The 60,948-nt window shown below is 43.2% G+C and overlaps 1 protein-coding gene across 3 annotated transcripts; it reads left to right on the forward strand.

Moving 5' to 3' along the window:
* The first annotated feature begins 26,362 nt into the window (after positions 1 to 26,362).
* SBSPON (somatomedin B and thrombospondin type 1 domain containing) lies at positions 26,363 to 59,391 on the forward strand. 3 transcript variants are annotated; one of them, XM_044928689.1, is made up of 5 exons: positions 26,363 to 26,701; positions 38,811 to 39,039; positions 50,227 to 50,317; positions 51,957 to 52,133; positions 56,733 to 56,945. In XM_044928689.1, exons 1-4 carry the CDS (start codon positions 26,488 to 26,490, stop codon positions 52,128 to 52,130), a joined length of 708 nt encoding a protein of 235 aa, XP_044784624.1. In that variant the 5' UTR covers positions 26,363 to 26,487; the 3' UTR covers positions 52,131 to 52,133; positions 56,733 to 56,945. The 3 variants fall into 3 exon arrangements, with proteins under 3 accessions (XP_044784624.1, XP_025121033.1, XP_025121034.1); XM_025265248.3 differs by having other exon boundaries at positions 26,375 to 26,701; positions 38,811 to 39,005; positions 56,733 to 59,391; XM_025265249.3 differs by lacking the exon at positions 26,363 to 26,701 and adding an exon at positions 29,626 to 29,760 and having other exon boundaries at positions 38,811 to 39,005; positions 56,733 to 59,391.
* Positions 59,392 to 60,948: the final 1,557 nt, after the last annotated feature.

Here is a 60,948-nt window from a genome sequence, read left to right on the forward strand (position 1 = left end):
CTGCACCCCATAGTATGTGGGCTCTTAGTTCCCCAACCACAGATTGAACTCATACCCCTTGAATTGAAAGGTGGAGCCTTAACCACTGAACTGCTGGGGACGTCCCTAGCATATCTTTATTATGAGGAATGTTTCAGCGAATGTATGCAGGATCTCACCCCACGGTAGGTAATCAATAACTGAATCCTCTTACTATAACTGTAGCAGTTGCTGTTTGTGTAGCCATTTACCTTTTTTTCTCCCGCTTTGTGGATAACTTTATAGAAAAGGACCTTGCTGAGGTACTTAAGATGACCTCTTTATTTAATTTTGAGCTATTAATACTGAGCTAAGCAAGTATTCTTTTTCGCATATTATTTATTTTTGGTTGCTCTGTGTCTTTGTTGTTACCCACTGGCCTTCTCTAGTTGCGGTGGGTGGGGCTGCTCTTCACTACAGGCCATGGGCTTATTGCAGTCGCTTCTCTTGTGAAGCGTGGGCTCCAGGCCCCCTAACTTCAGAAGCTGCAGCACCGAGGCTCAGTAGCTGAGGTTGCTGGGCTCTAGAACGCAGGCTCAGTAGTTGTGGCACATGGGCTTAGTTGTTCTGCAGCATGTGAAATCTTCCTGGAAGAGGGATCGAACCCGTGTCCCCTGCATTGGCAGCTGGATTCTTATCCACTGGACCACCAGGGGAATCCTATGCAAGTATTCTTAAAACAAATGTTTGTTTTTGTTGTGCTGATTCTTTTTTGGTTTTGGACTAAACTCAGTCTGAGTTCTAAGATGCTTGTCTGGAAAAGAGGGAAGGGATGAAACTGAACCTTGGAGAGTCACTGTGGAGCCAAGAGGCCACACAGGAGATTGGACAGCAGACAGGTGCCCCAGAAGGTGCCATGGAGGAGAAACAAGAGGTAACAGGATGGAGAAGTGGGAGGAATGTTGGAGCCTGAAAGATCCCCTGGCAGTGGTCTTCAGGCTGGAACCCGGTAATAGAAAAAGTCATTTTTTCCTCTGTGTGTTTCTTCCCTGTGTGTCTTCTTTCTTGCTCACACAGGGCATTTCATTTCTGACACTTTGGTCACCAAATGTGTGGAGGGTTTTCTCCACAACAAGAAGCAAGTCTTCATGACACCAGGTGAGTGTCCCACAATTTAAACAACTCTGACACTATCTGCCCAGAGATGGCATCAGATTCCCGGGTGAGGGTTCAGTCCTACAAGATTATCTGTCCCATCCCCTACCACACACACACACACACACACACACACACACACACACTTCGGATGCCAGTTGAAAGCCAAAGTTGTCATCTGGGCTTCTGACCACCCAGCTGTAGATTGGAGGTTCTAACAATCCCCTCCTTGGGTTTGATTACTTTGCTAGAGCAGCTCACAGAATCCAGAAAAAGAGTTTACTTGACTCTTACCAGTTTATTATCAAAGAATATGATAAAGGATATAGGTGAACACATAGATGGAGGAGCTACATGTGGCAAGCTAGGAGGGAAGTGTGTGTGCATCATCCGTGTTCTGTCTGGGTACCACTCTCCCAGCTCTAAAACCTGTTCACCAACCCAGAAACTTCCTGGAACCTGTGCTTTGGGGATTTTATGGAGGCTTCATCACAGAGGCATGATCAGTCGTCAGCTTTATCTGCAGCCCTTCTCCTTTCTCAAGAGAAGGGGGAGCGGAGCGGCACTCCTCTTACCCAGGAAATGACAAGGGTTTCAGGGGCTGTGTGCCAGGAACTGGGGGCAGAGACAAATGTACATTTTTCCATTATTTCATAAACACATTACCCTGGAATATACAAAATCTTTCCAAGAGGCTCACAGATATCTCTTTAAAAAATATTTATTTTGGCTGTGTGGGGTCTTAGTTGTGGCATGTGAGTTCTTTTAGTTGGCACTCAAACCCTTAGTTGCAGCATGTGGGACCCAGTTCCCTGACCAGGGATAAAACCCGGGACCCTTGCATTGGGAGTACAGAGTCTTAGCCCCTAGACCATTAGGGAAGTCCAGCAAATAGCTAAAGCTATCAAATTCAGTCATCAACTTCTTCATATGTCTTTGCCTAGCAATGGACCTGTAGGCCAGAAGATGCTCAGGCTACCCCCACATTTATAACTGTCCTTCATTCATTTTACAAAGTAAAGATATCATCCATCTCTAACCTAGCAACACTGCACTGTCCTGGGTCTGATAACCTCTAGAATACCTAACAAAGGACCTTTTGATGTATCCTATTGGCAATCATGGACTTCCCAGGTGGATCAGTGGTCAAGAATCCATTTGCCAATGCAGGAGACACAGGTTCGATCCCTGGGTCAGGAATTTCCGCTGGAGAAAAAAATGGCAACCCACTCCAGTGTTCTTGCCTGGGAAATCCCATGGACAGAGGAACCTGGCAGGCTACAGTCCATGGGGTTGCAAAAGAGTCAAACATGACCTAGCAACTAAAGAACAATGATTGGCAATGATGTGGAGAAAGTGAGTGATTCTAACAATCAAGGGACACACATTTTTCCAACTCAGATGGTTTCCAAATACTTACTTTCAACAAAATTGAAAGATGACCTTTTTCAGTTGTAAGCTGATTACAGAAGACTCTAAAGGAGTTTAAAGAGTTGAGGGACTTTGCTATAACAAAGTATCTTTCATTTTCATATACTTATTTATATGAACATTTTCCCAGTTCTCACATAAAATCAAGAATAAAATGTATACCAAGCCCATCTCATTATAGCAATATGGCTACATGAATGAATTTTTAAAACCCCCAGCTAAGTCATTATTAAGTGATATATTTAGGCTGCCTTAATTTATAGGCAACCCACTCTGGTTCTCCTTAGCTCTTTCACACAGCTCAGTTGAGTTAATTAAAGGAAGAGTTCTGCTTTTTCAGTGGAAAGATGTTATGTAAGTGGTCTCTTGAACAGTCAGAACTCAGTCAATTACAAACACAAAATAGTTCAACTTTCTTACCTAATTGTTGCCTTTAAAAATACTCTGTCAAATCCCCTACCCTCACAGATTTTGGGTCATCTTGAGCTTTTAAAAAGTTGGATCAAGTTCAGTCCAAAATGAAGCCTCATATCCAAATTGGCTTTGTTCTGTGCTACTCCACTGAAAGTTTCTCTTTCCCATTGAATAATTCATTAAGAAGCATACACTTCACAGCTTCTTCCAACCTCAGATGAGGCCATGGGTACGCTGATGCACTGGTTTTCAAAATGTTTGTTTATGCACCACCCTCCACCAAAGGATGTTTAAACTTGAGGTAAACCCTTATGAGGGTTTATCTGTAAACCCTCATGTGTGTGTGTGTTAGTCACTCAGTCGTGTTCGACTCGTTGTGACCCTATGGACTGTAGCCCACCAGGCTCCCCTGTCCATGGAATTCTCCAGGCAGAGATACTGGAGTGGGTTGCATTTCTTTCTCCATTAAGCCCTCATTGTTCAAGATAATCTGACTTCTAAAATTTTTTCTCAGTGATATAATTTGTTTTAACTGATACAATTTCTATTGTAGTATAAATATTGGTACTCAAACATACACTATTGTATTACTCTCTTATATATATTCATTGAACTATGAATACCATAGTTATTTTATAACCACTGTCATTCATTAGTAAAACATGGAAAAACCCTTCTCTCATCGTGGGAAAGTTTGCAATGTTCCTTTGCTTCCGTGAACTTGTATTTCCATTCCACTTCTCCCATAGAATTTTATCTTATTATCTTGTTATGCTTGAAAGTTTAGGAACCACCCTATCACAATGTTTTATAATAAAAATATGTGTATAAACTTAAATGTCTAGGTCTCTTATGTCTCTAAGACTGTAAGTGTTTAACTTTTATTCGATAGTGAGTTTTCAAATATTATAAGGATTGATCAAAATGACATACACATGTTAAAATATTTAAATAAATAATGTTGTTAAACATAAAACATACAATTTTATTGGAAATATATTTTGTTTATTTTTCTCCTACTCCCCTAGCCCTATATTACCCCACCCCCATCACCAATGACCACTGGTGTTTTCTTCATACCTGGAGTCTGCTTTTTTTTTTGTTATATTCACTAATTTGCTGTAATTTTTTAGATTTCACATATAAGTGATATCATACAGTATATGTCTTTGTCTGACTGGTTTTACTCAGCATAATGCCCTCCAAATCCCTCCATGGTTGTTGTAAATGGCAAAACTCCATCCTTTTATATATTCCCAGCTGGCACTAGTGGTAAAGAACCCGCCTGCCAATGCAGGCGACATGAGACTCAGGTTTGATCCATGGGTCGGGAAGATCCCCTGGAGGAGGGTATGGCAACCCACTCCAGTCTTCTTGCCTGGAGAATCCCATGGACAGAGGAGCCTGGAAGGCTACATTCCATGGGGTCACAAAAAATTGGACATGACTGAAGCAAATCCGTTCATCTGATGAACACTTAGGTTGGTTTCCTATCTTGGCTATTATAAATAATACTGTTATGAACATTAGGGTTCATGTATCTTTTTGAATTAGTGTTTTTTTTTTTTTTTTTTTCTTTTAGAGTCCTGGAAGTGGAACAGCTGGGTCTTATAGAGGTTCTAATTTAGTTTTTTGAGAGCCTTCTGTAAGATTTTCCACGGTGGCTGCATCAATTTACATTCCCACCAATAGTGTACAAGGGTTCCCTTTTCTCCACGTCCTCACCAATATTTATTAGTTGTATTCTTTTTGATAAGTCATTCTGACAGGTGTGAGGTGATTTCTCATTGTGGTTTTTGATTTACATTTCCTTGATGTGACGTTGAGCATCTTTTCATATGCCTGTTGGCCATCTGCATTTCCTCTTTCGAAAAAAACATGAAACACACAATTTTATTGGAAATATGTTTTAGAGAGCTTCCAGCTTCTTTCCCAGCACCATCCTGACCATGATGATCTGCAGACAGTGAAGCAAATTCCAGGAAAAGAGATTCTTTCTCTCTAAGAACAGAGCTGAGTGGTGGTGGGCATGAAAAATTGTGCCCAGTCATGTCCCAGGAGCTACCTTCTTCCGTGGGTCACTGAACTTCTTTTAATTTCTGTTTCCCGTCTTTGTAAACTGAAGGTAATACAATACATGCCCTGTTTCCTGCTCAGGATTGTAGAAAGGTTCACCTAAGATAATGTAGAAATGCCTTGTATGCAAACAAAACAATTGCTAATGACTGTTATTAGTAAAGGAGAGAAATGCCCTTCTCTGAAATGTTGGCCTCTGAGGCCTGGAATTTAAATTGTAGTTTTGATCACTATAATGCTCACTTAAGCTTGACCTGTTTGAAGCTTATCAGTATACAAGATATTAAAATAAATTAATTTTTCTAAAGAAAATGACAAGAGACCTTTAGAGATCTTTGAAATAATCTTTGAAATTAAAAGGATTCCTGTAAGCGGAAGAAAAAAAAAAAAAGGATCAGGAAGCCTGGTGAGCTGCCGTCCACGGAGTCACAAAGAGCTGGTCACAATGTAGCAACTGAAGAACAGCAAAAAGCCAAAATGACTCAGGGTTCATGCTAGTGAGAAGCTGGCTGCGGGTTAGCCCCCAGCTAGGCCCTGGGATCCAGAAAAGCCAGCCACCCACTCCTCAATCAGGAATGAACTGTGAGTCATAGACTCAACACCATGTGTGCACATAGCCCCGCAGCTTCTGGTTTTAAGGACCTTTCATCCGAGGCTCTTGGATGTGAGAGAAAGAGAGGGACCTCTAAAGAGTAAACAGACAAGGAAATAAGCAAGTGAGGGGGAAAAAAGGAAAAGAAAAATACAGACAAGCAGCATGTTTGAAGTCTCCCATCTTGATTCCATCAGTGAAATCCCCCAGAGAACCTACAAAGTGAGCGGGCCGGCTGGGAGAGGAGGTGGAGGTGAGGTGGGGCCAGCACTCTGCTGACAGATCCCCCATCTCAGCTCCGCTTTGAAGTTGACCTGAACGATCCTTTCATCGGGTTCTCAATATCGCCATGGCTATAATTTAAACTTGAAACAGGAACAAAGTGTTTGTATTATTGAGTAAATCCTCTGCTCCAAGAGCAGCTTCTCCGGTGCACATGGCTTCTCTCTGCTCTTCTCGGGGGTGCATTTTGCCTCCACACTTCCCACACACATCTCGAGGAAGCTTCACTCTGTAGAGCAAGTGGACACATACGTCACGATTGAGCGTGGCTTACAAACAGCGAATGATTAATAATAAATTTCTGAAGTTTTTCTTCCTCCTCCCTCCTTTCTTTCTTCCTTCCTTTTTTTTCTTGCCTCTCTTCCTTTTTTTCTTAGAAAAACATTGTTTTCAGTCTTTTGTTTTCTTTCCATACTAGCACAATTCTATTACAAATGTAATGCTCATTACAAAATATTAGGAAAAACACAAACAAGCAAACACAAAAAGATCAAAACAAAACCATAGACTATCTCATGCTAAAGTAATCTCAATTAACATTCTGGTGAAAATTCTTCCAGGCCATCCATCTCCCTGTGTCTCTCTGTGTGTGTCTGTCTGTATGTGTGTGTGTGCTAAGTTGCTTCAGTCGTGTCTGACTCTTTTTGACCCTGCGGACTGTAGCCCCCCAGGCTCCTCTGTCTGTGGGATTCTCCAGGCAAGAATATTGGAGTGGGTTGCCATGCCCTCCTCCAGGGGATCTTCCTGACTCAGGGATCGAACCCATGTCTCTTACATCTCCTACATTGATAGGGGGATTCGCTGCTAATGCCAGCTGGGAAGCCCTTGTATGTGTGTATTCACCTATTGATGATTACTTGACTAGAAATGAAGTTTCTTGGGGCTGATAACTTTTCTTCCTCTCATTTTGAGCCTTTAAAATATTTTTATTTATTTATTTGGCTGCCCTGGGTCTTAGTTGCTGCAGGATTTTTATTTGTGGTGTTCAGGATTGTAGTTGTGGTATGTGGGACTTTTAGCTAACTCTTGGACCCCATAATACAACATGATTTTCAGATTAAAGGATCTGAATAGATGTGGAAGTTAGAGCTTCCTGAACAGGTTTTGTCTGATCTCATCTATGTGGTATGATTTAGAAGTGTGAAGTAACGGAGCCCCCAGCGAGGCCATCATGAATAGCCTCCTCCCTAGCCCTCTCTGGTCCCTACACTTTCCAAGGGCCTGTCATTTTTGTGCTACAGGAATCCTGGGAAGATTCTCAAAGAGAAATACGCCTGCTTGTAGATAGTACACCAAACTCTTATCAGGCTTTTAGTAACCATCAGTTTCTGGGAGGAGAGGAAGGCTTTGATCAAGGTCTAGGGTGGGGTGGAAGAAGTGAGGAAGAAAAGAGAGTTAAGGGAGGGGAAGGTTAGGGAAGAGGCTGAGTCTAGAGACCTCCTCCAGTGTGATGGATGTTCCAACAGCAAGGAAACACACAAACGTGTGCATGCATGCACACGCAGGCACACACACGGGACATTGGAAGGAAGGATTAGTATAAAGATCCAATATTATTAGAACTATGGGGAAATAGCTCAGTTGGTAAAGAATCCGCGTGCAATGCAGGAGACCCTCGTTCGATTTCTGGGTCAGGAAGATCTTCTGGAGAAGAGACAGGTTACCCACTCCAGTATTCTTGGGCTTCCCTTCTTGCTCAGCTGGTAAAGAATCTGCCTGCAATGTAGGAGACCTGGGTTCGATCCCTGGGTTGGGGAGATCCCCTGGAGAAGGGAAAGGCTACCCACTTCAGTATTCTGGCCTGGAGAATTCCATGGACTGTATAGTCCATGGGGTCACAAAGAGTCGGACACGACTGAGTGACTTTCACTTTCACTTTCATGGGGAAATGAAATGAAATATAGTAGGTCTTGAGCAGATGGAAATTCAAGAACAGAGGTCCCTCTGTTTCTTCTGCCTCTCTTGTTCCTCTACCCCTCAAGCAATGTCTTCTAATCACTCACTTGGCATTTGGCCCCAGATGGCCTCAGGCCCTAACATCATGACCATTCTAGTCTGGAACCCACTACCACTGACAGCTGTTTATGTGTCTCTCGATTCAAATTCCACAGGGTGGTGGCTCTGAAATCTGACCACTGAAATCATTTGAGGCTTTGCAAACATAGAGTCCTGGAGGTCTGTCCCAGGCACTCAGTCAGCATCTCTGAGGAGAGAATAGGAGACTCACTGCTCTGTCAGAACTGCCGATGGTTGCCCTGGGGTCGAGTGTCCATCCAAGGACACTGAACTGCGGCCAGGGTGGGTGGGCTTCAGGACGAATGTGGGGCTATTTCAGGGTTGAGATCAAGGAAAACAATAACACTTCTTTGTGACTCTGCTCCTTCTGATCCATCCTCTACTTGCCACTGGGAGTTTTTTTTTTTTAATTTATCTATCAGGTCATGCTCACAGTCCTTCAGTGGATTTCCTATCTTTTTAAGATAAGGATCAAAATCCTTAATATGGCTCACATAGACAGAGAGGTGAGGGTGGAACAGAAACAAAAACACACAGGAAATGCTAACTGCAAAACTGTGTATCTTGTGACCTAGATTCTGGCTTGGATTCTGCATAATCTTGTCAGTCCTATAACTTCTCTGGCCTTAGTTTTCTCACTGTAAGAGGGTGTGGTTGGATAAGATAATCTCTAACTTTCAACTTCAACATTTTGATAGTTTTTGAGTCTGCACCACTGTTTGGGGGATAAGAAACCATTCTAGGGTTGGAGATAGGGTATGGTTGAGGGGGTAACATGGGTTGTGAATACTTTCACATCATATTAACTGGGGAAAAGTAACAGTGAGAAGTCAGTGGTAATGGAATACTCTGTTTACTAGGTACTGACCAAATCAAAGACACAAACAAAATAAGCATATTCTTTCTGGCTTTGAGGACACTGTCAAATGACGAAGGTGAGAAATTGGGATTTTGAGACTGTTTTTGCAAAAGACTCACTCTAAAGCCTGCTTACAAGTGTGTCCAGGTTTTAGCTCCGACAGTACATGGTAAATGCTGAAACAATTTAGTTCCACACAAACTGAAGAATTGGTACAGGAGGAAATGATGTGAAACTAACTACCAAGAGAAAATTAAAAGTCTCTAAGGATGACTGGTCACATTGCCACTCGTAATAGTCATCTGTAGAGTAGATGAAATAGTATGTCAACAATTCATTGGTTGAATGATTATAATGACTCTTGTAAGCTGATGAAGAGTCTTGAGTTGCAATTTTTTAAGCAACTTCAGAAGTACTTCATTCATTTCCACTGGTCAATATCCGTATCCCTGAGGTCAAAGATGGCATCCATCACTTTAACATACTTGGGCCTTCAATAAATTCCAACAAATCCATAGCAGTAGATGGAGGCCAGTGGTTGGATGGAAGATGCTCAAAGACTTTCATCCGATATCCCACTTCCCAATCTTACATCTACTTTTGAGATTGCCCCCAGCGGTTCCCCAGTTTTGAGGAATGCCCTTTTCTTCTGGAGGCCAACCTTTCTCTCTCATCATTCAACCTGCTGTGAAGTTTTACCTTCATCATGAATGCTGTCCTTGAGACTTCCCTGGTAGTCCAGCGGCTAAGACACTGCACTCCAGTGTAGGGGGCCTGGGTTCAATTTCTGGTCAGAGAACTGGATCTCGCATACTACAGCGACTAAGAGTTCCCATGCTGCAACTAAAATCCCGTGTGCTGCAACCAAGACCTGGAACATCCAAATAAATAAATATTCTTTTTTAAAAAAAGAATGAGGTCCTTTACTAGATAGGTTGGGGATGATGCCTTCTGATTCTTAATGTTTAATTGGTGGCGCTAGTGGTGAAGAACTTTCCTGCCAATGCAGGGGATGTAAGAGATGCAGGTTCAATCCCTAGATTGGGAAGATTCCCCTGGAAGAGAGCATGGCAACCCACTCCAGTGTTCTTGCCTGGAGAACCCCATGGACAGAGGAGCCGGGTGGGCCACAGTCCATGGGGCTGCAAAAAGTTGAACAGGACTGAAGGGACTGAGCATGCATGCACATGCCATCTTCTGTGCTGCCACAGCATCTTATAAACACTATGATTATAAGGCTTAGAGTATGTTATGCCCATCTGCTCCTCTCGATTGCATGTTTCTTTACAGCAGACATCATGACCACCTGTGTTTGTATTTCCCACATCTGCCACAGTGCATGCTTCGTGCTAAGTCACTTCAGTCGTCTCCGACTCTCGGCGACCCCGTCAGACTGCTCTGTCCACAGGGTTTTCCAAGCAAACATAGTGGAGTGGGTTGCCATTTCCTCCTCCAGGGTATCTTCCCAACCCAGGGATCAAACCCACATCTCTTACATCTCCTGCACTGGCAGACAGGTTCTTTTCCACTACTGCCCGCTGGGAAACCCTACCACAGTGGCCAGAGCACAAATACTTAGAGAAGGAGAACTTTATCAACAATGGAGCCAGTAGGGGGCGGTGGAGAGGAGGAGTTACCATCTCAAACGGACTTTTATACCAACTTATTTTATAACAGTTAAAATGCTACACGCTGACGATGAAAATAGAGCAGAATACAATATCGTCCGAACACAAGCAATTCAAACAGAAACACTCTGTGTGGGAAATATTTATTTTGAATGTTGGTGCTCGGAAAAGAGAACAAACTGATTTAAATAAAGGAGAGTGAGGAAGTTAGGAGGTTCTGGAGAGAGATCCTGAGTGTTCTAAGGAGTCGCTCAGATCTCCCCCCAGGTCAGGCTTCTTTTCCCTAGACATGCCCATTCTTTTTAATATAAACATATTCTTACATTTTAATGCTTAATGCATTTTATTTTATTTATTTGTTTTTATTTATTTATTTTAGGCCTCACCCCGAGCCATGTTCTCCAACCTGGGATCTAACCTGTACCCCCTGCACTAGGAATGCAGGGTCTTAACCTCTGGACTTGCCTAATCTTATGTGTTTCCATCGTATAAGATAATTTTCAGATTGACAAGGCAGGTAGAAGGAAGAACAGGAGAAAATGAGAGTTTAAAAAAACGCCTGAAGGGATCTGAGCAAGTTGGAAGGAAAGAGGAGCGAAGCTGCTATGGGTTGAATTATGTCCCTACCCCTACCCCCCAGTTCATGCACTGAAGTCCTAGTCCCCAGAACCTCAGCACGTGCCCTTATTTGGAAATAAGGTCATTGCAGATATAATTAGTTAAGTTGAAGTCATGAGGGGGGGCCCCGAGCCAATATGACTGGTGTCCTTATAAAAAGCAGAAATTTGGACCCAGAGACCCACCAACAAGAAGAACATCACGTGACTATGGAGACGACCATCCACAAGCCAAGGACAGAGGCCTGGCACAGATCTTTCCCTCACAGACTCAGAAGGAACCAACCCGCTGACACCTTGATTTCTGGCTTCTGGCCCCCAGAACTGAGAGAGATGATAGATGATAAATTTCTGTTGTTTAAGCCACCCAGTTTGTGGTATTCTGTTACGGGAAACCCTAGAAAATTAATCTAGGGATGAAAGAGAATGTATGTATACACATAAAAGAATGATTTCTTGGGAGGGAATGAACAGAATGGTGAACTGTGAAATACAGAGGCAGAGAAGGACCACTGCGGAAAGTCAGGTCTGATGAAGAAAAGGAAACATTTCCAGGGGCTAGCCAGCAGATGGCGCTGTTGATCGGAACAGCTCGCAGGGGTGGGAAGAGAAACCCTGTCCTTACTATTTGTTGGACTTTTGCAAGTGGAGTAGCCCAGACCCGTAATTGCTGGACATGCAGACTGCTGCCAAGCTGTGTCCAGCATCTTCTGTGATTCTTGGAAGGCTGTGAGCAAAGAATTGTGGGAAATATTTCTGATGGCTATAATTCAGACGGGCTGCACAGAGTGGTATGTGTGCATGGAATTTAAACTTTTGCTGTATCTGACAAAAATGCAAACTCCTAGAGGCTTTGAGACAGTGGCTGTGCTATTCTCTTTGCCCAGAATCTAACACAAAATTAGAAGATGGTTGTTCGTGGTGGTAATACTTTTATCCTTTTGAGTTTACTAAAAAGATCATTTTTTCCTTAAAAAATTACATTTTTAAGTCAATAGTATTTACATCTACTTAAATCTCTGAGGCATGCTCTCCAGTTTACTTCTTAGAATATTAACAGCTAACATTTTAATATAAAAGTTATATATATGAGGACTTCCCTGGTGGCTCAGTGGTTAAGATTCTGGGCTTCCAGGGCAAAGAATATGGGTTCCATCCCTGGTCAGGGAGCTAAGATCCCACATGCTGTGTGGCATAACCAAAAATGATAATAAATAGATAAAAGTTATTTATATGAAGAATCCCACAGTGACCAGGTAATAACAATAAGTGCTTACCAAGCTCTTTCACCCAAGAGCTCTGTTATCAAGGTAGATCTTATGGTTCCTGAGACTCATGGAGTTTAAGTACATGTAGGAGTAGCAAAACAAAAGACTCAGTTCTTCCAACTCCGAATTCAATATTCTGTTGATCTTTAATTAAATATTTAAGAATTTTAGGAACTGCTGGAAATACAAATCAAAACCACAATGGGATATGACACTTGTCAGAATGGTTGTTATCAAGAGGAAAGAAGTGTGGGTGAGCATGAGGAGGAATGATGCCCTTGTCCTCTGTTGGTGGGAATGTAAATTGGTGCAGCCACTATGGAAGCAGTATGGAGGTTTCTTAAAACTAGAACAGCCATATAGTCCAGCAATTCTACTTCTGGGTATTTATCCAGAGGAAATGGAAAGATTAACTAGAAAACATATCTGTAGTTCCATGTTCATTGCAGCATTATTTACAATACCCAAGACAGGGAGTCTTCCTAGGTGTCCATCAATGGATGAAGGAATAAAGAATCGTGCAGTCATGCTAAGTCACTTTAGTTGTGTCTGACTTTTTGTGATCCTATGGATCAGGGCCTGCCAGGCTCCTCTGTCAATGGGTTTCTCCAGGCAAGAATACTGGAGTGGATTGCCATACCCTCCTCCAGGGGATCTTCCTGACCCAGAAATTGAACCTGTGTCTCTTATGTCTCCTGCATTGGCAGGTGGGTTCTTTACCACTAGGGCCACCTGGGAAGCCCAAATAAAGAATATGCAGTATATATTATATACACAGTGGAATACTACTCAGACAGGAAAAAGAGGAAATGCCTGCCATTTGCAACAGCTTGGGTTGACCCTGAGGGCATAATGCTAAGTGAAATAAATCAGACAAAGAAAGGCAAATACTATATAATCTCACTTATATGTAGCTTCCATGATGGATCAGACAGTAAAGGATTCGCCTGCCATGCAGGAGACCTGGGCTCAATCCCTGGGTCTTAAAGATCCCCTGGAGAAGGAACTGGCTACCCATGCCAGTATTCTTTCATGGAAAATTCCATGGGCTGAAGAGCCTGGTGGGCAGTTCATGGTGTCACAAAGAGTCAGACAGGACTGAATGACGAAGCACTCATAGACTTCCCTATAGTCCAGCGGTTAAGAATCCGTCTTCCAATGTGGGAGACACAGGTTCTATCCCAGGGTGGGAACTAAGATCCCACAAGCCTCAGGGCAACTAAGCCCATGCGCTCTGGATCCTTTATGCTACAACTAAGACCTGATGCAGCCAAATAGATAATTTTTTTTTTAAAAGAAACTGAGCTCATCACTACAGATGATGGTTGCCAAAGGTGGAGGGTGGGAGGTGGGCAAAATGAGTAAAGGTAGGCAAAAGGTATAAATTTCCAGATATAAAATAAATAAGCCATGTAAATAAGGCATAGAATGTACTGAATGGTGACTATAATTAGTAATACCATATGTACATTTGAAACTTGCTAAGGGAGTAATTCTTAAAAGAACTCATCACAGGAAAAAAAATTATAACTAAAAAAAAAAAAAGAGAAAGAATTTAAAGAACTGATCATTGAAAATAATACCATAGGGTTCAATGTCTTAAGTTACCTCATAGTCTAAGTATGCACCCTCCATCAAGATATTTATCATAAAGAACCTATGAAATTGTAATAGAAACCCTGTGTTGATTATATAATTAGTTCTCTGAGTAGAAAAAAATGTAGACTCTTGAAATTGCACAAAACATGTTTGAACGTCTCAAGTTTGGGCAAGTTCTTTAACACCATCAATCTTCACTTTCTTTAACTGTCAAAAATAAGTAGTAATACTTCCTTCATAAGAGTCAATAAACTAAAATACAATTAAGTATGTAATATGGTGTGGAGACAGGGATCAAGACCAGCCCCATGGAAAAGAAATGCAAAAAAAGCAAAATGGCTGTCTGGGGAGGCCTTACAAATAGCTGTGAAAAGAAGAGAAGAGAAAAGCAAAGGAGCAAAGGAAAGATATAAACATCTGAATGCAGAGTTCCAAAGAATAGCAAGAAGAGATAAGAAAGCCTTCTTCAGCGATCAATGCAAAGAAATAGAGGAAAACAACAGAATGGGAAAGACTAGAGAGCTCTTCAAGAAAATTAGAGATACCAAGGGAACATTTCATGCAAAGATGGGCTCGATAAAGGACAGAAATGGTATGGACCTAACAGAAGCAGAAGATATTAAGAAGAGGTGGCAAGAATACACAGAAGAACTGTACAAAAAAGATCTTTATAACCCAGATAATCACGATGGTGTGATCACTGACCTAGAGCCAGACATCCTGGAATGTGAAGTTAAGTGGGCCTTAGAAAGCATCACTACGAACAAAGCTAGTGGAGGTGATGGAATTCCAGTTGAGCTATTTCAAATCCTGAAAGATGATGCTGTGAACGTGCTGCACTCAATATGCCAGCAAATTTGGAAAACTCAGCAGTGGCCACAGGACTAGAAAAGGTCGGTTTTCATTCCAATCCCAAAGAAAGACAATGCCAAAGAATGCTCAAACTACCGCACAATTGCACTCATCTCACACACTAGTAAAGTAATGCTCAAAATTCTCCAAGCCAGGCTTCAGCAGTACATGAACCGTGAACTTCCTGATGTTCAAGCTGGTTTTAGAAAAGGCAGAGGAACCAGAGATCAAACTGCCAACATCTGCTGGATTGTGGAGAGAGCAAGAGAATTCCAGAAAAACATCTATTTCTGCTTTATTGACTATGCCAAAGCCTTTGACTGTGTGGATCACAATAAACTGTGGAAAATTCTGAAAGAGATGAGAATACCAGACCACCTGACCTGCCTGTTGAGAAATCTGTATGCAGGTCAGGAAGCAACAGTTAGAACTGGACATGGAACAACAGACTGGTTCCAAATAGGAAAAGGAGTACCTCAAGGCTGTATATTGTCACCCTGCTTATTTAACTTATATGCAGAGTACATCATGAGAAATGCTGGATTGGAAGAAACACAAGCTGGAATCAAGATTGCCAGGAGAAATATCAATAACCTCAGATATGCAGATGACACCACCCTTATGGCAGAACGTGAAGAGGAACTCAAAAGCCTCTTGATAAAAGTGAAAGAAGAGAGTGAAAAAGTTGTCTTAAAGCTCAACATTCAGAAAACAAAGATCATGGCATCCGGTCCCATCACTTCATGGGAAATAGATGGGGAAACAGTGGCAACAGTGTCAGACTTTATTTTGGGGGGCTCCAAAATCACTACAGATGGTGACTGCAGCCATGAAATTAAAAGACGCTTACTCCTTGGAAGGAAAGTTATGACCAACCTAGATAGCATATTAAAAAGCAGAGACATTACTTTGCCAACAAAGATGCGTCTAGTCAAGGCTATGGTTTTTCCTGTGGTCATGTATGGGTGTGAGAGTTGGACTGTGAAGAAGGCTGAGTGCCAAAGAATTGATGCTTTTGAACTGTGATGTTGGAGAAGACTCTTGAGAGTCCCTTGGACTGCAAGGAGATCCAGCCAGTCCATTCTGAAGGAGATCAGCCCTGGGATTTCTTTGGAGGGAATGATGCTGAAGCTGAAACTCCAGTACTTTGGCCACCTCATTCGAAGAGTTGACTCATTGGAAAAGACTCTGATGCTGGGAGGGATTGGGGGCAGGAGGAGAAGGGGACAACAGAGGATGAAATGGCTGGATGGCATCACTGACTCGATGGACATGAGTCTGAGTGAACTCCGGGAGTTGGTGATGGACAGGTAGGCCTGGCGTGCTGTGATTCATGGGGTTGCAAAGAGTCGGACACGACTGAGCGACTGAACTGAACTGAACTGAACTGATGGTGTGGTGGGCTTCCCAGGTGGCGCTAGTGGTAAAGAACCTGCCTGCCAATGCAGGAGCCATATGAGAAGCGGGTTTGATCCCTGGGTCTGGAAGACTCCCTGGAGGAGGAAATGGCAACCCACTTCAGTATTCTGGCCCGAAGAATCCCATGGACAGAGGAGCCTAGCGGGCTACAGTCCATAGGGTCCCAAAGAGTGGGAAATGACTAAAGTGACTTAGCACACATGCACACGTAGTTGGTGGAACCAAGTAGGCCTTAGTAAATGGTAGTTCCTTTATTCTCTGTAAAGAAGTGAGTATCTGGAGGACTAGAGTACAAAGAACATGTTTTCTCTGTAGCAAATTTCTAGGATCAAGGTCAAAGTCATAATACGCAGCATGGACTGCCTCACACCCACACAGGCCTCCAGACATGCCAGTGAGCACACTGGTTTCCCACTTGTCTCAGACAAGTGGAGTAGGAACATTCCTCTCCCTTGAATGGAGCACATTTCTCTCTGGCTTATCGGACAGGAACTTCTGGGGACTTTGTGCTTTTGCTGACTTAGTGGGAGTTGCACACATAGAAAAAACAATCCACTATAAAAATCCCCACTGTGGCTCAGAGAAGGTAATTTTACCGTAAAAGGAGTAAATTACTTGACTTCTTTAATGTTATCCAGATGATTTTCTCCTTTTCATTTTTTAAGCTTTGCTTATAATTCCACACTATTTCCTCGCAGCTCGGGCCCAACTTGGGCACAAGCCAGAGCTTCAACCCTTGCCCTAAACAAGTAGTGCCGAGCAGAAGTTTTCTGGCTGTGCCTTTTAGATGTCAGAATCCCATTTTACATGAACCCGTTTCATGTAGAGGGATGCTATGTAGTTCCCAAAGTGTTTAAGGTATATTAATTCATAAATTGTAGAGCTGGAGGTACTGAGAGAGTCAGACAGACATTTTCTGTAAATACTCAGGTAGTAAATATTTCCGGGCTTCCCAGGTGATGTTAGCGGTAAAGAACCCGCCTGCCAATGCAAGAGACATGAAGGATCTGGGTTCAATCCCTGGGTGGGGAAGATCCCCTGGAGAAGGAAGCAGCTACCCACTCCAGTATTCTTGCCTGGAGAATCCCACGTACAGAGAAGCCTGGAGGGCTACGGTCCATAGCGTCTTAAAGAGTCTGACACAACTGAAGCAACTTAGTAGACACGCAGTAAATATTTCAGGCTTTGCAGGCAGTACAGTTTCTATCGTCTGCAACTGCTCTGCCCTTGAAAGTGAAAAAAGCTATAAACAATGGGTGTGGTCATGTTCCAGTAAAATTTTTAGGGACACTGAAGAGAGAGATTCATTTGCTTTTCACATGATACCAAAAAATCTCTACAAACATTTTTCCTTCAGTTCACAAGCTATACAAAAATTGACATAATTTGTCCAGCCCTGAACTAGACGATTATAGTTCACAGAATCAGTGTTGGATCCATGGAAGATTTTAGAGTTTCTAAAAACCCTTCATTTGATAGCTGAGATTCTGGAACACAGAGAAATAGTTTCCTCAAAGTCATACATTAGAGATTTATGGGCCAAAATTCCTATTATGGGCCATAATTCCCATCTCCTGATTCCTAAATAAGATTTTTTTTTTTTTTGACTGTACCTTGTGGCATGTGGGATCTTAGTTGCCCAGCCAGGGATCAAACCCATGTTGCTTGCATTGGAAAGCAGAGTCTTAACCTTTGGACCTCTGGAGAAGACCCTAAATCAGATTTTTTAAAGTATTTTTAAAATCTTATTTCATTTTTTAATATTTTGACTGCACTGTGAGGCATGCAGGATCTTAGTTCCTTGACCAAGGATCAAACCCATGCCCCCTGCAGTGGAAGCTTGGAGTCTTAACCACTGGACCACCAGGGAAGTCCCTAGATCAGATTTTTCAAAACCATGTCATTCTACAATAATCTTCATGACTCATACAGACTCATGCAAGCATCTGCAATGAATCCATAATTAATCTGTGGACATAAATGTCTGTCTCCAAATAAGCCCTTCTGATTTCAACTTGGAGAGTCCTGGACTCTGCAAAAGGACTTCTTTAACTGTGTTACTTGCAGCCTAGTATTAGGGGTAAGGAAAGCATACGAGACCTCTCTGTCATGACTTATATCTCTACTTAAGTTGAATATTAGTAATTTTGAGCTAAAAGGGTCAGTGGAGATTTTCTTGGCTCACACCTTCAAATTATTTAATAGAAATCAAGGACCGGAGAGCCTAAATGAACCACCCAAGGTCATTCAGTGACAAGATTTAAGCCAGGTCTTTGGATTCCCAGTAAGGAGCTGTTGCAATTGTACCTTATAGTCCGACAGCTTGTGAATATGAAATTGTTTATGAAAAGCAATTTTATTGCTTATAATTAAAGCATGTCTTGTGTTAAAATTCAGAGAACATGTATAATAATCATTGATCAGCAAACTATTCCTATATATCAGGAACTAAACTAGACATTATATAATCCTTTCCTTCTTTATCTCTTTATTTCATTTGGCAGATCAGGAAGCTGAGACTTAAAGTGTTTACAACTGTCTATTCCATATTATGTAGCCAGTAAGTGACAGAACGACAGTTCAAATTCACTTTTCTCTTTAAAACCTGAACTCTTCACTTTCCAGGTCACCTCTGTTGTGTGCTCTTGTTTTAAGCCACAATTTCTTGTTTTAAGAAATTGCAACAAACTGGTATAAATTGTAAGGGGGATTTATTGGGGCAGGGAATTACAAGATGAAAATGTGACTTCAAATGTCATTAAGTCAGAGCCCTATAAGCCCTGGCTTTGTCTTCCCTGGCTTGTTGACTAAGATCTCAGGTGGCTTCACATAGGTCACATCTGTCCTCAGGCATATCCAGTGAGGGTGAAGGTGAAACTAAATCATCTATGGGCCAAACAAGCATCCCGATCCTGAGGCTCTGATTGCACAATCCCACAACTGGTTCATAGGTTGAGGATGGAATTAACCGCAGAACTCATCACTAGCACTCCAGGTGAGGTTAAGCGCCCAAAATGAATTGCTGTCACATAAGAGAGGGAAGAGGTACTCCCTCTGGAAGGGGAAATCTGGGGGCTGTTAAAAAAGAAGTGAAGAATGAATATTTTATAGGCAACCAGTGAATTTACCACCTTCATAGCCACTGTACATTTATTTAGTCGATGAATACACAAAAGATCAAAGGTACAAAATTGGCAAAAGATACAAAATTGGTCAAAGATACAAAATTGGCAGCATAAACCTTGATAATGGTAACCTTCACTGCTTTGTATAAGGTGGTAGGGGAGGAGCTGCTCAACGTCCATGAAGCACACCAATCTTTAGCAAGCATCTTTGGATTCTTGCCTGCACTTTAGGCATTATTGAACAAATAGGTATCAGCCGATTAAGTCATACCTCCCAGGTATGTGAGGTTTTCCTAGGGACTAAGTCTGCACTTTGCAGAGAGACAGAAAGGAAATAATAGTGACCCAGTTCAGTCTCCCCTTGCTTGCCCAGCTCCCCTGTCAGTCATCTCAGACATTCCCATCACCTCTTTTTAGAATAGCCCTCGTCACAACATGCTGTGATGAACTGTTATAAGTCCACTGTTTGCATGAGACCTCAGTCTCCTTAGGGAAGGACCGGTTTTACCTATCTTTGTGCATCAGCCCGGAGTAACATCTCACCCACAGAAAGGGAATGACTGCACAGATAGAAGGACTGCAGTACCAGCCACGAGGGAAGGCTCGACTCGCGCCCTGGAGCTGGGGAGGTCACTTAGCCCCTCTGAGCCTGCTGCGCCGTGTGTGCGCTCAGTGGTGTCTAACTCTTTGGAACCCCATGGACTGTAGGCCTCCGGTCCATGGAATTTCCAGGCAAGAACACTGTAGTGGGCTGCCATTTCCTACTCCCAGGTATCTTCCCGACCCAGGGATCAATCCCGTGTCTCCTGTGTCTCCTGCCTTGGCAGGCAGATTCTTTTCTACTGCTCCACCTGGGAAGCCTCCCCTCTGAGTCTCCTCTCCAACAAAATGAGAAAATTACCAATACCTGCCCCATGGGGTTTCCTGCAAAGTACATTATAAAATGTAAAGTGTGATGAAAGTGCTGTTTCTTTAGATTTTTCATTAGTTCTCAGATGCATGTTTTCACGTTTTACCAACTCAGAAACTGAGATCCATTCTTGCTGTGTACTGAATGCATATGTTTCCCCTGTATTCGTATGTTGAAATCTATGGATTTCCCTGGTGGTCCAGTGGCTAAGACTCTGTGCTCCCAGGGCATGAGGCCTGGGTTCCATCCTTGGTCAGGGAACATAACTAAAAGTTCACATGCTGCAACTAAAAATCCTGCATGCCACAGAAAAAATTGAAGACCCAAGTGCCACAGCTAAGACTTGGGGGTAGTCAAATAAATAAACAAGTAAAAATTAAAGTATTTTTTTTAAAAAGAAAAGAAATCTAATGCCCAAAGCAATGGTATTAGGAAGCAGGGCCTTTGGGAAGTTATAGGTCCTTGGGAGGGAGATGAGTGCCCTCATGAAAGAGACCCCAGAGATCCTAGTCCTTTGCCATGTGAGGTTACAGCTAGAAGGCACTAGCTATGAACTAAAAAGCAGGCTCTCACCATACACTGATCTTGGGCCCACAGACAGGTGAGGGATAAATTTTTGTGGTTTATAAGCCACCTGAAAAGAAAGTGAATGTGAAAGTCACTCAGTCGTGTCCGACTCTTTGCAACCCCATGGACTATAGAGTTCATGGAATTCTCCAGGCCAGAATACTGGAGTGGGTAGCCTTTCCCTTCTTCAGGGGATCTTCCCAACCCAGGGATTGAACCCAGGTCTCCCAGATTGCAGGTGGATTTTTTTTACCAGCTGAGCCACAAGGGAAGCCCAAGAATACTGAAGTGGGTAGCCTATCCTTTCTCCAGGGGATCTTCCCGACCCAGGAATCAAACCAGGGTCTCCTGCATTGCAGGCGATTCTTTACAAAGTGAACTATCAAGGGCCACAACAGTTGATGTTAAGCCACCTAGTTGATGGTATTTTGTTATGGCAGCTTGAATATACTGAGACAATACTGCAATCCATGAATAAGTATGCACCATATTTTAATCAACAGTGTTTTGTCTTATATATTATATCTTAGTAGTATAACATAAAATAATGGTGAATCTTACAATTAACTATGTCTGACTGTCAATAAAATGTGGGTTTTCCTGGTGACTCAGATGGTAAGGAATCTGCCTGCAGTGCAGGAGACCAGGTTTGATCCCTGGGTCAGGAAGTTCCAGTAGTCTTACCTGGGAAGTCCCATGCACAGAGGAGCCTGGTGAGCTACGGTCCATGAGGTCACAAAAGTCAGAGACAACTGAGCAACTAACACTTTCACTTTCAGATATCCATGCAGTATGTTGCCTCTGACAAATGCCCCCAAACCTGCCTAAGAATCAACTGTTCTATTTCATGTGGCATCTAAAAAAAAAAAAAACCAAAAAAACCAAAGGACTTCCCTGGTGACAGTGAGTAGGAATCCTCCTACCAATACAGGGGATGTGGGTTTGATCCCTGGTCCAGGAAGATTCCACGTGCTGCAGAGCAGCTAAGCCCCTGAGTCACGATTACTGCGCCTGTGCTCTAGAGCCCAAGAGCCGCAATGACTGAAGCCCTTGGGCCTAGAGCCTGTGCTCCCCAGCAAGAGAAGCTTCTGCAATGAGCCCGCACATCATAAGGAAGAGTAGCCCCCACTCACTACAACTAGAGAAAGCCCACACACAGCAACGAAGACCATTATAACCAAAAATAAATAATTTTAAAGAGCAAATAAATAAACATAACTAAATAGAAACAGACATAGATTACAGAGAACAAACAGATGATTGCTAGAGGCAAGAGAGCTTTGGGGAGGATAATGAAATGGTGAGGGAAATTAAGAAGTGCAAGCTTTCAGTTGTAAAATAAATGAGTCATGGATGTGAAATGTACCATGTGGAGAATACAGTCAATAATTGTGTGATAGCATTGTAGGGTGACAGATGACAACTAGACTTATGATGGTGATGATTTTGAGATGTATAGAAGTGCTGAACCATTGTGTTGAATACCAGGAACTAACATAGTGTTTCAGTCAATTATAAGTCAAAAAAATATATAAAAAACAGATGAAACTATTTGCAAAGCAGAAATAGAGACACAGATTCAGAGAACAAACATATGGACACCAAGAGGGGAAAGTGGGGTTGGGATAAACTGGGAGATTGGGATTGACATCTGTACACTGCTTTGTATAAAATGGGCTTCCCTGGTGGCTCAGATGATGAAGAATCACTTGGAGTGTGGGAGACCTGGAATAGGTAACTAATGAGAGCCTACTGTACAGTCCAGGGGAAAACAAATTCATAGAAAAAGAGATCAGACTTGTGGCTACTGGAGGCAGGGGATGAGGTGGGGTGGGAAATTGACAGGCAAAGCTACAAATTTCCAGTTATAAGACAAATAAGTACTCAGGATGTAATGTACAATATGACAAAGGTAATTAACACTGCTCTTCACTACATATTAAAGAGAGCAAACACCTTGAGTCCTCATCACAAGGAAAATTTTTTGTTCTATTTTGTACATGTTGCATCTATATGAGATGATGGATGTTCACAAAACCTATTGTGATACATGTGATGATGTGTGTGGTCAAATCGTTACATTGTACACCTTAAACTTATCCACTGCTCTATCTCAATTGTTGTTTAGTCACTAAGTTGTGTTCGACTCCTTTTGATCCCATGGACTGTAGCCCACCAGACTCGTCTGTCCATGGAATTTCCCTAACAAGAATACTGGAGTGGGTTGCCACTTCTTCCTCCAGAGGATCTTCCCGACTCAGGGATTAAACCCCTATCTCCTGCATTGGCAGGCAGATTCTTTACCACTGCACTACCAGGAAAGCCCTGTATGTCAACTATATCTCAGTAAAACTGGAAGGAAGAAAAAAAGAATCAATTCTTCTATTTATCAACCTCAAGAGATTGCCTCCACAGCCCACAGAGCATCCTGGATGCCTTTTATGACTCCCTGTCCATCCATCTGACATATATCCAAACCTTTCTGGAAATTATTCGTATTTTCATTTCCACACATTTAGTGCAGCACTCAGTCTTACTTGTCCCTCTGTTCCATTACCCTCTCACCATCACCACTACCAAGCTTTAAGTAATGGGAAGAACTCTGCAATATTTTGGAAACATTTAGTTCGGGTCTAGTTTTGTCACTAATTAGCTAGATGTCTAATCTCTGTCATCTGTGGTACAGGGGTGCCAACATTTCCCTCACAGTTGTGCAAGGTTAAATGAGATCATATATGTGGACATCCTTTAAAATGACTGCCTTCTGAAATCCAGTGAACAGAAAGGCCTCCCTCCCCCTCTGTAATTTTACCAGTCTTGGGCAACGTCCAAAAACAATACTTTAGAAGAAAGTGTCTTTTAAGGTGAGTTTCGTGAATTCCTATACGCGCCACACATTCACTGGCATGATTTCTGTTCTCCTAAGATCTACAGGACATGGAAAACAAAGTGACTGATTGTTGCATTCGACTGTACCCAGTTTCCAGTAAGAATGTGAACTCCACAGCTTTAAATGTCAGTGTCCCCTCGACTCTGCCTTCCGGCAAGAACTGCTTCCCTTGCAGGGGCTGGCTGGAGAATCTTATCTTGATGGTTTCAAGGCAGTACAAGATATAACTTGAAACTGTGAGTTTTCTTTCAAAGTCACCTACCACAGACAAGCCCCTTTTTATGTTTGGTAATAGGAAGTAATCATTTACATCCAGCTCTATGGACAGAGGAGCCTGGTGGGCTGTTGTCCTTGGGGCCGCAGAGTTGGCTGAATGCACACACACACAGTACTCAACTGACCAGTGGTTGGTTGAATCTGTGGATGCAGAATCCATGGATACTGGGGTAGGGCTACTGTATTATGCCATTGTACTGAAGACACTCGAACACCTGTGGATTTTGATATCTGCAGGAGAGAAGAGAGGGCGGTGTCAGTCATGGAACCAATTCCCTCACCACCAGCAGAAAGAGGGATGGCTATCTTTGCAGTTTCTTCTTTTTAATTTTGTGCTTCCCCCTATTTTGTGTGTTAGTTTCTCAGTCGTGTCCAACTCTTTGTGACCCCACTAACTGTAGCCCCCCAGGTTTCTCTATGGAATTCTCCAGACAAGAATACTAGAGTGGATTGCCATTCTCCTTCTCCAGAGGATCTTCCTGACCCAGGCATGGAACCCTGGTCTCCTGCATCTCAGGCAGATTCTTTACTGTGTGAAGAAGTCCTTCCCCCTACTTTGCATACAATTAAAACAGGAGTTTGTCTCTTACTTGGTTTTAGCTTTAAATGACAAAGTGGGAGCGGGGTGGGCATTAGGACACGATCTAATTGAGATCTAATAACCACTTTGTTCTCAATTTACCCACATCACCTCATTTCTATAGACAACACACAGCAATCTTAAAAGTTAGTATTCTTTATTTGAGATGAGAACACTGGAGGTGAACTGTCCAAGATCATAGAGTCAGAACTGGACCCAACCTTTCTGAACACAGACTCCCAACTTCCTGTTTTTGATTTTAGATTTTGGGTTTTGTCTGGTTATAAGGAAAAAGGGATGATAAAAAGTATTTGAGGAAGCATTGGGCATTGTATTTTTAATTTTCTTAAACCGGAGGTCATCTTCTTCTACTTTCTGTATCTGAAAATGAACTTGTCAGTGGAGCATTTATGTTTTCCTGGAACAAGTCCAGATTCTTAAGACATTACAGAACAAGTCTCTAGCTAAAGGCATTCCATAAAGCAGACAGCCTTAGGGAAGACGTGGGAGATAAATTACATGAATGAGTTAGCATGAAGATGCTAATAAAACGTACACACACAGGTAAAAGCAAAGGGTATAATTTGCTGACAAAGTTATTTACTATCAACTACCAAGAACTAAAAATATTAAAAAGTAAATCTTTTTAAATTAAATTGCAAAAAGAGAGACTTACCTAAAGAGGAAAATAAGATTATTTCCAAGCCTGAGATTTATTAGTATAAATAATCACAAAGAAAAGATTTCTTTTTTATTTTAGAGTGTGTTTTCTTTGGACAGTGGGGGAAAATTGCTTTGTACCCTTGTCAAACTTCATCTGTGATTTCAGTTTATAAGATACAATTCTTATAAAAGATTCAATCTTTTTCATGTCACAGCTTTTTTGCTTAATTTTTTATGTGTGATTATTGTATTGTTTATTTTCGCAGCCAAGTTTTTTTTCCCTTTTGCTACTTTTCTAGTCTCTGAAGAGTAACAGGAATTCTTCGAGAAGTCTTCATATGAGAAAGGAAAAAAAAAAATTCTGAAGTTAATTAGATTTCTCAGATACAACTTTATGGTCTCAGTTTCTTACAAAAACCATGAATAGTTTAAATGTTTAAAAGCATAAAAGAAAATGAAACTTCCAGAACTATTTGGTTAACAAAAGGAATACAGAAAATATATTTGGAGAAAAAGGTGGAAGAACATGTCTATACGAAGTTAGGATGGCGCTTGATTAAAGCGGAAATTAATTCTACAATACCATCAAGCAGAATTTCTTTGGGGAAATCTGCTTTAACAGAAAGCCAGACACCGTTGGTAGTCTATGTATCATTAATTGATTCTTGGGTGAAACAAAGTGGCATTTTCCTGGGGCAGGAAAAACCCATTAGAAAATGCTGCAGAAAGAAAGGACGTTTCTTCAGTCTTATCTCTCGATTCAGTGGCCTGGGGAGGTTGCGGAGGGGAACTGGGTGTCCTGGGAAAAGTACATCGTGGCTTTCTGGGCTAAGTCTGGGCGAGCCGTGCGACTGAGCCCGGTTCGTGCCCATCGAGTGCGATACGGCTCCTGGCTTCGGAGTCAAGCTGCCGACTGGCTAACCTGTCCCCAGAAGTCAGGAAGTAGAGTTTGGAGCCAGGAGATGTGGCCGCCCTGGCGGGGCGGCTGGCGGGCCCTGTCGCTCCCTGAGATCCCAGAGCACCTGTTTTTCCGCTGCCTCCCGGCCGTCTCCGCGGGCCGGGCCATGGGCGCCGTGGGCAGGGGCCCGGGGTCCCGAGCGTCGATCGCGGGCGCCGGGGGCGGAGGCGCCCTCCCCGCCGGTCCCGGAGGCGCCCTCCCCGCCGGTCCCCGCCTGGCTCCCGACGGGCGCGCCGCCAGGGCCGGGGTGGGGCGGGGGCCGGCGCGGGGCAGGGCCGGGCCGGGCTGCTGCGGGGCCGGCGCTCTCAGAGGAACCCCGGCACTTGCCCCGAAGGTGTGCAGAGCGCGCGCCATGAGGACGCTGTGGATGGCGCTGTGCGTGCTGGCGCGGCTGTGGCCCGGGGCCCTGGCCGGCTGCGCGGACGCCGGGCGCTGCTGCCCCGGCCGGGACCCCGACTGTTTCGCCAGCGGCTGGAGGCAGGACCGGGTCTACGGGACGTGCTTCTGCGACCAAGCCTGCCGCCTCACCGGGGACTGCTGCTTCGACTATGCCAGGGCGTGCCCAGGTGGGTGGCGGGCTCGAGGGTGGGCAGCTGGCAGTTCGCCCGCAGCAGAGGGACGCAGGTTCCACCCCGGGGACCGCAATGCAGGAGCCAGGCTTTCCTGGGCTCGTCTATTCCACCCTAGACGCCTCCTCACCGCCCCCCCCCCCCGCCCCCACCCCACCTGCCCCATTCAGGTCCACCCAACTCTATGCTAGGGTCCTCCAGCCCCTTGCATCCAGGTCCACCCAGCTCTCTTTGTCCTAGGGTTCTCAGCCCCCTCTCTCTAGGTGCTCCCCAGACTCTCCATCCTAGGGTCCCCCTGCCCCCTCCATCCAGGGATCTCCAGTCTTCTGGACATACAGTTCCAAAGCACCCCTTCCCACCGGGGCCTGGCCATAGGGACTAGAGCCCATGTTCTGGAAGGGCACAGGCCATCTCTGTCTAGTGAAGCCTTCCACTTGGGAGCTCCAGGCCTGGTCCGGCCACCTTCTGCCTGGAGACATGGCGCTGACAGGTGCCAGGGGAACGCCCCAGGCCAGGTTCCACAGGGATGCTTTCTTTTAACCCTTAGCTTTCAATCAAGAGGCGGTGAGGGGAGGAACGTGGCACCAAGGCCTGGCTCTGGGAGGGTGCTTTCTTCTGGAGAAGGAGTTCCTGGAGGACCACAGTTGTCCTCGCCTGCACTCTGGCCTGCTGCACAGCCTCTTCCTCCTACGAGGTGTTCCATATATTCTTTAAATTCAGTTGTATCCATATAACATGACTAAGGGTTTTATCTCAGGGTTCCTAGTATGTTTCATTCTTGCTGGTTTTCCTTTAGGTTCAGTCTTTTTGATCTTTAAACCTCACACAGTATAGGCTCCTGGTATAGATGTGATAAATGCCAACTTAATTAAAAGGTAAAGGAAGACGTGGTGAGAATAGTCCTGAAGAACAAGGCATACTTGAGAAGAAGCCAGGTCTGGAAAGAAAAGTAGCCCTGCTCCCTGATAATCACAACACCCCCAAAGCCACGCATGCATTAGGGCTTGACCTCAAGGATCCTGGTGTTGTGGGATCCTCAGCATGTTCCTGGAAAAGGAACTTGCAGGGCTATTATTCCCCAGGTACCTGGATGCCTGGTAGAGAGTAGCACCCTTTCTGCCTCTTTTTAGGCAGGGAGAGGCCATGGGCCCATGGCAGGATGGTCACCCAGGTCTGCTGCTGAAAGAACACAGTTGAAAAAACATGAAGTTTTTTTTTTTTAATCTTGATTGAAAGCTAGTGATACATCTGAAAATATTGATTTTTTTTTTTTTTTTTTTTTGATAAGCTGCTTTCCTGCTTCTGCACCAAAGCCAGGGCACTTTACTACCCAAGTAAGGTGAAGAGTCAATTACTTAGGAAATGCAGTAGCCTCTGGCCAGGTGCCCCTGCTCCTCACAGCATCCCTCCCAAACTCCTGTTTGTCTCGGTTCCCTGAATCACTCGAGCGAAGCCTGCCCACTATGGCAGTCTGTCTCTCCAAACCTTTTTTCTCTCTTGAGCATTCTACCTACATTTTAAAGGGAAATACAGAACTCCTGCCGTTCAGATAATGGGACGCAGTCTGTGGTAAACACAGTGATACAAAAACCATGAAGACACAGTTTCTGCCCTCCTGAGTCCAGCAGGGAAACACACATACAAAACCGTCGGCCACATGCTCAGTGGCAAAACAGTGGATCTGGGAGGCCAGAGAGGAAAAGCTCAGGAGACCGGAGGAATTCAAGGACGGCTCCTCAGAGGAAGTAATGGGCAAGCCTAGTCACAGAGAATGAGCGAGAAGCCTCTAGAAGGGGGATGGGGGTTCTAGGAGGAAAGCATCCATGGCTGTTCAGTGTTACCTGTGGGCAGCAGCCTTTGGTGCCAGTGCTCGGCCAGGCCCTGACGGTCCCTGATGAACAGGACAGACAGTGAACACAGCTAGATAGGTGAGTGTCAGGAGGAGAGCTGGCCTTTTCATGAGCCCTAACAATGCTGTGAGGAATTCCAGAATCCTCCAAGTCTCTATTTGGTCAAAAATAAATCCCTCCTTTTTAGTCCAGGAAGTAGAAATACTAAAACAAAGGCCTGTCATTTCAAAGTGAGGATTTTTGGGGAAGGTGATAGCAGAAGAGAGAAGACTTTACCATCTCCCAGAGAACTCAGAAAAAAATCCTGGGCTCTTTGTGCTTAGGGAGGGCTGGGGCGGCGGACAAAGAAACCCAAACCAGAAAAGGGAATGGGGCCTGATAGGATTTTTAAAGGAGTATTTTCAGGAACCTTAAATGCCCTTCCCAAGGGAGTTAGCAGAGGCTCTCCCAGGCCTAGGCAGAAACAGGCTTGGGATGGAAAAGGCTCCTCCGTGATAGATTCTCTGCATCTGGAGTTTTGGGGACGAGGCAGCAAGAAAATAGAGACAACCAGGGACTTCCCTGGCGGTCCAGTGGCTAAGACTCCTCCCTCCCAGTGCTGGGGGCCTGGGTTCCATTCCTAGTTCGGGAACTAGATCTCGGAGAATCCTGCAAATACAACCTGGCACGGCCAAATAAATAAATAAATTAAACTCTTTTTTAAAAAGAAGAAAGAAAATAGAGACAGTTGGAAGGCAGCCACTCTGTGAGCCTGAGCCTTCTCAGGCCTCTGAGCTGAGGGAGAGTGAGGGGCAAGACGGAGCTGAGATGCTTGGTTTCCTCGGCCCTGGACCAGCATCACAACCATGCTGTGTGTTTGGGGAAAAGGTGAGGTGGGCTTGTATTGGTGTTTCCCAGCTGTAGGAGCTGGGGCTTTCAGAGGGCTTTCCCATCACAAAGTTAACACTAGTGGGGAACAGAATGAGTCAGAACCCATGACTGCCTGCTTTCAAGCTGCCATCAGCCCCATCTGTCTGTGCCAACTCATAGCTCTGATTTACTCCTGGATAAATCAAGGTGCAGCAGCGGAAAGCTCCCAGTGACTCGGTGTACACAGAACCGCTCTGCCTCTGAGAATCTTGTTTGCTTCTTACCTAAGGATGCATCACCTGCCAATGCTGCCGGAAGCAGTTTTGACTGAAATGACATTACATGTGAATGAAAAAGGTAACTGTGTCAATGGAACTTACCTCTAGCCCTTCTGATTTTTTCATCTTGATAAATGCATTATTGTTATTATTTTTTTGATGTGGCTAAGAGATGAAGTACTGGAAATTTTTTTCTAAATAGGAAGTTATTTTTTTACTCAGTAAAAATAAGTTGACTCGACTGACTAAACTTTCAGGATTTCCCTGGCAGCACAGAGGTTAAGCCTCTATGCTACCAATGCAGGAGGTGCAGGTTTGATCCCTGGGCAGAGGACTAAGATCCCACATGCCCCACAGCACAGCCAAGAAAACACACACACACACACACACACGCACACACACACACAAACCCAGAATGACTAAGCTTTCCAACAAAAAATAAGTTCTGAAACTAATCATCTCAGAAAATCTCATTAGGGTGATGGCATGGGTTTCAACACCAATAATGTATGTTCATAACTATTCCACATCCCCAAATGATAGAAAATTCACCATTGGCTGAGCCTGAGCAGATATGGTAAAAGGCCAAGGAGGAGCAGTTACCCTGCCCTGAAAGAACTTGCTGGAAGATTTGCTTATCAGGCTCCTAACGCCCAGGCTCCAGCTCATCAGCTGTGTTCACAGAATCTGCCTTCTAAGACCATAGAAGCAGTAAGTTGCACTGGATCTTGGATGAGCAACTTAAGAAAGAGTAATCACAAACTCAAGTGAAGCAGGACAAAGAAACGAGTAGCCTATATGGGCCAGTCTCTTCTGCCAGATTGATATCTAGGAAACCAACTAGGGCTTCCCGGGTGGTGCTAGTGGTAAAGAACCTGCCTGCCAGTGTAAGGAGATGTAAGAGACCAGGTTCGATCCCTGGGTCTGGAAGATCCCCTGGAGGAGGAAATGGCAACCCACTCCAGTATTCTTGCCTGGAGAATCCCATGGACAGAGGAACCTAGCGGGCTACAGTCTGTGGGGTCGCAGAGAGTCAGATACAACTAAAATGGCTTAGCACACAGCACTAGGAAATCAAGTGGCCAAAATCTGCTGACATCTTAACTGGAGGGAGCAAGGGCACCATGCTGGAAAATACAGGCTCCCAAACTCACCCCCCAAAAAGGACGGCACAGTCCACGATGATTTAAAAAGTCAAGACTTCACTGGAGCCGTCATGGCCTGAGAGACAGTGTGTGGCTTCCCCTGCCTTTGTCCCTGCGGAAATAACGAGCAGGGACTGGCGCCAGAATTTGACATGATTTGGCTGCAGCCCTGGGTGTGCAGTCCAGGAGGGGAAAGTCATCCATGCTTACCCAGCACTTACTCTGTGCCAGGCCCTCCTCTCTAAGGAGCCTCACAGCTCTCAATTTACTTAGGTCTCACAACCCACCAAGGCATTCTCCATTTTGACCTCATTCTACGAATGAGCTAAACAAGCACAGAAAGGTCAAGCAGTTTGTCCAAAGTCACACAGCTAAAAAGTGATGAAGTAAGATTTGAACCCAGGGGCTCTGGATCCAGAGCCCGTAGGTTTAAACATTAGGTTTTCACTGCCTCAGGGAAATGAGGCTTTATGAGAAGCTGTGGCCTTTGCAGAGCAGGCACCATATAAATACTGGTAGAGTGAGTTTTTTTTTCCTCCATCAACTGTGTGCCTCTCGAGGGCAAGAAAATGTGCCCTGCTCCTCTTTGAAATCCCCTAAGAGTTAATGTGGGGCTTCCCAGGTGGCACTAGAGGTAAAGAACTTGCCTGCCAGTGCAGGAGACATAAGAGACAGTGGGTTCAATCCCTGGTTTGGGACAATCCCCTAGAGTAGAGCCTGGCAACCCACTCCAGTATTCTTGCCTGGAGAATCCCATGGACAGAGGGCCCTGGCGGGTTATACTCCTAAGGTCAGAGTCAGACACGACTGAAGCAACTGAGCATGCACACACTCAAGAGCTTTTGCAGTGTTGCTAACAAACGATTGTCCAAAAAAATGGGACCACTCAGTGCCTCTGAGGCATATCCACATGTCCTTTTAAAAAATGATAGTTTCCTTCCTTATCACAAAATATATGTTTGTTGCAGAAAGTGTGGGAATGCACCAAAGGAGAACAGAACTCACCTTAGAAACTTATTACCTAGAAAAGTATCATTATCTTTTTTATTTTTATCCCCTTCCCCCCTACCCCAGGTTTGCACGGTGTCTACAACCCTGTTTTTCTAAGGTGACAGTTCATTTCACTGTCCTGCTAGCATTTCATAAACTTGTCCAGTTAATATCTCAAAAGAGAGAAAAAAAAAAACCCAACCTATCAGGGACCAATAACGTGGTTTCTGCAAGAGGAAACAAATACTTGATCATTTTATTTATGCTTTTGAGGGGCTCCATAGGCACTGGGGCAATTTTTATGGTCTTGTTTGACTTTCAGAGAAGTTGTGACAAGTTTCCTGGGAAAGGGGCACATATGCAGAAGGAGAGAGAAAAAGGCAGATGACGTAAATTTAAAATTGTGTCACCCAGGGGCTTCCCTGGCAGTCAGTGGTTAAGACTTCATCTTCCAATGCAGGGGGTGTGGGTTCGGTTCCTGGTCAGGGAGCTAAGATTCCCACATGCTTTGCAGCCAAAAAACTGAAACATAAAACGGAAGTACTATTGTAACAAATTCAATAAAGACTTTAAAAGTGGTCCACATAAAAGAAAAAGATCTTTAAAAAAATAAATAAAATTGTGTCACCCTGAGGAATGTGTGTGTGTGTGTGTGAGGGACTGTTTTATTTTTCCTTCATAGACTTTTTTTTTCTTTCAGTTTTTGGCTGTGCTGTACAGCTTGTGGGATTTTAGTTCTCCATCCAGGGATCAAACCCAGATCCTCGGCAGTGAGGGTATGGAGTCCTAACCACAACCACCAGGGAATTCCCTTCCATAGACTGTCGAGAAATAGAAGCCAAGCGTCAATGCTGCTGCTGTGCATAAAGTGCAAAAAGAATATTTCCTTAGAAATGGTTAGGGCTAAGAACTGATTGGAACTTTAAAAAGTGAGGGAGAAAGTGCTTGATCGTGGGTGGCCTTCACCTTTTAGGTGGCAAAGAGCCAGGCAGGCAGGGCCAGATTATAGAGAGGAAAGTTTGAGTGTCTGATTAACCAAGGAGAGGCTATAGGAAGATAACCAGGCCTTACATTAAGAAGAAATAATCCAGACTGTATTCATGAAATGAAGGAGCTTGCCCTTCAGCTCAGTTTGCTGCTGCTGCTGCTGCTGTGTGTGTGTGTATTTGGCATCATCAAGGAAAAGCATTAGAAAAAAAAATTTTTAGATTACCCTTTGATACCTACAGGACTTCCCTGGTGGCTCAGATGGTAAAGAATCTGTCTGCAGAGCAGCAGACCTGGGTTCAATCCCTGGGTGGGGAAGATCCCTGCAGAAGGGAATGGCAACCCACTCCAGTATTCTTGCCTAGAGAATCCTATGGACAGAGGAGCCTGGCAGGCTACAGTCCATGGGGTCGCAAAGAGTAGGACACAGCTGAGCGACTAACACTTGATACCTACAGTTGAAAATAGTGTGTGTAATTCTGGTTTCCACCTCTGTCTGGACTGGGAATGGGCCTGAGGAAAGTTGAGTGGGAAATCTGAGAGGGAAAGTATCTATAGAGAGATGGGTCCAAAAGCTGCAGGGCAGGGGTCTACTGGAACAGTAAGTCCACGAGTGGCTCAGACGAGATACACACAGGGGTTTTCCCACCATATTCTGAAATTCTTGAGTGAGGGAAATCAGGCTCAAATAAAAGGAAATGCCACCTCACCCCACAGATATTAATGCTGAAAGAGCTTGTCACTTTCAAGATGTGGTAATGCCAGGAGATATAAATGGATTAAGAAGGACTTGACGGACTGTGGTTGCTGGGAGAAACTGGACTTTACGTAACCTTAAGGAGCACAGAAGCAGTGCTCCTCCCAGGGGCACTCTTTGGGGCCACCATTGCCAGGAGATCCCAGGCAACTCTGGCCCAGGTTAGGAATTTCTTCTGTGTTTGGCTCTGCGAGTTTCTGACTTTGTTCTTCCTCCGGCCTTCCTTCACACCCTGGAGCCTCTGTCAGTCCTTTGGCTTCTTCTTGGGTTGGGCAAAAAGTTCATTACAGAAAAACCCAAATGAACTTTTAACCCAACCCAATACTTATGATGTGAGCAGGCCAGAGCCTGTTTCAATGTAGAATTTAATTTAGGAAGGAGGAGGACCTGGTCTAATGCTGTTCCATTCATCCATCTGACAGTTTATGGAGCACCTGCCATCTGCCAAGTGCTAGGGATGAAATACAAAATGAACAATAAACAAAATAAATACATATGTATTCTGAATTATGGGCTTCCCTGGTGGCTCAGAAGGTAGAGTCTACCTATAATGCGGGAGACCCAGGTTCAATCCCTGGGTCAGGAAGATCCCCTGGAGAAGAGAATGGCAACTCACTCCAGTATTCTTGCCTGGAAAAGTCCCATGGACTGAGGAGCCTGGCAAGCTACAGTCTATGGGGTTGCAAAGAGTCAGACACAACTGAGCGACTTCATTTGGTTGGTATTTTGAAATATGGAGATGCTAGAAGGCAGGAAACACTGAGGTCTGAGAGGAAATAATTTTGTGGGGTGTGTGTATGTGTATGTGTGATAAGCCGGTCAGGGAAGGTCTCCCTGGAAAGGAAATAGTTCAGCTGGGACCTCAAAGATGAGCCGAACCCAGCCATGCCCAGTGTGGGAGGAACATTCCAGCAGAGGGAACACACAGCCAAAGGTCCTGAAAAAGCATGAGTGGGTGTGGCAGGGGCAAAGGGGCCACTGTGGGCAGAGCTTGGAAAGAGGTGGTGGGGAGTGGGGGCTGGCTTCCAGTGGGAGTGTCAGGACTTGGTGGGCCACTCAGGGAGTTTGAATTCTATTCCAAATTCAATGGCAAAACCTTGCAAGGAGTTTTAAAAGCCATTGAGAGAGAGAGAGAGTAGTGGTACATCTTTTGAAGTAATTTTACTTGGATCCCACTTGTGTTCAGTCACTCAGTGTTGTCCGACTCTTTGAGACCCCATGGACTGTAGCCTTCCTGGCTCTTTTGTCCATGGGATTTTCCAGGCAAGAATATTGGAGACGGTTCCCATTTGCTTCTCCAGGGAATCTTTCTGATCCAGGGATCAAACCCTCATCTCCTGAGTTTCCTGCATTGGCAGGCACATTCTTTACCACTGAGCCACCCAGGAAGCCCAATTTTACTTCGATATGACTGGCTATTCCCCTTAGAACATGGGGAAATATCCCCTACTCTTGTGTGAAGATTCATTACTGAACTGTTTAACTTACTTTTTTGCTCTTGGCTGTTCTCCCTGTGGCTATGGTGGGGATGTCTGATAACCAGAAGGCTCCAGAGGGAGGGACATGAGCTGGCACATATGGGGAAAGGCTTGACGGTTCCTTGCACTCTGGATCTGTCCACTTGCCACTTCCCAGTGACCCCAGAGCCAGAGGCGTTCACTGCACCCAAAATAGAAGCTTAGACATCCCCTTCCTACCTCTGTTCTCTTCCATGTCTGATTCTGTCTCCGTTTCCCAGTCCCTTATACTTCCTGGGATCACCTCCCAAGTAAATTGCTCTCAGTCAGGTCCATGTCTGAGGGTCCACTTCTGGGGAAACTCACCTGAATGTTATGTGGAGTTGAAACAAAGGAGAAGAAAAAGGCTTGCAGTGCTTCTAGGCACCCATTAAATCTAGGCTTCTTTCCTCTAAAAAGGGTAGGATGGTTCCATTAAATTCAAACAAAGACCCGGGGAAGCTGCAGTGAGCTTGGACTCAGGAGCTCTTTCTGCTGGCTACGTGAGAGTCTGCCGGCCCCCAGTGACAGCCAGTGAAATGTGAAGGATAAGAAAGTCATGTGAAGAAAGACTGTTTTGTTATGCTGTATACAGATGTGAGTTAGGTGAGCTTTAGTGGGAAGGTAACAAGAATACTAATGAAAGAGTTCAAAAGGAAATCTGTGTCAAGTAGCTGAGATATATGACTTGTGGTAATAAATCTGTCAGAAGTTTCTGTTCTCCCAACCTCCATGACCAAAGATTGCTTGTGATCTGTGACAAATTGCAATCCAAAGAATCAAAAGTTCACAAGTTAATCAAGATGAGAATCTTTTGTGCAGAACAGGAATAAATACTTCAGACTCATCTTCCAACTCAAAATATTTTGTGGAACACCTGTCTACTGATGAAACTCTACATGAACTTTTTTCACCTTGTTTGACAATGAAGACCACAAGATGTTCTTGTTCGGGGCCCAGAACTTTCTGATTCTCCTTATGAGGCTGTTAAAATAATAGATTGGGCTTCTCAGGTAGCGCTAGTGGTAAAGAACGCTGCCTGCCAATGCAAGAGACTTAAGAAATGTGGGTCCAATGCCTGGGTTGGGAACATGCCCTAGAAGAGGGCATGGCAACCCACTCCAGTATTCCTGCCTGGAGAATCCCATGGACAGAGGATCCTGGCAGTAGGGTCACAAAGAGTTGGACATGACGGAAGCCACTTAGCACATACATACAAAGTCATAGATTAGGAAGAAAGGGCGTAGCATTTTTCCAAGCACAAATATTAACCAATAGGAACAACAATTGATTCAATCATTCTGTGATTTGAGGACTTTACCTATGATTCCCAAATAAATAAAGATTTATGAGACAAGATATAAATGTTGAAGAAATACTGGGAGACTAAATTCATCCTCCCATGTCAACTGTTACCCTATGGATAATGTATTGTTGTCATTGTTCAGTCACATAATAGTGTCCTACTCTGCGACCCCATGGACCGCACCACCCCAGGCTTCCCTGTCTTTTGCCATCTCCCAGACCTTTGCTCAAACTCATGTCCATTGAGTCGGTGATGGATAGGGTATAACCAAGGCCATATAACTAAGTTTTGGGTTAAAGCCATGGCAAAATTGTATTTTATAGTGCCTCCAAATGTTTAATTTTTGAAACAAGTGTATATTTTTAAAGTGTATTATTAAGTGTAGTTCAAGCATAGGACTAACTAAATTCAGGGATGAGGAGATTTGGGGGAAGAAAAAAGTTATTAAAGGAATTAAGGACAGGAGATGTCCTTCTCAACCAGCTCCTAACCTGAAATCTCCTTAAATGCCTTCTGGTTCTATGGGCCAATTGAATCACAGGGCTATGAAAATAGAAAGGGAAGGTTAACAAGAGATAATGAGCAGGAAGTGACCTGTTATTGATTTTCCAAAGGATGTGTGCATAGCAGATATTGGAAATGAACTCTGATGTGGCTCATTCTTGCTTCCTTAGGTTGTTGACATGTGATACCTATAAGGTTTTTTATCTGTTTTGTTTTTAAGTTCACAGGATTTTATTTTATTTTATTTTATTTATTTGCCACATTGCAAGGCATATATGATTTTAGTTCCCTGACCAAGGATCAAATCCAGAGCTCCTGAAGTGGAAGCACAGAGTCTTAACCACTGGACCACTAGGGAAGTCCTACCTATAAGTTTTTAGATGATTAATAAAAGCAGTTTTAGAGCAGTTTGACACTCTTTAGTTACTGACCGAACTTTATGATGTATGTTACCCTTTTCATGTCATGGGTAGTGCTACTGAATGATGTAGCTTCCAGACACCACGAACCCTAAACTAGAGTGTGCTGAGAGGCAAAATGCGTTTTCAAGTACAAATTGTCAGAAGTCCCATCAGATTTCAAAGAAGTTTGGGTGTTTTCTTGGTGAAGACTTTGAAAACTTGAATGTATGAGGGTGATTGGGAAAAGTGGGTCACATTTTGTGGGAAAGGAATTTTGGCATCCAGTTCAGGGTACATCTTCTGTTTCTTTGTTTTTCTCTTTTCTTATATCCAGTTTCAGTTCTTCAAGTAATTCAATTTGAAAACTCAGTACAGTCCTTTTAAAAGACTTATTAGGGTTTTAAATGAAAAAGATAAATATGCAACCACATTGATATTTACAGTCATGGACAGAGAACCAAATTCATCCCCTGACTCTGCCCCCATGCCTGACCATGGGTATTCTTACCCTCTGTGGGCCCTGGTTGCTGATCTCTAAATGTCACCTTGTATAGTGTATGAGTCCCTGAGCCATGGAAGGTGAGAATAGAGCACCAGGAGAACCCTACTGGATAGGGGTCATTGGTGTGGCCCTATGCCATGTCTTAAGGAGGCACATTTCCTGATAAGAATTGACCTGGGTAAGTGATGGGATGGTGGGAGAAGTGATTGGTGGGAGAAACACCTGTTTTTTTTTTGTTGTTGTTGTTGTTTTTCTGGCTTCACTGGGTCTTTGTTGCTGCACATTGGCTTTTTCTAGTTTCAGGGAGCAGGGACTATCTCTGGTGCGGGGTCTTCTGGTTCTGATGGCTTCTGTTGTTACTGAGCAGGGTTCTAGGGCCACTAGGCTTCAGTCGTTGCCAGCTAGGGCTTAGCTGCTCTGCAGTATGTGGAATTTTCCCAGACCAGGGTGGAACCTGTGACCCTCTCCATTGACAGACAGATTCTTAACCACCAGCTCACCAGGGAAGTCCCACCTTTTCTTTTTTTAGAATTTATTTCCTTTATGTTTTCTACAATGAATGTGTATTACTGCTGCTGTTGTTTAGTCGCTACGTTGTGTCCAACTCTTTGCGACCCTGTGGACTGCAGCGCACCCGACTGCCCTGTCCTCCAACAATGAGTGTGTATTACTGTGGCCCTAAAAATATTCTGGACAGAGGAGGATAAAGTTACAATCAAAGGAAAACAAGGGCAAAGAGCTGATCTAACACTGGACTGTAAAAGGAAGTACCCTGAAGGCATCAGTCTCTTACTCGGGTGGGTCCTGGCTCAGACCCACCTTCATGATCCGGGAACATCCGCCCGCCTCTAAGGGATACCCATTTATCAGTTCACCATCAGGGCGGGTGGCGTCAGTGTCAACCTTGTGCGTTCCTCCTAATCCACCGCGGGTCCCTGCACGATGTGTGCACAGCCTGAACTTGACCGTATGTCTTGGCGGGAACGGCCTGGCAGGCGCTGGCTGTGCTCAGGTGTGCGTCCCCGTCGTGCTGTTTTTCAGCTCGCCCGTGCATCGTTGGGGAGTGGAGCCCCTGGAGCGGTTGTGCCGGCCAGTGTCGGCCCACGGCGCGCGTGCGGAGGCGCGCGGTGCAGCAGGAGCCTCAGAACGGCGGCGAGCCCTGCCCGGCCCTGGAGGAGAGAGCCGGCTGCCTGGAGTACGCGACGCCGCAGGGCCAGGACTGCGGGCATGCCTTCGGTACTGCGCTTTCCTTAATTGCTGTCCCTGGGTGGTGAGCATCCAATGCAAGCACTGCAGGGAGCGGGGTGGGCCAGGCTGTGCAGAGGAGATAGGAAGCTCAGAAAGTGTTAGATAATGCCTTTATCCATCAGCTGCACTAAAGCCCTCCCCAAAACCCGAGCCAGCCCTTCCCATTTATAGCTTGTAGGTGGGCCCCTCCCATGCTGCAGGCGCCAGCTGTAAGGGACATACACTGTGGTGTTTAGCAAACTCTATCAAGCTGACCACAAAGGACTTAAGGTAGGATGAGGCTATTTCACACAGGATAAGATGCGTCCAGTAAGGATAACTGGATTTCACCTTTCACCGCCATCCCTGTTTAATCAGGGACACTTGCATACCTGTGAAAATAATAGAAAAATTAGAAATTCCTGTTGTTGTTGTTTAGTTGCTCAGTCGTGTCTGACTCTTTGTGACCACATGGACTGTAGCCCCTCAGGCTCCCCTGTCCATGGGATTCTCCAGGCAAGAATACTGGAGTAGGTTGTCATGCCCTCCTCCAGGGGATCTTCCTGAGCCAGGGATGGAACCTGTATCTCTTGCATTGCCCTCGAATTCTTTACCACTGAGCCACCTGGGAAGCTCAACAAATTCCTAAAGCATGATAAAATGATTCTCTTAAAAAACCTGTTTCTCCTCCCAGACCAACTGGGTTGGGGCTGATGTGATGAGATTTTTGATTTGGCAAGATTGTTTTGCTTGTGGGCTGGCCCAGGAGACCCAGAGTCAGTTCCTTCATGAGTTGGGAGCCATAGGAAACTCACAAAGAAATAAACAAAAAGGCCAAAACTGGTGTGTTGATAGGGGTTGAATCTGATAGAGCAAAACACTGACTTCTCAGGGTAGCAGAGATTTTTTTTCATAGGAACCTGGAAAATTCTATGTCAACGTGATCCTCCGAGTTGTTTTGCTCCTTTGTTCTTTCCACACACAAGTGTTTATTGAGAGTCTCCTGGATGCCAGGCACTGGGCTGGGTGCCAATTACAGTGGGGAGAAAAGTTGCTGTGGAACCTACTGTCTGGTAGATCACAGTCTAGCGGGAGGGGAAGATGATAAGCAGATCATCCTAGGAAACTAGTCCTAGAGAATTACCACTGCAATGGTAATTCAGTGGTAAATCCAATGGGGTATGGAACAAGGGCTTGCCTGTTGGCTCAGTGGGTAAAGAATCTGCCTGTAATGCAGGAGACACAGGACATGCGGGTTCCATCCCTGGATCGGTAAGATACCCTGGAGGAGGAAAATGGCAACCCACTCCAGTATTCTTGCCTGGAGAATCCCATGGACAGAGAAGCCTGGCAGGCTATAGTCCATGGAATCACAAAGATTTGGATGCGACTGAGTGACTAAGCACTGCAAGCATAGGATATCATGTATGGAACAAGGGAGAGGTGTAGTGACTTGTGAGCGTGTGTTGTAAATACCATCTGAGCCAACAAGGAGGTCCCATGTGTGTTGTAAATAGATTCCTTGGTGGAGGAGGGGATCCACAGAGGCTAGGAGGGGAGGGACTTCCCTGAGAATATGATGAGGCTGAAAAATGCAGAGCCATCCAGGTAGAGAGAACAGCGTGGTGAGTCAGACACTCAGGTTGGGGGGTGGGGGTTGAGGATCTGGGGACCAGTCTAGGAAAAACTCATGACCGCAAGACACAGTAGTAACACACAATGACCTTACAGGCCGTGTGAGAGAGGATGATCAAAGGTTGCACTATGGCGACCACCATCCAGAGGGAAACAGAAGAGTCTGCCAGGAGCTTGTGCATCCAGTTGATATCAACTAAGTAGCATGGTTTGGAGTCCCTGGGTGAAAGGGCTTCATAGGGCAGGTGTTATGGGGGCTTGGGGTCTTGCAACCATAAAGATTTACCTAATCAATGGCCAGCAGACATTGGGTATATTTCACAGGATATGTAAAATTAGGATCTAAATGGCTAAAAGTCTGCTTGTTTGGCTATTTTAAAAACAATCGAGTGCATAAAAATTTTAGTTTAGTGCCAGTAGGGTTTTGTCTCATTTTGTTCATTTTTGGCTGTGCTCAGGCTTCTCTAGTTGCAGAGAGTGGGGGCTACTCTCTAGTTGTGAAGCGTGGGCCCTAGGGTGCAGGCTCAGTGCTTATGGCACATAGGCTTAGTTGCTCTGTGGCATGTGGAATCTTCCCGGACTGGGGATCAAACCCATGTTCCCTGCACTGGCAGCTGGATCCGTTAGAAAAAACAATGGCACCACTTAGTTACAGGGATGGGCTGCTAGAATGTATTCCTGCAGCACAGGCTGACCCTTCAGTGTGGCACCAGGGTGCTCAGCCCCCTTCCCAGGCCCGGGTCTCTTCATAGCAGGATGATAATGAGTATCCTTCCATCCTTTTGTATTGTCTTCAGTTTCCTTCATCAGGGTCTTATAGTTCTCAGAGTACAAGTCTTTCACTTCCTTGATTCAATTTATTCTTAGGCATTATGTTCTTTTTGAGGCAATTGTAAATGAGATTGTTATGTTAATTCCTCTTTCTCATAGTTTGTTACTAGCCACAATGTATTTTTGAGTATTGAATTTTTTGGGTTGTACTGGGTCTCCATTGCTGTGTGGGCTTTTTTTCTAGTTACTTCAAGCAGGGGCTGCTCTAGTTGTGATTTGTGGGCTTCTCGTTGTGGTGGCTTCTCTTGCTGCCAAGCATGGGCTCTAGGGCTCGTGGGCTTCAGGAGTTGCATCACGTGGGCTCAGTAGTTCTGGCTCCCAGGCTCTGGAGCACAGGCTCAACAGTTTTGGCACACAGGCTTAATCGCCCCACACCATGTGGGATGTTCTCAGATCAGGGGAACCTGTGTCTTCTGCATTGGCAGGCAGGTTCTCTACTGCTGAGCTACCAGGGAAGTTCCTGTGTATTGACTTTGTATCTTAAAACTTTATTGAATTCATTAGTTCGAACAGTTTTTTTTTTTTTTTTTTTTTGGTGGAGTCTTCAAGGTTCTCTATGTATTAATAGTATCATGTCATTTGCAAATAGTATCAGTGTTATTACTTCCTTTTCGACTTGAATGTATTTTTAAAAATTTTTTCTTGACTCATTGCTGGGACTATGACTTCCAATACTTTGTTGAATAAAAGTGGCAAGAGTGGGCATCCTTGTCTTACTCTTCTCTTAGAAGAAAAGTTTTCAGCTTTTCACTGTTGAGTGTGTTAGCTGTGGGCTTGTCATAAAGAAAGAAAAGAAAAGTCGCTCAGTCGTGTATGACTCTTTGTGACCCCGTGGACTGTAACCTACAAGGCTCCTCCATCCATGGGATTCTCCAGGCAAGAATACTGGAGTGGGTTGCAATTTCCTTCTCCAGGGGATCTTCCCAACCCAAGGATTGAACCCTGGTCTCCTGCATTGCAGGCAGACGCTTCAACCTCTTAGCTACCAGGGAAGCCCTTATGGCCTTTATATGTTGAGGTACATTCCTACTGTATCCAATTTGTTGATATCAACATCATAAATGGATTTTGAATTTTTTCAAGTGTTTTTGCACATCTATTGAGATGATCATATGGTTTTTATCCTTCATTTTGTGAATGTCTCACATTGGTTGATTTGCAGAATCAATGAAACCATCCTTGCACCCCTGGAATAAATCCCGCTTGATCATGGTGTATGATCCTTTTACTGTATAATTAAATTCAGTTTGTTAATGTTTTACTGAAGATTTTTGCATCTATGTTCATCAAGGATATTGGCCTGTAATTTTCTTTTTTTGTAGTGTACTTGTCAGGTTTTGGTATCAGGGTAATGCAGGCTTCATAAAATTTGTTTGTAAAATTTTCCTCCTCTTTGATTTTTAGGAAACGTTTGAGAAGGATATTAAATATTTTTTTTTATGTTTTGTGGAATTTTCCAGTAAAGCCATCTAGGCCTGGGCTTTTGTTTTTTTGGAGTTTTGTGTTTTCATTTCTGTTTCAATTTCCCTATTAGTAGTCAGCCTATTCAGATTTTCTGTTTCTTCATAATTCAGTCTTGTATGAATTTATGTGTCTAATTTGTTGATGTATAGTTATCTGTAATAGTATCTTACGATCCTTTATATTTCTGTGGTATTAGTTGTAACTTCTCCTTTTTCATTTCTAATTTAACCTATTGGAATCGCCTCTTTCTTGGTGAGTCTAGCTAAAGTTTGTCTATTTGGTCTGTCTTTTCAGGAAACCAGCCCTTCATCTCATGGGTATATTCTACTAATTTTTTAGTCTGTGTTTATTTTCACTCTGATCTTTATTATTTCAGGAAGCAGTGAAATAATATTTTAATCCTCTTGGAACAAGGACTTGATAAACTGTGAAACAGCCTACCAAAATGCAGAAAACACTAAAATCAAGAGATTCACTCACAGGAAAACACCTTTTAGAGAAAAACATGCTTGGTGTTATATTATTGTTGTTCGGTTGCTGAGTTGTGTCTGGCTCTTTTTGATCCCATGAACTGCAGCACACTAGGCTTCCCTGTCCTTCACAGTCTCCTGGAGCTTGCTTAAACTCAAGTCCATCGGGTTGGTGATATCATCCACCATCTCATCCTCTGTCACCTCCTTCTCCTGCCCTCAGTCTTTCCTAGCATCAGGGTCTCTTTCAAGGAGTTGGTTCTTTGCATCAGGTGGTCAAATTACTGAAGCTTCGGTATTGGTCCTTCCAATGAACATTCCGGGTTGATTTCCTTTAGGATTGTGTTAGCTTTTGTCAATACCTCAGAAAGCTGGAGGCAGTACATTACCACAAACTTAGTGACTTAAACAACACAAATGTATCATCACACAGTTCTGTAGTCAGAAGTCAGACACAGGTCTTACTGAACTTAAACCAAGGTTGTCAACAGGGCTGAATTCCTTTCTGATGGCTCTGAGGGAGAATCCGTTTCTTTGCATTTTCCACCATATCAGAGGCTTCCTTTTCTCATGGTCCCCTTCCTCCGCCTTCCCAGCCAGATCATAGCATCTTTCTGTGCTTGTCTTCAGTCATAACATCTTCCTCTAACTCTTCGAAGGACCATTGTGCTTACATTCAACCCATCTGGATAATCCAGAATAATCACCCTATTTTAAGTTCAATCGAGTAACATCTTTAATTTCTCTTTGCCATGTAACATAACATATTCACAGCTTCTGGGGATTTGGACATGGACGTCTTGAGGGAGGCATTATTTTGCCTGTGATGGACAGGGAGGCCTGGGGTGCTGCAGTTCATGGGGTTGCAAAGAGTCAGACACGACTGAGCGACTGAACTGAACTGAACTGAACTGATGGATATAGAACAATGTCATCTCTCTGGGTTTACACATGAGGGCATTGGAGCTCAGTGAGGTAACAGCATGACAGGTGATCTCATTGCCCTAAATCTTATGAGTTCCCCCCCTTAATAGTGTTTTGCTTTTAAGCATTATCATTAGTTGTTATGATTATAAATATATTGAAAATTAATATTGATAATGTAAATCAATGAATTTACAATATCAATATGAATGTTCAATTGATATTAATATATTATAATATGAATGTTAATAATATAGAAATGTTAATACTATACAAATGTTAATAATATTGATATATTATTATTATATTGGGTTGGCCAAAAAGTTCATTCAGGTTTTTCCCATGATATCCAACAGAAAAACCTAAACAAACTTTTTGGCCAATCCAATATTTTAAAATCACAATTACAGAGTCTGATAACTAAGTAGAAATATAAAGGCCATGCAAGGCCAGTGAATAAAATACAATCATGAAGACACTCTAATTAATGATCAAGTAGCCATTGGTGGCTCAGCAGCAAAGAATCTGCCTGCCAAGGCAGGAGACACGAGTTCGATCCCTGGGTTGGGAGGATTCCCTGGAGAAGGAAATGGCAACCCACTCCAGTATTCTTGCTTGGGAAATCCCATGGGCAGAAGAGTCTGGTGGACTGTAGTCCATGGGGTTGCAAAAGCAGTGAACACAACTTAGTGACTAACCTCACACACAGCCTTTGCCCTCTTCCAGTTTCATTTAATGTGTATCGTGAGTATATTTTTTACCATAAAAGTGAATCCAGAAGCATATATTATGTGTTTGTTGCCCATACTGACTATTGTTCATATGGGTTTTCCTTCTGCAAGATCACCGTGCATTATTATGAACCGTATGATTCTAGGCTGGCGTTATTTGTCAAATTTTCATTCCATTCTCTTTGACACCATATCTATAGACTAGTGGTTCTAAGCCTGCTTTTGTGACACCCTGTTGTGTCAGAGGGCTTTATGAAATTCTCAAAGCAAATGTAATTTACTTTCATGTTCAAAGTAAGTACGTGGGGCCACTCTTAGAAGTGGAAGTTGCTCTAAAAGCAAATAATGGTAGGTTGATGGGATGCCAGAAAAGTTGGCAAATAGACTGTTAACAAAGAATCTATTACATTGAATATTGTTGCCAGGAAGGGGAGAGGCAGGGGAATGGGCATTTATTGAAAGCTTTTGTCCTGGAGCACCAGCTATGTGCTGCCAGACAGAAGCAGAAGGGAGACTGGAGGCAAAAATAATTTCTAAACTACCTACTGCTCATAGTGAAAAATTAAATTTGTGGGGAATGTTAAGAAATGGAGCTAGCTCAGAGTCCTCTAGGTGATCTGGCTCTTGGCTTGTTTACTTTAGACTCATGCCAAAGGGAAGGACACCTCCTTAGTAGAATGTGCCATCCAACCAAGCTTGGGCTGGAGGGGCCAGGACACAGAGGAGACAAGGTCCAGGGTTACCTGCTTAATTCTATGATTGGTCTTAACCACAGAGACTCAACACTGAGTTTGAATTGTCACAGTTGTTCAGTTGCTAAGTCATGTCCCAGTCTTTGCAACCCCATGGACTGCTACACACCAGACTCCTCTGTCCTCCACTATCTCCTGGAGTTTGCTGAAATTTGTGTCCAGTGAGTCAGTGATGCTATCTGACTGTCTTAACCTCTGCTGCCCCCTTCTCCTCCTGCCCTCAATCTTTCCCAACATCAGAGTCTTTTCCAATGAGTCAGTTATTCGCATCAGGTGGCCAAAGTATTAGAGCTTCAGCTTCAGCATCAGTCCTTCCAATGAATATTCAGGACTGATTTCCTTTAGGATGGACTGGTTGAGAGTCCCTGCAGTCCAAGGGACTCTCAAGAGCCTTCTCCAGCACCACAGTTCAAAAACATCAATTCTTTGGCGCTCAGCCTTCTTTACGGTCCAACTCTCACATCCATACATGACTACTGGAAAAATCATAGCTTTGACTGTATGGACCTTTGTCTACAGAGTGATGTCTCTGCTTTTGAATAGTAGGTCTTAAAAATCAGACTTGATTGTCTGTACTGGGGCGCCTGCTTGGTCATTTACTGTTTATTTTCCCTTAACTTCCATGAGCCTGTTTTCTGATGAGAAAACCTCTGTCTAGACAGAGCTTTGGTGAAGATCGGTGATGTAGACTATGAAAGCACTTTGCAAATATACAAGGTGCCCTCCTGCCCCAGGCCCTCCCTCACCCCTGAGCCACACCTCCCGCCCATCCCCCAGCCTGAGGGGGCTCAGAGTGTCAGGGCTAACCTTTCCCCCCTTTCCTGTCTCTGCTCTCACTTCACAAAGGGACAAAAAGGGAAAATGGAACCAAATTTAAGCAATTTATCAGTAATGTGCTGCCATATTGAAACATTAATATTAATAAACTAGTGAAACTTTGTCATCTGTGTTGTAATAGAGTCAGACTGCCACACTTTTGAGTGTTGAACATGTTTCTTATGCTCTCTGGACCACAGTTTCCTCATCTGTGAAATGGGGAAATAATTGGACCTATCTCAAAGGATGGTTGTGAAAATTAACTGACTAAAGAGATGGGAACACCAGACCACCTGACCTGCCTCTTGAGAAATCTGTATGCAGGTCAGGAAGCAACAGAACTGGACATGGAACAACAGACTGGTTCCAAATCAGGAAAGGAGTACGTCAAGGCTGTATATTATTACCCTGCTTATTTAACTTATATGCAGAGTACATCATGAGAAACACTGGGCTGGATGAAACACAAGCTGGAATCAAGATTGCCAGGACAAATATCAATAGCCTCAGATATGCAGATGACACCACCCTTATGGTAGAAAGCGAAGAAGAACTAAAGAGCTCCTTGATGAAAGTGAAAGAGGATAGAGAAAAAGTTGGCTTAAAACTTAACATTCAGAAAACGAAGATGATGGCATCTGGTCCCATCACTTCATGGCAAATAGATGGGGAAACAATGGAAACAGCGAGAGACTTTATTTTGGGGGGCTCCAAAATCACTGCAGATGGTGACTGCAGCCATGAAATTAAAAGACTCTTGCTCCTTGGAAGAATAGTTATGACCAACCTAGACAGCATGTTAAAAAGCAGAGACATTACTTTGCCAACAAAAGTCCATCTAGTCAAAGCTATGGTTTTTCCAGTAGTCATGTATGGATGTGAGAGCTGGACTATAAAGAAAGCTGATCACCAAAGAATTGATGCTTTTGAACTGTGGTGTTAGAGAAGACTCTTGAGAGTCCCTTGGACTGCAAGGAGATCCAACCAGTCCATCCTAAAGGAAATCAGTCTTGAATATTCATTGGACGGACTGATGCTGAAGCTGAAGCTCCAATACTTTTCCACCTGGTGCGAAGAACTGACTCACTGGAAAAGACCCTGATGTTGGGAAAGATTGAAGGTGAGAGGAGAAGGGGACGACAGAGGATGAGATGACGACAGAGGATGAGATGGCTGAATGTCATCACTGACTCAATGGACATGAGTTTGAGTTGACTCTAGGAGTTGGTGATGGACAGGGAGGCCTGGCGTGCTGCAGTCCATGGGGTCGCAAAGAGTCAGAGCTCAGTCATGACTGAGCGACTGAACTGAACTGAATTGAATGCATGAAAAACACTTACTCAGAAGTGCATCACTGGTAGCTGTTAGTTTTATTATCTCAGAACTTGTTCTTTGGATTTTATATGAGAGACTATAGTCCTACACTTACCCTCTACTTCCTAACCAAGTGTTTTTCCCTTGAGCTATATATTAAGTGCATTGCCTTTGAACTTCTGTAATAACATGCCCAATACAAATTAGGAGCTCAGGTAAATGTTTTGAACTAAAGAAACATATTCTGAAAATGTTATAGTTTGACTGGTAGGATGCTACAAGGATTTAGCAGTAAGTGTATTCTTTACTTAGTGAATAAGTCCATATGTGTGTCAAAAGAACAGAAATGAAAACAGTCCATGAGAAAATGAAAACCCTTTCGATGTTTGTTTCTGATAATTAGGTCTAAGAGAAACAGAAGGATCCTGACGTACATGCATTCACTTCTCCTTTTTGATTCTGTCCGTGAATTTTGGAAGTTCCAAAGCTACGGTCACATTTAGAAAGAATGACATGTTCTCTTCGGAAAACAAACATGCTATCACAGCAAGAAAGAGCCACTCAGCTGGGTGTCTAGAGCTTACACAAGATGTGGGTAGTGTTCAGACAAGAGATTAGGTGCCCAGACACATGGGACACGAATGTGCCTACAACTCTTAGGACCAAGTGGCTATGCCTGTCTTATGTTTCCATGTAATAGAAAAATGACATCTCATTCAGAAAATCTAAAGAATTCAGGCTGCCACCTCGTGGCCGGAAGGAACTTAGCAAGATGAACATATAGGCTTGAAGCATCTGTTTTGCTGCTGGTTCCCCCATGCCCTTGTGCTCTTGTTGATGACTTGGGCATCTCACAAGCCAATCTCAGTTGGTATCTCCTCTTCCCAGAATGGTCCAATTTCTGAAATAAGAGGTCAGAAGAATAGTAGAGCTTTCTCAGCTGCAAGATTCAGTATAGGAACAGAAGACCTCAGGCAAATAGGACCTGTGAACCTCATGGCAGTTTCATGACTTCATTTACTCATTCATTCATCGACCCATTCATTCCTTGAACACATATTTGTTGAGCACGTGAATATGTGAGGGCTACCATGATGATCAAGGCAAAACCCTGTCTTCCTTGAATTGACAGCAGGATGGAATCAAGAGATCGTCCCCAGGGGCTACACAGAGCAACAGATGCCCCCACCCCAGAGTTAGAGATGAAATAGGAGGAAGACAAAATAAGAGGGAAGAGGTGGAAGGAAAGGGTTTCTGGCCGTTTTTTTTTTTTTTTTTTTCTCTGACCCAGAGTATCAGAAGTGAGGGTGTTGGGGGGTGGGGTGAGGAGGAGAGACCCTTCAAGACCTTCCTTCCCTGAAGTTGGAGTGGGGACAGCACTGTGCTGGCCAGCACCTGATGGTCACACCCTGGGCTGTGTGGTTGGTGGCGAAGCTTCCAGGCTGTGGTTATCAGAAAACCTGGGAGCATTCACGCTTCCCTCCTTTGCCGTTCCTGTTTTCCCCTTTCTCATTTAGTCTCTCTGGTTGCCTTTTTCTTTTTTTCTCCTTCTACTCCACTTTCTCTCTTGTCTTCTTCCTCTCGCCTTTGTTCCTTTTCTCTCTCTTACTTTATTCTTTCTACTTTTCACTTTTCTTCCCTGTTTCTCTTCTTTTCATTAAAAAAACACAAATCTCTCTTTCTCTATTACCTTACTTTTTTCCCTTGGTTCCCCCTACCCCACCCATCTTTTTATTATTCCCTCTGCTTGCTGCCCCCACGCCTCCCCTCACCCCCTGGCCCCCAGCTTTCCTTTGCACATGGTGAGATCACTGCAGACAAGCGTGCCCCTCCCTGCCCAACTGTGCTGCATGAGGCGTTATGGAATTTGGTTCTGGGGTCTCTGGCTTCACCTCCTTCACTCCTTGGTGGTGTCCCATAGATTTAGGGGTAGAGGGATTTATTTATTTTTTTAACACCCCAAACATTTTGTATTGGGGTATAGCCTGTAAACAATGTTGTTATAGTTTCAGGTGGACAATAAAGGGACTCAGCCATACATATACATGAATCCATTCTCCCCCAAACTCCCCGTCCCATCCAGGTTGGCACACAACATTGAGCAGAGTTCCCTGTGCTCTATGGTAGGTCCGTGTTGGTTATCCATTTTTAATATAGCCGTGTGTCCATGACCTTCCCTAAGTCCTTAACTGTCTAGGACTGAAGGGCTTTGGATGGGTTTGAAACCAAGTTTGGGAACAGTTGCTCTGGAGACTTCAAGCTGCACGTGTTCAAGGTCATTCTCCTTTTCCAGTCCCTGCCTTTATAACTACCTCTGCGTTCAACAAGGAGCGAACAAGACAGGCGGTCTCCCCACACTGGACCACAAACACAGAGGACGCTGGGTAATTTGGTATTATTTGTTTTTCACGTGTTTTTTCCAGTCAGATGGTCAAGTCAGCTCACGAAGGTAACTTGTTGGGGTGGAGTTTCTTCTGTTATTGTTCATGTACTTTGAACAAATAAAATGTGGCTCTTTATCCCAGAGCTGGGAAATACTTGCCCCTTCCCTGTATTTTTTGGTGGAAGGGGCTAGAAATATTTTGTCTCTGATCCCTAAGAAGAAACATGCTGTATAGAAATGAGATGGTGTATTTGTCATTCACACTAAGGATGCTCAGCTTATAGTCTTTATGGAACCGTGGACTCCAGCACCACCTCTGTTTGTGAATTTGAACATGGCCCCCATCTGAGGTCTGAGCCTTTCTATCAAGACCTAATGGCTCAGAAGAAACCTCCATGCTCATTAGAAGCCCACTCTTCTGCTGTTAGAATAGGGACACCAGACGGCTGCATGTTCAAATCCCCACACCACCTCTTACTGCGCCTCAATTTTTCCTTCTTATAAAATGAGAATATTGATTCCTACCGCATGGGGTTGCTATGAGAATTTAATGAGCAAATATCCTTGAAAAAATGTCAGGGTTAAGCTGTCTGAAGCTGACTGAAGCTGCATCATAGATTTCCTACCTTAGTACCTTAAGGTACCAAATAAACTTAACCTACCATTGTTAAAGATCTTCTTTGAAACAGTCTCTCTAAACACTTTCCATCTAACTTATTACAGTTCATAATTATATGGATTAAAACACAAGAGCCCATTTTAGCGTAGTTAGAACCTAAAATGCCGTGTTGTTTTGTTTCCCTGAAGAATTGTAAAATTGTGTTGCTTTTAAGTACAAAACTCTGAAATATTCATCCATGTCTGAATGCACCCCTGGGGCCTTCAGGGTCTAGTCACATAATATAATGTTAGAGTTTTCCACAGCTCAGTGTAAGGTGACTCTAGTCTGTTACAGAAAAGCATGTCTCAGCTTCCCGTGTCCTTTCCTCTGTGATGTCCAGTATAACTCTGATGCTTGACTCTGAGTCAAAACTCATCTCATTGCCCCAGATTATGTAGGTGAGCCGGGAGAGCGGGTATAGGGAAGGTCCCGGGAATGTTGGTGAGGTGCTGGCCTGGACATCCGGGACCAGCCTTCCTGGGGCTCACATGTTCTCAGACTCAAGCAAGTTCTTGTTCAATTTCTGTAATTCATTAAAATCTCCTCAAAGTTATCAAGGGCAGTTTTCCTACTGAAATGTGTTTTGAGACATAATTTCACGGGTCAAACTAGATAGGACACGAGATAAAATTTGTGCAGTATGGTGTTGACCAAATAATTCAACCATGGATTGAAAAACAGCAAAAAGGTTCAGTTGTCAGATGTCAAGAGTTCAGCGAGTGAGAAGCTTGACCAGGCCTTCTGTGACCTGTGACAAGGCAACACCCTACCTTCTCCGGGCTGTCAGGCGTCCTCAGGGGGTTCCAGCCTTCCTAAGACTTTCTGCAACATCAGGGCACTTCTTGTTGTTCTTGTTGACCAAAAAGTTCGTTTGGATATTTTCATAAAGTGGTATGGGAACATGCGAATGAACCTTTTGGCTCATCCAATCATTACAATTACAGCAAGTGAAATTGCTCTTTTTTTTTGTTTGTTCTAGATACTGTATGGAGTTCAAGACAGAGTCATTGACTCACCACTGTGCCATGGAAAATCGCCCCCTGACCCGATGGATGCAATATCTCCGAGAGGGCTACACAGTGTGTGTGGACTGTCAGCCTCCAGCTATGAACTCTGTGAGCCTTCGTTGTTCTGGCGATGGCTTGGACTCTGACGGGTAAGGCAGAGAAACTGGTTGGAGGATTTCTCTTGGCCGTCATCTGGGGAGACAAGTCCTTTTCATGTCATGCACAGCAGACCAGTATTCGATTTGGGGAGTCACAACAGTGGGGAGAAACTTCCATTTGGCCGTTCCAGAGTCCAGGACCCAGTTCATACTCTAGGACTTAGAGGCTCTGTACCAGAGAGGTGTGGGTGAATTTGGATATTGGGGCTCAGACCAAGGTCTCAAGGGACCATCAGAGACCTGCCTCCAAAGCAGCCATAGACGCTATGCAAACAGATGAGCTTATCTTTGTTCTAGTAATACTGTATTAATGGACACTAAAACTTCAATTTTATAGAATTTGTATGTATCATGAAATAATCTATGAATTGCTTTCAGTTCTTTAAAAACATAAAAATCATTATTTTTATTACTATTTTTTAAAAGTCGAGGTAGAGTTGATTTACAATATTATATTAGGTTCAGGTGTGAAAGTGAAGTGAGGTAAAAGTCGGTTAGTCGTGTCCAACTCTTTGCGACCCCATGGATTTATACAGTCCATGGAATTCTCCAGGCCAGAATACTAGGGTAGCCTTTTCCTTCTCCAGGGGATCTTCCCAACCCAGGGATTGAACCCAGGTCTCCCTAATTGCAGGCAGATTCTTTACCAGCTGAGCCACAGGTTCAGGTGTACAACATAGCAATTGAAAAATTTTATAGCTTATACTCCATTTATGGTTATTATAAAATATTGGCTGTATTCTCTGTGCTGTATTCTTGTGGCTTGTTTATTGTATACAGAGTAGTTTGTGCCTCTTAACCCCCAACCCTAGCTGTCCCTTACCCTTCCCTCTCCCACTGGTAACCACTAGTTTGTTCTCTATATCTGTGAGTCTGTTTCTTTGTTATTTTCACTAGTTTGTTTTGATTTGCAGAATCCACATACAAATGATAATACACAGTATTTGTCTTTCACTATCTGACTTATTTCACCAAGCATAATCCCCTGCCGGTCCACCCATGTTGTTGCAACTGGCAGGATTTCATTTCTTTTATGTCTGAGTATACCACATATTCTTTATTCATTCAACCATTGGTAAACACTTTTATGCTTTCATGTCTTGGCTATTGTAAGTAATGCTGCTATGAACACTGGGGTGCCTGTATGTTTTTGAATTACTCTTTTCATTTTCTTTGGATATATGTATATATACAGGAGTAGAATTTCTGGATCATGTGTAGTAATCATTCTTAACCTGTAGACTACACAAGGGGTGGGTGGGCTGGATTCGGCCCATGGGTCGCAGTTTGCTGAACCCTGTCCAGATGATTCATACCCACAGCAAAATTTCAGAACCACTGCTCAGTGGGGCAGTCACAGTCATGACTAAGATAGTATTGGTGGGCCTAGTTTTGCAGGATCATAAACTCTTTTGATGTTCTAAGCACTCCATTTTAATATGGGGTGGGGTGGGATTCCTCACACAACATGAAGCAATTCATGGGACACCAGGTTGGCATCCAACAATTTAACTTAATTCTGACACTTAATTCTAACTTAATATCAGTCCTACAAGACTGCTCCCTCCTGCCACCCCCTTCAAATACCAGTTTCCAGCTCAGGCTGTGTTACCTGTTAACCTGTGCTTCTGACTGACTGGCTATACATCAGAGATTCCATGATCTCTTCCTCAGGTCTGATTAATTTGCTAGAGTGGCTCACAGAACTCAGAGACACACTGACTGACCAGATGACCGTGCATGTGTGTGTGCTATGTCACTTCAGTCGTGTCTGACTCTTTGAAACCCTGTGGACTGTAACTGACCAGGCTCTTCTGTCCATGGGATGCTCCAGGCAAGACTATTGCTGAAGTGGGTTGCCATGCCCTCCTCCAGGGGGTCTTCCCGACCCAGGGGTCAAACTCGTGTCTCTTATGGCGTGCATTGGCACGCCAGTTCTTTATCACTAGTGCCACCTGGGAAGCCTGATTAGATGACCAGTTTATTGTAAAAGGATGTAATTCAGTAACAGCCCAATGCAAGACAGGGAAGAAGTATGGGGAGGGGTGTCATTCTCCCCACCTCTCCATGTGTTCACTCACCTAGACACCCTCTAAACCCTGTCCTTTTGGCTTTCCTGAATGTCTCACTATGGAGGTGTCATTGATTAAGTCATTGGCTACTGACTGATTCAACTTCCAGCCCTTCTCCCATCCCTGGACCTTGGGGTTGGGGGTGTGGAGCCATGAATTCCAACCTGCTAACCACCTGGTTAATTCTCTTGGCAACCAACTCCCAACTTCAGGTGCTTCCAAAACTCTGCCTACTCACATAAAAAGACGCCTTTATCACTCTCAACATGTAAGAAATTCCAGTGGCTTTGGGGACTGTCAGTTAGCAACTGGACAAAAACCAAATACATACGAGAAATATAGTTTAGTCGCCTGGATGGCCAAATATGTTTCTTGTAAATTATAATATTGCATAAATCTACAGAAATCTAGATTGTCCAAAAGAATTGACCCTTGAAAACATCTTACCTTTCTAAAAACCCATTCCAGTCCTGTACTTATCTACCAGTTAAATCCAGTAACATTATTCATAACTAAGAGACAGGTAGAATTGGTGATGTATGGTTTATGGCTTTTAAAAATGTCAGATGGAATTGGTAAAAATATAGATTAGAAAGAAAAATGTGGCCCTTTCTAGTTAATCATTATTCCCAGAGCATATTTTAATATTTAATAACTTGAATTTATGTTTATTAGTCTCTTGTGTCCAACAGCCTCTATATTGAGTATGCATACAAAGAGTAAAGTGGGTAAAGAATTCACATGAAACAGAAACTTAATATGTAGACTTAATATTTTCCTGAATACCTCATCCATATTTTGACTTTAAAATGAATATTATAATTTAATATGTACCCATAAAGCACCTTCAACCCTGGCTGAAGTTCCAGTGACTTAAAAAATAATAATTTCAATAACAGGGCTTTTTTCTTTTCACTGCTCACGTTTTTCATTATGGGATCAAAGAGTTGGAAAGGATTACAAGGAATCATTTGGTTCAGTCCCCTCTAATTTAAATGTACACAAAACAGTACCCAGCAATCCCACTACTGGGCATATACCCAGAGAAAACCATAGTTCAGAAAAACACATCACTCCAACATTCATCGCAGCACTATGTAAATAGTCAGGACACGGAGACAACCCAAATGACCATCAACAGAGGAAAGGACAGAGGTGCATTACATGCATACAGTGGAATATTACTCAGCCAGAAAAAGGAAGGAAATTTGGTCATTTGTAGAGATGTGGGTGGACCTAGGAACTGACTGTCATACAGAGTGAAGTCAGAAAGAGAAAAACAAATATCATGTATTAATGCATATATGTCGGATTTAGAAAAATGGCATAGATGATCTTATTTGTAAAACAGAAATAGAGACACAGACATAGGGAACAAACATCTGGATGCCAGTGTGGGAAACCATGGGAGATGGGATGAACTGGGGAGATTGGGATCTACATATGTACACTATTGGTACTATGTATAAAATAGGTAACTAATGAGAACCTATTGCATAGTTCAGGGAAACCTACCCAGTGCTCAGTGGTGACCTAAATGGGAAGGAAATCCAAAAAAGAGCCAATATATGCATACGTGGAGAAGGCAATGGCACCCAACTCCAGTACTCTTGCCTGGAAAATCCCATGGACGGAGGAGCCTGGTAGGCTGCAGTCCATGGGGTCGCTAGGAGTCAGACACCACTGAGCGACTTCACTTGGACTTTTCACTTTCATGCATTGGAGAAGGCAATGGCAACCCACTCCAGTGTTCTTGCCTGGAGAATCCCAGGGACGGGGGAGCCTGGTGGGCTGTTATCTCTGGGGTCGCACAGAGTCGGACATGACTGAAGCAACTTAGCAGTAGCAGCAGCAGCTGATTCACTTTGCTGCACAGTAGAAACTAACACAACTCTGTAAAGCAACTATACTCCAATGCTATGCTATGCTAAGTCACTTCAGTTGTGTCCGACTCTGTGCGACCCCATAGACGGCAGCCCACCAGGCTCCCCCGTCCCTGGGATTCTCCAGACAAGAACACTGGAGTGGGTTGCCATTGCCTTCTCCAATGCATGAAAGTGAAAAGTCAAAGTGAAGTCACTCAGTCGTGTCCGACTCTTAGCGACCCCATGGACTGCAGCTTAACAGACTCCTCCGTCCATGGGATTTTCCAAGCAAGGGTTAAAAATACACTAAAAAACCGTACACAAAACAGAAAGTCATTTTCCTTTATGCAACACTTCATATGCTCAGAGCAACTGAGAGACACGAATGCAGTGACCTCAAACTACAGTTCTCAATGTGCAGGGTGGGAGGAGGTCCTCGAATAAGGATTAATTGGTAACTTGTTTTGACAGAACCCAAAGAAAAGAAACAGTTGTGTTGTGATGATGTTTGTTTTTTAATTTCAATTTGTAATGCACTTCAAAACTTCAAGTGTTAACCTTTTTTTTAAAAAAAACTTAATTTATAATTCTGTAAATTAGAATCATCTTTGGTTTGCTTTAGTGTAACTCACATTTTCAAAATATCATTTCAGAAATCAGACCCTCCATTGGCAAGCAATTGGCAATCCTCGATGTCAAGGAACTTGGAAAAAAGTTCGGCGGGTAGAACAGTGTTCTTGTCCAGCTGTTCACAGTTTCATTTTTATATAGATCTTGATATAAATATTTCAAAATGTGTTTGTAAACATGCTAAATACTACTAAGTCATGTTTGACGCTGCATAATCCTTTGAAAACTCTTTGGCCTAAAGTTCCTAAATGTATGTCTTTTCCACATTCTGAAGCAGAGAAAGGAAATTCAGGGGGCCAGTTCTTAAGAAACACAGTGCCTTTATTTTTACTTTTTACTATGTTGAGGACCCATTCTAAAGTCTCCTGTGGTTTTCTGAGCTTGGCCTGTCACTTGGAGTCTCCCCATTGAACAGGTAGCCCTCTGGACACAGAGTAAGTCTGTTTGCACTAAAATGACTACATTTTATTGGTTCACTTACTGGTAAGTTGTCATTTAAGGGTACTCATGCTTTGAATCTTGGGTTCTTTCTTTCTATTCTGTAATCTCTTAAAAACTTCTTGCCTTAAAAAATGTCTACAGATATATGTACACTCATGCGTGCATTTCCCATATATTATTCCACAAATTCTGCAATAATAATTTCAAGCAAATTTGTCACAAGTAATTTTCCACAGGACAAGTTGTTTGAGATTTAGTAAGCAAAACCAACAGCTCTACTAAATATACCTTTTTTTTTTTTTAATAGAACTAATTTTCTTCTGTTAACTGAAAAGCATCAATCAAATGTTCATTCTAGGTCAGTACAATTCCTTTAAATGTTTTAATTTCCATGAAGTGAAATTTTGGCAACAATAAGTGAAACAATTGCTTTAATTATGAACATTCTACCATCATTAGCATTGAAGATTATTTCCAAGGCATAAAGCCTGAAATTGACTACAATAATTTTGGAGTCCAATTTCAAGCTTAATTGAGGTAAACTTACTACTTTTTTTTCCCCATATAGCACAGGTTTTCTTTTGTCTGGAGTAGAAGGTAGAGGCATAGATTATGGAAGGCATAGACTTATTACAGATGATATGATCCCCATCCCCACCCCACCTCTACAAACACAGAAGTATTAGTTTCCTTATTGTATGATTGGAAAATCAATGAACCAGAGACAAAAGGCCTTGTTGAAGAATCTGGACTGACAGAGCCAAATCTTAGCTTCTCATTCAGAATTTAGCTTCGATGAAGAGTCTAATGTTGCCAAAGACTGTTCTGTAAAAGCAAAGCCCTTTTTATTTCTGAAGCAAATTTTAAATTCAGATCTTCAGAGAACTGAATCTGGAGATTTAAACTACAGGTAAACCTCAGAGATAGTTGAGTTTGGTTCTAGACCACCACAATGAAGCGAGCCACAAAATAGTTTTGGTTTCCCAGTGCATAAAAAAGTTACGTTTACACCATATGTTTGGAGTCTATTGTGTGCAATAGCATTGTGTCTAAAAAAAAGTACATAGCTTAATTAAAAAATACTTTATTGCCCAAAACTATTAACCATCATGTGAGTCTTTAATGAGTAGTAACATCAAAGATCACTGATCACAGGTCACCTGAACAAATATAATAATAATGGTGAAAAAGTTTGAAATCTGCTGAGAATCACCAAAATGTAACACAGACACACAAAGTGAGCAAATGATATTGGAAAAATGGCGCCAATAGATTTACTCGATCTAGGGTTGCCACAAACCTTCAATTTGTAAAAAAAAAAAAAAAAAGGTAATATCTGCAAAGCACTATAAAATGAGGTGTGCCTGTATATGAAATTCCTTTGATTTCATATGTATAAAATATTATTTACTAACAAATGATTTACTAAAATACCTATTTGTTGGCACTTATCATGTAATGATATAATGACAATAGCAAGTTTAATAGGGATGGAAAAGTCCCCAATATTTAACGCTGAGAGTAGCAGTATTCTGAGAATGTATTTGTTTAAATGTCAGGACAGTTTTGGGGTAAACTAAATTCTTCATAAATTAACAATAAAAATTTGAGTCTCATCAGAGTTAGAAACTTCAACTATCAGCTCAGTATTAACATTTCAAGACCATTTCTAACATTTGTAAAACAAAACTTTTTAAGGCATACCTGGGCAATTTTCAATGTTACTTAAAGTTTTATACCAGTAAATAAACTTTCTGCTCACATTTTGAAAAGCTCTTTACTTGTTTGGCTAGAAAATACCCAAGTTTTCTGGACAAGTCAGAGAATAAACAAAAAATTTCACAAAAGCCAAAAGAAAACATTATAGAATTGATAGGCATATGTATGATGACTAACAGCAATAAAGCTATGATGTATTTATGGTTCCAATATGTTATAACATTCAGCATATTTGAGTTGTATAAAATCAGTTTTTTCAAATTACATATTTAGCTTTCACTACATGACCATTAATTACTTTCATATTGAAGCATATTTTTGTTATTTTTATTCTTATGAAGAATTTCAAGGGCTGGAAGACATAACTACTAAATAGTGATCTTGAAAAGCTTATTATTACTTCTAGCGAAGCCCACGGAAACAGTACAAAACTGAAACAAACTGCAACATGTGGTCTAAATGATGAAGGAAGAAGCTCGAATTTTTTATTTTCAGAAATAAAGATCAAGGAATTTAAGACTTCTTTGGTATTCCTTTTTAATGAGTACGTTAGAGTTGGAGTCCTTTCCAATGACACTCTACAATGATTTACAGGCTCTAGCACTACTTAATCGGAGAAGGCAATGGCACCCCACTCCAGTACTCTTGCCTGGAAAATCCCATGGATGGAGGAGCCTGGTGGGCTGCAGTCCATGGGGTTGCTAGAAGTTGGAGACGACTGAGCGACTTCACTTTCACTTTTCACCTTCCTGCATTGGAGAAGGAAATGGCAACCCACTCCAGTGTTCTTGCCTGGAGAATCCCAGGGACGGGGGAGCCTGGTGGGCTGCCGTCTATGGGGTCACACAGAGTCGGACACGGCTGAAGCGACTTAGCAGGAGCAGCAGCAGCAGCAGCACTACTTAATAGGCTGATTTTCAAAAGTGCATGAGAAAAGTAATTTGAACAAAAGTAGATATACCCACTCAGGAAAGAAGGGGAAAGGAATGAAAGATGGTGATCATTCAGTAGAGAAAAGCTGGGGGAGGGGAAATGAGAAAAGAAAAGAGTAGAAAAAGGAGCAAGGTAAACTATAATCTCATTGTTCTTTTTTTAGGGTCTTTCTCGGAATTTAAAAAAGTTTTTTCTTTATTTTTGTGTGCGCTGGCTTTGTTTCTGTGCCAGCTTTCTCTAGTTGCAGGGCGCAGGTTTCTAACCGCAGTGGCTTCTCTTGTGGAGCACAGGCTCCGGCGTGGGCGGGCTTCAGCAGCAGTTGTGTGCAAGCTCAGTAGTTGTGGCGGACAGACTTAGTTGCCCTGCAGCCTGTGGGATCTTAGTTCCCAGACCAGGGATCAAACTCATGTCCCCTGAATTGGCAGGTCTATTCTTAACCACTGGACCACCAGGGAGTTCCTTTTCTTGGGATGTTTTTATCTGAGAATGTTGAAATTATGCATACATAGCAATAGCAATAACTTAAATTGTTTAGTTCTACTCTGGCATAAAAATTGTAATTACCATTTCTTCTAGGAATGCACCAAAATGATGTAATATAAAACTAGTTCTGCCCTCTAAGACTATTTGGTGAAGGTTTGTACAAATAAGTGTAAGATGGTTTAGAAAACCTGAATATTCTGATGAATATATGGAAAGGGAAATGAAACTTCTAGATCAAGGTGACAGATGGATAAACATGTTTATCTTCTTCCTCAACTCCCATTGAGATTATAGGATTCATGGAAAAGTCTGTAACAGAGAGTCTATAACACAGATGAGAAGGCAGGGATGGAATCAGCTCATAGATTTTGAAGAAACTTTTTGAAGATTGAAAGCACATAGCATTCTATGGGTGGATAAACCAGAATAGAGGGACCATACCCTTTAAAACATGTAGAAAAGAAGATGGAAGTAGGGCCATTCTTCTTGGGGTGTGGCAGTCCTACCAAGCGCAAACAAAATGGATTTTAAAACTCCCCACCCCTAGAGACAAACTTGTGAAATTTAAAATCAAGGATAAAGAAAAGACTATAAAATCTTTCAAAGAAAGAAAAGCAAATTACCTACAAAGGAACAAAAATTCCCATGAGAAACAGCAGTCTT

The sequence above is a fragment of the Bubalus bubalis genome, chromosome 15 (genome assembly GCF_019923935.1).
Source record: "Bubalus bubalis isolate 160015118507 breed Murrah chromosome 15, NDDB_SH_1, whole genome shotgun sequence".
NCBI lineage: Eukaryota > Metazoa > Chordata > Mammalia > Artiodactyla > Bovidae > Bubalus > Bubalus bubalis.

Bases quoted from the DNA above. Each gene is read 5' to 3' on its own strand.
- SBSPON (XM_025265248.3), top strand. From the start codon at position 26,488: ATGAGGACGCTGTGGATGGCGCTGTGCGTGCTGGCGCGGCTGTGGCCC. The intron at 26,702-38,810 runs GTGGGTGGCGGG...GCTGTTTTTCAG, and splicing joins CTATGCCAGGGCGTGCCCAG to CTCGCCCGTGCATCGTTGGG. The intron at 50,318-51,956 runs GTAATTTGGTAT...TGTTTGTTCTAG, and splicing joins ACAAACACAGAGGACGCTGG to ATACTGTATGGAGTTCAAGA.